The 72,089-nt window shown below is 38.9% G+C and overlaps 1 protein-coding gene across 3 annotated transcripts; it reads left to right on the top strand.

Annotated features, from left to right (window-relative positions):
* Nucleotides 1-37,792: 37,792 nt before the first annotated feature.
* FBXO30 (F-box protein 30) lies at nt 37,793-54,990 on the top strand. 3 transcript variants are annotated; one of them, XM_087425193.1, is made up of 4 exons: nt 37,803-37,889; nt 38,746-38,859; nt 46,550-48,584; nt 52,505-54,990. In XM_087425193.1, the coding sequence occupies exons 3-4, from the start codon at nt 46,566-46,568 to the stop codon at nt 52,706-52,708; spliced, it is 2,223 nt and encodes a 740-aa protein (XP_087281319.1). In that variant the 5' UTR covers nt 37,803-37,889; nt 38,746-38,859; nt 46,550-46,565; the 3' UTR covers nt 52,709-54,990. The 3 variants fall into 3 exon arrangements, with proteins under 3 accessions (XP_087281318.1, XP_087281319.1, XP_087281317.1); XM_087425192.1 differs by lacking the exon at nt 38,746-38,859 and having other exon boundaries at nt 37,793-37,889; XM_087425191.1 differs by lacking the exons at nt 37,803-37,889; nt 38,746-38,859 and adding an exon at nt 41,997-42,259.
* The last annotated feature ends 17,099 nt before the right edge of the window (nt 54,991-72,089 follow it).

Below are 72,089 nucleotides of genomic sequence, written 5' to 3'. Positions count from 1 at the left end.
TGCCTCTGATAATACTGCCATTTGAAAAATAACAACAGCAGCAATAATAAATGGGTAATGAGTGCTTCCTATGTAATAGGATATGTTCAGACTTATAAAGCCAGCTCAGTCTAGGCTCTTTGCAGAGCCAGTGCTGAATAGTGCCAGTTTGACAAAAAAAAGGTAAGCTTATTAGTAATATTAACCAGCACTAAAATCATGTAGTATCCACCAGGCGCCATTGTAATTCTTTATGTATATTTGTTTATACGAACTTTGTAACAGCCCTATGGGAAGATACTGTTGCTATATTGACAAAGAGGTTCTCCATGACCAAACTTCAGTCAGGCTCCTCTGAATGCTCTTCCCAACTAGGCTTCAACTTTTGGACTTCTGTGTCCATCTTTGCATGGCCCAATTTTAGAAAGAATTCTGCTAAGTTGCTTTAGCCAGAATCCCACCCCCTCAATATCTGATCACCCTCGATATCTGATTGGGTTCCTCATCCTCCACTATCCACCAGGTGATCTCTGATTATTTTAGCCTGCCTTCAGCAAGAATCCTGTCAGGTTGCTTTAGCTAGTATCCCCCCTTACCCCTGATATTTCCTCTTAGTAATTTTCCATCCACCAACACCAACCCCTGCCCTGCTCCTTGGCTATAAATCCCCACTTTTCCTTGTTTTTAGAGTTGAGCCCAATTTCTCTCCCGTATTGCACAACCCCATCTCAATAGTCCCTATACCCATCACGATAATTCTGAATCAAGTCTGCCTTACTGTTTTAACAAGTATAATAAAAAATTTTTCCTTAACAATATTCATTTTACAGATAGAATAATTAAAGCATCAGGAGGTTAAGTTATTTTTCCAAGGCATCCCACCTAGTAAGTGGCAAGGCCAGATTTGAGCCCAGCAGTGTGACTCTGGAGTCTTCCTCTTATAATAATGTCTCTCAATTAGCCTTTAAATTTGTTTTCAAAATGAAAGCCAAGGACAATCACAGCTCCATGCATGGCAGGAGTTTGATTTTATTTAGAAGATGCAAAGCCAATCTCTGCCTTATTTGGCAGCCATGCCCACGTGCAGTTGCTGGGCATAGGCCAACATTTTCCCATTAAGTTCCCTTGCCAAGGTTCTTTGTCTTCTTCAGGGCAGGAATAATATCACAAAAGCTGAGTTGTAGATTGTCCATTCAGCGCTGTCCAATAGAACGTTCTGCAATGATCTAAATGTTTTATATTGGCACCATCCAATATAGTAGCCACCAGCTCAATGCGGCTATTGATTGCTTGAAATGTGGATAATATGACTGAGGAACAACATTTTAAATTTATTGTGATTTTAGTTGATTTAAATTTAAATTAAACAGACACATGTGTCTAGAGGCTATTGTATTGGGCAGTGCAGATCTATCATGGAGAAGTTTCCACTTGTCATCTCACAGGGTAGCACAAAAAATCTTTGTAAGGTATTAATTCAAACCTATGAGAACTAAATAAAGCTCTTCTAGCCACTCTCTATGATTTCATTCTACCCAACCTACCTCTTCCCTCTTCCCCTTCAGACAAAACATACACACACACACACACACTCTCTCTCTCTTTAGCTATCACACTAGACAAATAGCTGTTTCTTGAGTATATCCTGGACTTCGTGTTGCCGTACCCAGATCGCGTTGCTGCTGTTTTTCCTCGGCCTGAAATGCCCCTCCTCTCTTGCCTTGCAAATGTCTCCTTCCTTCTCCACATGTCATCTTTCTTTCTTGCTCCTGTGATTACCCCTGACAGAACTGTTCTTGTGTTGCTAGGTATAGACCATCTCTGTGATGTAAAATGGAGTGTCTATCTCTCAAGTAGTGCATAGAGAATGGATGGATAGGGAAGCAGTAAGAAGAGAGAGAGACCAGGGGCAGGAAGACCAGAATCCAAACTGATGTCACATAACTGCAGGGGGGCAGGGAAGGCCCTGGTATTACATCAAATATTTTTTTTGGTAATAGTCTTAGCTTTGCCCCAGCTATCCGTAAGATGGTGTAGTACATTATGGTTTTGCACAGTGTTGCTGTATTTCCTTCAGTTGAGTAATAAGAAATTGTGTGATAAATGTACCTCATTGTCTTGCATAGAGCATAGAACTGCCAGTTTGAAGATTTTCAGTAGACAACTAGGGCCTTCAGGGTATCAGATGTGACTTCCATGAGTGGCTTGAGTTCAGGAGCCTAACAGCATTTACTCTTTTACTGTTCAATACACCCAGGGTGCCCCATAGTTGGTAAGGATAGTGCAGACTACAAAAGAAACCTTTGGGGACACTTTTGAAGTTTAAACATAAAACTTAAGATATATTTCATTACTAATAGGACAGCCAAGATATGCTACTCACAGAAAGAACTTCAGCTGGAGGAGTGCAGTTAGCTGACAGCCTCCAGCTCTAGTGCCTTCAGGAGCCTGGACAGCTCCCAGCCACCACTTGGGCATGGCACACGAGGGCATCGCCCTCTCTTCCCAATGAGGGATTGCTTTTCTGTCAATCTTTGCTCCAGAGCTCCCTTTTGGGTTGGCCAAGATTTTCTCAGAGTTGTATGTTGTCTGAGCTGTTCCTACCCAATCCTCCTTCCTTCCTACTCTCCCGTCACAGGGGTCAGATGTATCACACGTCAGACCTGAGGTTCCCTTCCCCTTTATCTTTTACTAACATTACTCATGATAAATTGCTTGCACTTCCAAGCACATCTTGGTGCCTCTTCCCAGGAGACCTGAACTAATACCATTAGATAGGTCATTTCCAAATTTAGAAACAGGAATCAGGCCCATTTAAGCATAGGACTTGCCTCCATGGCCTCTCCATCCACAACTAGATTAAAATATCAAGAGAAACACAAACATATTTTCTCTACTATTTTTCATTTATTTTTACTAGAAAAGTTGGTCTTTCATGGAACTGTTTTCCTGAAATAGAGATAGGTTCAATTACTGCCAAGAACATTTTTCCCACCAGATCCATAAAGTAAAAGAAGGGATAGGTCATTATTTGTCACTGCAACTGACGAAGTGGGATTACCACTTTAGCCAACCAGAATGGATTAGGCTAATTTTTTTTTCATAGGAGGACACACAAGCAGAAATTCATACAAATGTGTATGGGAATTTTTCTATTGCCTGAAAAATTCTATGATTCTGTCTTTTAGACTATATGCTTTCCATTCACCCAAATACAAATTTGGAGGGGAAAAAAAGTATTCTGGAATTGGTCCTTTGGTGGAAGAATTTATGATCCACTTTTGCTTAGACTGATTGTAAGAATAATCCTGAATTCACTGTCTAATGCAAAATTCTCCTAATTCCTTTGTTTATGGTAGATACAACTGGAACATTTTGATATTCAAAGTTTGACTTTGTAGAATGACTACACCTCAATTAAATCAGACCATCTTGTGGAAATTTAGATTATGTTTGGTGATAAACCAAGCTTTGAACACATTACAAAGTTTACAAAGCTAAATGAGATTCTCTTCATTTATTGGAATAAATGCTATGTTGATCTAAATTTGGTGAAACTCCTCTTTTGATGGCACTTTTCAAGATTGTTTTTAAATCACCATCAACACTGACTCTATTGGTTTATAGCTATTTCTTAGCATTTAGTGGAAAAAATGAAAACCAGAGTTACCCATATTGCTCACAAGTTAACTCCAAATTACTCCTAGTTTATTTTTTTAAGTAAGAGCCCCCCTCAAAGAACAAATATCAGTCTCATCCTTATTGCCCTGGAGAGGCTGTACATAAATACTGCCAGGTTATATAGCCTTGGGAATGATGAGTTAGATACAAGTAACACAAGGACAGACCTGGGTGACATAATGTTCCACAGGCTGACCAGATAAAGTGGTGAAAGACCAAAGGTCACAGTGAGGGTCTGGGGTAATATCCCAGGACGCCTGGATACTGCACCGGCCTCCGCCATCTTGGAGGAGTCCTTTGACCTCTCTGGGCCTCAGTTGTCATTACCTGTATTGTGAGAAGGCAGGCCTCCAGGATGTCAAAAGTCCACTCTTGGATTAGCAAGGCCACTTCCCTTCTTCTCTTGTACAAGAAGAGCCAGAGGTGACAACAAATATTTCCAAGGTATAAAGTTGGAGCATGAAGAAAATCTAATCAGTTTTTTTCCATATTCACACAAAAGGTTGATTTAGAGAAAATTAGCAGTCAAGTGCAACCAAAAAAGTGTTTAACTAGGCATAAGATCTGCAAGTGTGGTTAAAGGCTGGAGTCCCTGGAGGCAAGAAGCCAAACAGAAAATGGGGTTGTTTGGGCCATTTTCATTCTTTGATCTGCCCTTTAACACACCAGGTGCAGGGCCTCCCCAACAGGGGTCATTAAAGACCTTGGGGATTACAACAGAAACCTTCTTAGTTTTCCCCCCACAACACACTTTTATGTACATGCTGATCAAATAAATTTAGCCCATTTGACTAAATAGAACTATTGTCTCTGAGCCATTATTTTAAACACGAGGTGGAAATTTTCAGTCTTCAAGACCATATCAATAGTATTGCTTTCCTAATCTGGAAGACACATTACTATCATAGTTGATATGTCATCTACTCAGTTACACTCCTTATTTTCAAGTTAGATTCTTCATCTGGGTTCAGATCATTACACAAGAAAGAGTTGAGGATATGAAATATTTTTTATGAAGAATTCAACTTTAAATTTTCATGTCATATTTCTTTCGTTTTTTTTTTTTTTTTTTTTTGCTTGAGGAGGATTGTCCCTGAGCTAACATCTCTATTTTGTATATGGGTTGCTGCCACAGCATGGTTTGATGAATGGTGTGTGGGTCCATGCCCGGGATCCGAACTCGCCAAGACCAGGCCACCAAAATGAAGTGCAGGAACTTAACCACTACGCCACCAGGCTGGCCCCTCATTTATTCCTTTTAGTCAAATTTTAGGCCTATAATTACCCAATTTGAAAACCGCTGAGGTATCATCACGTAATGCCAAGTTTGATGTCATATGCAAAACCCTGTTAGTGAAGAGAACAAATTAGAAAACAGACAAGTACCACGTATTATACGAAGCTTTGTAATAGAACGAATACCTAAATCTAGTTTAAGGAGATTAAGAAAGTAGGATATGAACCGAAATCTGAAAAATGAGTGGGAATTAGCCAGATTTTGGCAGGCATTGGTGGAAAGGAGAGAATCCTGGGTCAGAAGAAATAGTATTTCCAAGGGTTCCAGAAGCAAGAGAGATCAGATAGTATTTAGGGTTAGGTATAGAGTTTGGAGGGATGAGGGCAGATAACAACGAGAGATAAGACTGGAGAGGGAAATGGGACCAGATCACGAAGGAAGGACATGTTGTTTGAGCCTTAATTTCTAAACACTTTCCACATATATATTGGATCTTCATTTATCTTCCACAACAAACATGCTTAGAAAGTGTATTGTCATTTTTATAAAAGAGAAATTAAAGCTCAGAGTAAAGTAATTTGCTAACATTTGTTTAATAAACGTGCTCTATATTCTGTTCATGAGACTATCTCCTTGATGCTAAAATGTTAGATGGTTGTGGAGGAATGTGGATAGCAGATGTCTTTTGCTTTTCATTCTGCAACTCACAAGTTGCTCCTAAGCCACAGATTTCCATGCCCTTCTGCATAACCCATTAGTAAATTCATCCATGACTCTTATAGGATTTAGACCTTAGACTGATTCCCTAGGGGGTCGTTGGCAGAAATAAAAAGTGACTCATTGGACAGAATTAGTATCCTGGGATTCTTGCTTCTATTTTTAAAAGTATTAGTTCCAGAGAATTCAAGTTATAATGACAAACTTCGTGGGTAAGTTAACTGAGTAAGAATGACAAACCAAATTTTCCCTGGAGGGTAAAGTGCACAGTCACAACTACTTGGCAAGGTCCAGAGCAAAGCTTGTACAATGATTGAGTAATGTGGTGATCTGGCTGTCCTCTCCATATGAGTGACTGGTCACCAGGTGTGACATATGCTAAGCTAAATCCAGATAAAAGAGGCTTTTAAGTAGTATAAACTTAACACGGACTCTGTCTGCTTCTTTGCATTTATTGCTTATTTGTTCAAGGATCCTTGCTTCAGTCTTATGAAACAATGCTTAAGACACTGTAAGTTAGTATGTGGCAACATTCCTGATTTTTGATCAAGGGTAATCCACGGCTTTATATCTTCTCAATTCTTTCTAGCTTTCCTTAAGTTGGAAAGGAGAAAATAGTCTTGAAAATAATGAATACAAAAATCTAGAAAACAAATCCAGATATTCAGTTTTGTTGAGATTTCTTATATTGATCTGTACTCCAGATCACAGTTCAAATATATCACAGTTCTGCCATTAGCAAACTGGTAAGTGTCCCATCTGGAAAATGTTTAGAGTTGGGCATGCAAAAAGAAATAAAAATCTTAGCCGGTCTTAGAACAAATATGACTGTGTGACACTGCATTTCAGTTAAAAATTAATGAGCAGGGCTGGCCCCGTGGCTTAGCGGTTAAGTGTGTGCGCTCTGCTACTGGCGGCCCGGGTTCAGATTCTGAGCGCGCACCGACACACCACTTCTCCGGCCGTGCTGAGGCCGCGTCCCACATACAGCAACTAGAAGGATGTGCAACTACGACATACAACTATCTACTGGGGCTTTGGGGAAAAAAAAAAAAGGAGGAGGATTGGCAATAGATGTTAGCTCAGGGCTAACAGGAAGACCAGATGTTGCTGGTCTTCCTCAGCAAAAAGAGGAGGATTAGCACGGGTGTTAGCTCAGGGCTGATCTTCCTCACACACACACACAAAAAAATTAATGAGCATACTGGAACTTTCTCAAAGTGAGGCTAGAAATCTATCTTAAACCATTTTATGCAAAAAAAAAAAAAGAGGTGGGGGAGAAGGAATTTATTGTCTTAAGTAACGGGACAGCCCATCGCAGATCAGCTGTGAACAGATGCAGACCACGTAAGGTCATCAGGCTCTTTTCTCCACCTCTGGCTGTGCTTTGCTGTGTGTTGTCCTCATTCTTAGGCTCTTTCCGAGTATTAGCAATGGTGATGCCTGGCCACTCGCAGCTCCGTTATCCTTATGGCTACAGATGCCAGTAAAAGGGAGCACCTCCCTTCTGGACAATTAGAATTACAGTCAGTCACCCAGCTTGAATTACCTGCCCATCCTTGAATGATTGCAGTGTGCAGGGGAGTGAAGGACTCTTGACTGATCTGGCCTAGGTGCATACCACCTTGAACTTGCATGAATGGGGAGTGGGAAATGGGTTGGTTCTCCAGAAGGAAGAAGTACAGAGTGAGTAAAAAAATAAATATATAAATAAGTTGCAAATGTCCTCTACACAGGCAAACCAAATAAAGACAGGCTTTTTTTTTTATCAATAGCTAAAATGTATAAGCATCTTCAGAAAATAATTTTCCATAATGCTTTCCATACATTTGAAGAATATGTTATAATGCTGTTAGAAGGAAAAACATTATTTGTGTCTCCCTTCTACCCACAAAGATTGTTTAAAATCACACAAAAAAACTTCCCAGTACACTATAAGTATTAAAACATTTTAAAATTGACTTAATTTAAATTCAAAAGACTATCAATTGACATATTATTTGCAGGAAAAACAAAAACAAAAAAGTTTTGCTCAGAATGTATCTTAATGGAAGTTAATTGGCTGACATAGCAGGCAAAGAAAACAAATCGGGTAAGAATCAGAATGACATTTGGGGAACAGGCTACATTAAGAGGCTAGTCTGTTTCTGAAACATACACACTGTTCTGTAAGACTAAAATCCTCTAGCTTAATGCTGAAAATTCTTAGGATCATTCAAAACTTTCTTTACATAAGATACTTTTAATAAAATATTGACAAACGTATCTTATACTTAACTTCGGAAAGAAAACTTTTATTCCCTTACTGTTAAAAAATAAATAGATGTTTACTCAATCGATTGTTCTTGTAGCCGACTTTGAGAATGGAGGCAAGGGAGGAGCATGGGTGGTGGGAGGAGGGAGAAAAGGCAGCAAAGACAGAGAACAGCCAGAATTTCATGTCAGACAAGAAAGAAAAAGGAGAGGCCGGCCCCATGGCTTAGTGGTTAAGTGTGGTGTGCTCTACTTTGGTGGCCCAGGTTCACAGGTTTGGATCCCAGGCATGGACCTACACCACTTGTCAGTCATGCTGTGGTGGTGACCCACTTACAGAATAGAGGGAAGATTGGCACAGCCGTTAGCTCAGGGCTAATCTTCCTCCAGCAAAAAAAAGAGGAATATTGACAACAGATGTTAGCTCAGAGCTGATCTTCCTCACAAAAAAAAAAAAAAAAAAAAAAAGAAAGAAAGAAAAAGAAAGGGAATTTGTGAAAGCTGGCACAGTATCAGACTGTAAACAAAATATCTTCCAGAACAGATTGTATAAAAGGCATTTCATAAGTTAAACATTCTCCTGACCCTCCAGGTTGTGAAAGAGACCAGAGGATAAAAACAAAAGCAGTCTCTCTTCTTTCTGTATTGGTTAAGGCAGAAATTCCCAGGGTCTTTGAGGCTGAATCTCTATGATTCATGAGTTCAAATCATGAGTTTGATTCTGTGGCATCATCTCCCATCCCTCTTTCCTTCTAGAAGTGTGATAAAATTTATTTCCTATGAAATTAAAGGGAATTTTATCTTTAACACATTTTATTCCATCTTTCAATTAAATTGGGCTACGCTGTGGACTCTCTCCAAACAGAAAGTGAGGCTCATCCAGCTGAAAGATGAGAGCTGGCAGAAAGGAACTGACTCATGGGAAGTGGACTTTCTCGTCCACCAGTCCTGTCTCCGCCGGAGAGACCTAAGTATGTTCAAGTGTATCTCCCTCTACCTGCGCTTCTCTAGTCAAAGACCCGTTTTTGCCTCAGAAACATGGTCTGTGCACACCACTGCATCCTCTGGAGAATGTTTTGTACATAGAGGCTTTGATGATTACGTTTTGTCTTTTATTTGAACAGTTCTGAGCAGAAGAGAGTTGGGTGCTTGTATATAAAGGAACCACAATACCTTCTTACTCACGGAGCAGCTTATGGTATTATTAAGAGAAATTTGGTCGACTGTGAAACAAGCAGGCAAAATAAATGCCTAATAACTGAATGTCTGTACATGCCATTTTGCTTTAAATGATTATTAATAGTGCCGCTTTTGATTCTCAAAAGAGTTCCAGTGTGGATGATAAAATATATGGTCACCCTACAAATAACCTGTATTTCTAAGGGTACTGTTGCAGTGTGTAGACATGGTTAGATAACAATGACATAACAACAGCTCCTTGGTAGTAAGTGATTAGCAGAAATTGCAATGAATCAAAAGTCTGAAAACTGAATATTAAATAATTAGATCCATTATCTTGTCCAGTTCTAGGTTTTCCACTTAAACTGCATGTTCTTTCCCCTTAGCCCCCTACAATGGACATTGGACACACAAGTTCTGGTTGGAAACCAGGGGGAAAGCTTGTCCCAACCAGAGGAGCTGGGAGGATATCAGCCCTGGGAAGGAACTCACATGTTTGGAACAAGGAGGTCATTAAAAAAGTGGTGAGCGGGGAGGGGTGATAGGAAATCAAACGTCGCCTTTGCCAGGCTCTGCTCCTGCCCCTTTTGTCACATCCTATGGGGAGGGGTGAGGAAGTTAAAGGCACTTGCATTGCCTCTGCCAAGCTTAGATTATAAGCCGCCTGCCATCACACCAATTGTTCTGGACTACCCTCCCCTCGTGCCCCCCGTCTCGCTCCCTCCATTTGTTTGCTTGCAGGAGTAGAAGGAAATGAAGTGCAAGTATGTAGGCGAGACTCCTGGGAAACGAGTCCTGATGGAATGAGGGTTATGTTAGTGGATCTGTTCTGTTGTCTAAATTGCACTTGGGACAAGAATAGCCACACTCAAACCTGAGAACTTTTTAAAATCATAATCGTCGCTTGAATTGCGGTGAGGAGAGAAAAAGCAGGCAATTAATAAACACTTGTTAACCCAAAGAAAAGAACATTGGTCGGTATACATGCAATTACTTGCTCCATAGCAGAAATGCCTAATTTTTTGAATAAATAGATTAAAAAGTATTTCTGGCTTTAAATAAACTACTTCGCCTGGTGTTTAATATATCGTAACACATTATGAAAGCAGGTGAATAAAACAAGGGGCCTACCTGGCATCACTCCTTGAGGTTATTCAGATTTCATTGACCAAATAGGATAGAAGGTCGCTGTATTAGTCAGGATTTTCCAGAGAAACAGAACCAACAGGATATATATATGTACTTTTTATTATAAATGTGTATATACAATTTTTATAATTATATATAAATTTATAACATATATAAAATTTTATATGTATATAAAGTCTCTTCTGATGTGTGTATATATATATATCTCAGAGAGACAAAAAGAGAGAGAGACAGAGAGATTTATTTTAAGCAGTAGCTCATGCAATTGTGGAGGCTGGCAAGTCCAAAATCTGCAAAGTATGTCAGCAGGCTGGGGACCCAGGGAGGAGTTGCAGCTCAAGTCCAAAGGCCACCTGATGGCAGAATTTCCTCTCCTCTAGAGAGGTCAGTCTTTCTCTATTAAGGCCTTCCACTGATTGGATGAGGCCCACCCTCAAGGAGAGTAATCTGCTTTCCTCCAAGTTGGCTGATTTAAATGTTAATCTCATCTAAAAAAAATGCCTTCACAGAACACCTAGAATAATGTTTGACTGACTATCTGGGTACTGTGGCCCAGCCAAGTGGGTACATGGAATTCACCATCACAGTCACTGTCCCAGTGTGATGCTACTTTGGTTTCGTTTGCACCTTCAAAGCCCAATTAACAACAGTCAGAGGCCAGGATGTATTTGTAGCTGAGAGGGTATATTTTTAATGTAAATAAAAGCAAAACACCCATTGAGCATTATTTGCAATTAGTCATACAGAGCAGAGCTCTTTCCTAATATAGTAAAAAACATAAAGAAGTTAATTCTCTTGAGCTTTTGCTCAGGTTTCTTGACCTACATTTCGGATGATACCATTTCTAGGAAAATCATCATACCAATTCATTCCCTGCACCAGAGATACAAAATAATGAGATATAGATAAATAAGGTGAGTGAAGGTTACACCGACTCGTTCAGATTTGCTGCTTCTGACCTAAAGAAGAGAATGTGTGGTTGATTTATCTAAGAAAATTGCCAGGAAACAGTTTCTGGAACGTGGAAATACAAAATGTTTTTTGTAAACCTTACTGGAAAGGATATGAAAATATGTTTCACCACTAGAACATACTTTCTAATTTTACTCAAGGATAGTCACCCAGTGCTCAGTAGCCATTACTGTGCACAGCTCCAAGGGCAATCTGGCAGTAGAATGGAGACCAGACGGTCACTGCCCCAGAGGTTCTCTAGGGACCAGAAAATGTGAACCCCAAAAGGAGGCTCCTGGGATGGCATGTGGGTTGACAATGGCACAGGATTCTTTAAGTAGAAACTTAAAACCCATTGTCCCAGAAAATTTTCTTGGCTTTTATTTTTCTTTCAGAGAAAAATAAGTAGAAAAAAGATTTTTTTGAAAAGAGATATATCAAGACATTTACAAAGTGAACTTAATTCTTGTCTAAGTCATCTCCCTTTAAATGCGAGACATCACCCTGAGACTGAATGTTCTTTACAAATGAAGTAGAGATGATTCCTAAAAGTGAGAACAAAATACCATTCATGGAGAATAATTTCTATTTACATTTTATTCCTGGTAGTAAATAATTATTTCTATATTTTTACCTCTTGAGTTTTACATCAATGAAATATGTGAACTATTTATTCAATGATCTTTTCTTACTTGCTATGCTGGGGATATTCTCAATAAAAATTATAGCTCATTCATTTATTCTTTCAACATATTTTGAAAACTATGTACTAGAATTGTGAGATATGCTGGAGATTGGGAGAGGAGTAAGACCCAGCTTCTAACCTCCAGGAGCTCCCATTCTAGTGGGGAAGCAGGCAGGCAAACAAGTGGAGGTGTCATGAGAACAGAGGAACAAAGACATAAAGGAGAGTCAAGGCTTCTTCAGAAAGAAGAGGTTAACAACAATATCAGCAATAAGGAAGACGTAAGTTCTCTCAATGTCAACTATGTGTCCAATACTAGACACAGCCTTCCTTTGTCTGGTGTTGCCCTCATCTGTGGAAACCCTGAGTCAAGTTGAGGAAATGTTGACCTCATAGTTCTTCTTCTCGGATGGCAGGTGATGGGTTGCATGGAATATGGAGTGTGAAAGACAGGGGCGCCTTTCATGAAGCTTTACCAGAAGTGAGAACAGAAGTTCCAATGTGGAGTCATTGCCTGAAGAGGGATCTTCAGGGAGGCTGGAGCACATCATCTAACAACTGTCAAACACGAGGGCTACTACCCTCATACTCCTGGCTGAGCCATTCTCCATTTGAGGGTTGGTAAAATAGTATGGGCCTTTATTGCATTTATTGCTCATACCCTGCTGCCTACTTCTGGAAAGAACTCAAGAATGCTTACTTAAGTCAAAGATACCCATCCAATATGATCCTTGAAATTATAAAATAATAAATGTTAAGTAGTTAAGGAGGTAGTGAGTAGTTTAACCTAGTTTTATAAAATTGAGCATTAAATTTAGCTCTATTCTCACTATCAAGGAGGGAAAAAAGGAAAGAAAGAAAGAAGGTGATGGTGAACACGATGAGTTCACATAGCTTTTATCATTAGATAAAACAGAAAATCAGCAATTCAGAAATGTCTTTATTCTCCTTATAGGGCAAAATCTTAAGAGGGATATATTATAAGGATATTTCTACAAAGAGAATTATATAAGTAATAGTTGTACAAAGGATGCTTTGTGTGTGTGTGTGCTTTTGCATGTTATGAGAGCTGAAAGCAAATTACTAAAGCTCTCAAAAGGTCTTTCTATAGGAGCCAACATGGTGATAGTAGCTCCTACTTATTTTATGTTGGTACTGTACTAGGGCTTTACACATATTTTCTCCAACAATCTTGTAGGTAGATGCTACTGTTCTTCCACAAGTCAGCTAGGAAGGGACTGAGAGAGATTGAGGGACTTGGCCAAAATGTGAAGGTAAGACGTGGATCCAGTTCTGCCTGATCTAAAGTCCACGTTCTTTCCACTTTACCCCCCAGCGCATGTAGAATTTTGCTGATTTGACAAAGAGATAGGAGAATAATCTGGAAAATGCTAACTATCATGTCACTATGTCTCCAATAACTATGGTATGAGTCCAACTTTTGACACAATCAGGAGAGCAAACAACTTGAGTTTGAGGTTGCTGACAAAAACCTGCCATACTGGTATTTTGCAAAAGAAAATTCAAATGTTTTAGACACAAGGTCTGTAAGAGGCATAGCTGAATTTCTTTTAAATGTAAATTACAGCCAGATATACACTTTCCAAGATGAGGAATAAATCATATCTTTGCACAAAGGTAGGCTTTGGGACTGACTTTCTTTACAAGCAGGTTGATGCTCCAGATTCTACACAATAAAGCTTGAAAGCAACATACACCAGTAAGGACTCTTGTTGAAAGTGACAGAAACCCAATTCAAATCAACACGCAGAAAAGAAAAGGAATTAGCTACCTTACAAAATCTAAAGAATGAGTGAACATCCAAACTACACGAAAGGCAAAGATTCAGTTAGGTCCCACCAACCGAGAGAATCAGGAACTTGAATGCTGCCAGGTCTCTCTTCTCTCTCACTTGCTGTCTCTTTGCTCTGTGCCAACTTTTTATCACACTGAGCTGGGCTTTCTCAATGTGGCAGGAAACATGGTCACTCACAGTTTCCAAGTTTTACATCTCAATTCCATCACAGGACAGGACTATCTCACATATACTACACACCCCTCCCCAACAATCAACCCAAGAATTGAGTAGAACAGCTTGGTTTGTTGCCCATCCTTGGAACACTCAACACTTTCTAGGAAGCAGAGTTGGTCAGAGAACTGCATGATTGCGGGGGAAAGAGGAGCAGTTTCCAGAAGAAAGAGTTGCTTTTTCCAGAAGAAGGCAGGAGGTGGTTGGTAGAACAAACAGTAAATATACTCCATAAGATTGTCTTATCTCAGTGGCTTTTAAAGCAGAGATCACCAACTGTCAACTTCTTCTATACATTAAACTTAATATTTTATTTAATTGATGGAATAAATTTTTATTTGATCATACCCTATCTTATTGCAAAAGAGATTTAAAATCACTTAAAAGGATACATAAAATATACCAACAAGCTACCGATAAAATAAGCCAATAAGTCATAAATACAAATTATATGAGAGTGAAAGAAAACCAAACAAACATGGGGGCAAAAATAGAAGTAGAAATGAATTAATTGTAAAATGCAATCATACTGTCATTTTGAGGTACAAATTTTGCTCTATGATAGGGAGTGGGAAAAGGGAAATCTGATTGATAACACAATTCATGGTATCCATAAAATAAAACAAATCAATTTCTCAATATGAACAAGACTATTCCTTATACTAGGACCAGAAAAGAAATATTATTGAGGTGCTTCATAAAATAAAGAGTGTGTATTCTAATAACATAAATTCCATAGGAGGAGTAATAGAGAAATTCTCAATACAATCCTGGGACTTCATACCAAATACAATTCAGAAGCAGCAGTTCTGTAGGGAATAAAACAGTATATTCTGGAAGTACATTTCTTAGCATTTAAAAGAGTTAATCCAGTAATAGATTTCATGCATTCATTCAAGTGACAAATACTGTGGATTACCTACTACTTGCCAGACAGAGATGCTGGGAATACAGTGGGAACAAAATATGAAGGTATGATCTTTCCTAAATCATCCATGGACATTGTTTCTCTTAGCTGAGCTTTTAATAGATACTTGAGTAACAAAGAATTCAAGAATGTACTCCCTGGCAAGTAGCTAGCGACTCTTCTATGTTGCCAATTAAGGACATAATCATATGGCTCCTGCAGGGAAGAGCTAGGATTAAATGGATAACTTGTGAAAAACGCAGAATTTAACAAAGACATTTTCCTGAAGCCATTCCACTTCCTCCTGGAGGTGAGTGAGGGAGTTTCCATAGGCAGAACCAAGATCATCCTTAGAAAATAATGAATGTCAAAAGGCCCCAAGTTTTTCTTCCAGGTAATGACAATGATTTTAATTGACAAAAAAATTATAAGGTAGTATATCTGAATGCCAATCTCAACATAATAAGATCCCTATAAAACACTCAAGAACACCACGTTTTGAACTACTCTCCGATACAGCCTCCAAGTGGGACTATTTGTCAAATGTACATCTAGGTGAATGAACAAGAGGTCATGCTACATTCTTAATTCTTAATTCTTAATAATAGTTTAAAGACAGAGTTAGTAACCAAAAAATAATTTTGAAGTAGTTATCCTTTTTTTTTGGAGGGAGGCAATAATTAATAAAACCAATTGTCTGCTAAATGTCCTAAGTTATGATTATAAAATTGTATCAGGTATATCTACAAAAGCGCTTTCCAGAAATACATAGTGTAGCTTGTGGACCAGTTCCTTCTTGGGCAGAGTGTATCTAGATGGGCCTGCCTGGATTAGGGAGCCACAAAGGAAGTATTCCAGAGAACTCACTGTGTTGCTAATGGTCATTCATCAAAATGGGGTTATATAGCTTTGACTATATACCAAAATGACAATTTGGTTTTGGGTATCCTTGATATTGATCAGGGGATATCATTATTATTATTATTATTATTATTATTATTAATAGTAGTAGTAGTAGTAGTAGTATTTTACTGTCACCAGTCAATAGGTTAAGCTGATCTATGAAACCACTCCTGTCCTTTCTATAGGAATGTATCCCTTATTATTTGCTTTGTCAAGAAAGCATGTATCTAATTAATACAACCATTGTGCCAATTTACTGACTCCATTTAGGAATCAAATTAACCTATCAGTTCCTATCCACTCACATTTTTACAGGTAGTTTTGTGATGAAGAATGTAAATCCACATTGCAAGCCTGTTACTTATATTGAAATTATAAAGCTTGGCTCATGGATCCAAAGCAAAAGATGACAATAAATCAGAAATGATGCAAACATTCTGAACGTGTTTCTAACTTTTTTTTTTTTTTGTCAGATTTATGAAAAGAACGTAGGAGTAGTTCAGTGTTAGGCCAATTCTACCTAATGTTTGTTTATTCCTCATAAAGGAATAGTCATAGTCTGGCATATCAAAGGTACTGGATATAGGAGACAACCGTAAATGTCTGTTGAATGAACTCCACTCTGCATGTGACTCTATAATTTAGGAAGATGGAAGGTTTCCTTCTTGTGAATAGATAGACTAGTTTTGAGCCCTGGCTGCAGAAATAGAGGTGAATTTGACTTTTTGAATTGAGAGTGTCCCCAGGGATCAGTGTCAACTTAAATTGATTAGTCAAATGCTCTAAGAAGTATTGTTGATCCTGTTTAGAGATAATTCTACTGTAAATTCCAGTGAAAACTTTACTATCCAGTAACCTTTGGGAATTAAATGTGCTAAAAAGCCAAGTAATACTGGTAACTAAGGGTTACTCTCTTTAGCTTGAGAATGATTTGGCTGTATTTTTTGTTTTGTTTTAACTATGTTAAATAGAACTTTTGATAAATACACATGCTTCTATTTTCTTAAACAGAATTTACTGAACATGTCCACTTTTTCTTACATGCTACAGAATATTATTAGAAACTTCAGTTACAGCATGTTTTCAGGAATAATCAAAGTGTGTAGTCACAAGACAGATAGGTCTTTTGAGCTTTTCTGTCTGAATTTTCCTCTTTTCTCTCCTTTCACCAGATTCTCAGGCAATTATTTCCTGCTGCTTTTAACGTATGTGCTTATTTCAATCCTATTACCATATTTCAACTTGTGGCCTCTATTCTGTGGTAGGTTAAGGTATGAAAAGCCACATTCAAAAGTTCCATGTGTAAAATAAGAGAATTTAGGTTTTAAATGGTTTAAATGGAATCCTCTATGAACAAAATGTATGCGTTTTTGTTCCTCAGCATTTTGACATATTTCGACTCCTCCTTGAACATCTATTTTAGTCTTTTTTGGCTTCTGGGATGTTGGCTGTTTTCCTGAAAGGTGAGTTTTAAAGACAGTTAAGTTCATATATTTCATGGATTTTGCTATTTTCCCATTGTAGAAAAGAGGTTATATGTGTGTTGGGAAAGATATTTCCCTCCAATTTAAAAGGACGGGAAATATATTCATCTTGTTGATTGTCTAAGTTCCATGAGATATGGTGATGGGGAGATGGGGTATTAGGCTAAATAACAATTTAAGAGTATTTTTAAAAACTGTTATCAAACACATAAAAGAAATGTGAGAGCATTTATCACAGGAAGTAATAATCATGTATGTATTTATGTTACTATTTATTTAATGTCCATCTCTCCCACTGGACTGTAAAATCTAAGGGGGCAGAGACAATGTCAGTTTGATAGCCACTTTCTCTTTAGTGTTTTAGCAGAGTTTGACACATAATAGGTGCTCAAAGAAAATTTTCAAATGACTCAATCAGTGACATAATTGATAAGGAGGTCATATTTTCTGATATAAAGGACATACGATCCAGATTCAAAAGACTCCCTCACCTCCTTCCTGCATATGATTTCAGACAAGTCCTTTAATGTCTCAGAACTCTAGTACCTTGTGTGAAAAATGGAGATAAGAATAAAGCCTGCCAAATAAGTTGTCAGGAGGGTCAATGAAATGCTATATCGAGACTGTTTCTTAAACAATAGGGCATCATGATAATATTTTTATTGTCAAATTATAGTAACAGATGAATAAAATTCTCAAGAACAAACTTGATATTTTATTATAGCTTCTGTTGCTTGATAAAAAATATGAACAGCCATAATTCTCAATGGCAGCTAATATTCCCAAAATTCAGATTATCAGACATTATGTTTCTCCTGGCTGCAGTATACCTATGAAGTATTCTTGCTAAAAAATTAAACTTGATTCTCACTAAGCCTGTAGATCTAATTAGCAATTTACAAGAAATATGGGAGTAGAGGGCAATCAATAAATTCCAGACTAAGGAAAACCCTCTTGAGCAAATGACCTGGTTTCTTTAATGAATAAATTTCAAGGAATAAAAAAAAAAGAGAGATAGAAAAAGATGGAGGAGGAACCTGGAAATTTAAAGTGATTTGAGAGATACATCAACCAATTGCAATGTATGGTACACAACCTAGTATATTCAATAAAGAATTTTTAGGAATTAAACAAAAGAAAGTGAGAATCCAGAGATTAAGATAGATTTCATCAAAATTTTAAAAACCTGCTGCTCAAAAGACATTTTAAGGGAATTAAAAGATAAGCCGTAGCCTGGAAGTAAATATTTGCAAAATACATCTAATAAAGGATCTTTATTCAGAACATAAAAAGATTTCTCAACACTCAATATTAAGAAAACAAACTAAAGCCAGCCCTGATGGCCTAGTGGTTAAAGTTCAGTGCGCTCTGCTTAGGCAGCCTGGGTTCAGTTCCCAGGCGTGGACCTGCACCACTCATCTGTCAGTGGCCATGCTGTGGCAGCAGCTCATGTAGAACAACCAGAAGAACTTACAACCATACACAACTATTTACTGGGGCTTTGAGGAGGGAAAAAGAAGAAAAAAAGGAGGAAGAGTGGCAACAGATGTTAGCTTAGGGCAAATATTCCCCTGCAAAAAAACAAAACAAAACTAATTTTAAAATGTCAGTTTAAAAAAATGAGCAAATGAGAGTGACGTCAACATCGTGGCAGAGTGAGCTTTCCTGTAAACTCTTACCCCAACGAGATACAACAAGAGTCAATCATAGACCAACAAGAGACATTCACACAGCAAAAAGGGACATCAGAAAGACCCACATTGTCTCACTTCTGAGAGTGGATGTGCTGGGGTCCCCAGAGGAATTGGGGAGAGGTAAGGAGAAATCCTCTCCCTCCTCATCAGATTGGCGACTCCAGCCATGCAGCTCCCAGAGAGGAGGGAGGGGCGGCCCTCTGCGGGGAAACCATAGCTCTTCAGACTCTCTCAGCCAGTGGGAAACTCCCACACAGAGGACTCAGAACTGCTGCAGAGGTGCCATCAACATCTGAGCACCCCAGGAGAGTGGATAACAAGGGGTGAGCTAGAAGCGCCCCCCCAACCAGAGACCCAGTGGGCAAAAGAGAGAGCCCTTCCCCCCCACTCCTCCAGATGCCTGACACCGCAGCTCAGCTGACCAGTCTGAGCAGCCGGGGTGGAGTGCAGGTGGCCCGCAGCAGTGTAGCAGCACGAGCGGAGTGCAGAGTGTTCAGATTACACAGCCCTTGACATCCACACGAGGACAGCAGGTGGAAACTGCAACTAGATATTTCCAGGATGAGGAAAAACAAAGCCAATACAGCAACCATAATGCAAAAGTACATTAAATCACCAGACCAGAAGGAAAATGACAAGCACCCAGAAATCAACCCTGAAGCACAGAAATGCATAACCTAAACAACAGAGAATTCAAAATAGCTAACATAAAAATGCTCAATGAAATACAAGAAAACACAGATAAACAATTCAATGAGATAAGGAGTTTCTTCACAAAAGAGATTGAAATCATAAAGAAAAACCAATGAGTATTGATGGAGATGAAGAGCACAATGGAGGAGATAAAGGAGAATATGGAATCTTTAAAGAACAGGGCTGACAATATGAGGAAAGAATTAGCATTATAGAGGATAGGCATAAAGATATTCTTCAGATGGAGGCGGAGAGAGAACTAAGACTAAAAAGAAATGAAGAAAGTCTCTGAGAAATATCCAACTCAATTAGGAAATGTAACATAAGAATTATAGGTATTCCTGAGGGAGAAGAGAGGGAGAGAGGAACAGAGAGCCTATTCAAGGAAATAGTAGCTGAGAACTTCCCAAATCTGGAGAAGGAGCAGGAAATACCAGTAAGTGAAGCCAATAGGTCACCTAAATATGTCAACAGGCAAAGGCCCACTCCAAGGCATATAGTAGTAAAGCTGGCAAAAGTCAAGTACAGAGAAACAATATTAAGGGCAGCTAGACAAAAACAAAAAATAATGTACAAAGGAACTCCCATCAGGCTCTCAGCGGATTTCTCAACAGAAACTTTACAGGCTAGGAGAGACTGGAACGGTATATTCAAAATACTGAAAGACAAAAACTTTCAGCCAAAAATACTCTATCCAGCAAAAATATCCTTCAAATATGATGGAGAAATAATAACTTTCTCAGATAAACAAAAGTTAAGGAAGTTCATGGCCATGAGACCCCCACTACAAGAAATGGTCAAGAAGGCCCTCAGGCCTGAAAAAAGAAGAGAAAGGAAATACAAAGCTTGGAGCAAGGAGAAAAATAGGTAGACAAAATCAGAAAAATAGTAGATCTCTACCAGAATAGGTTACCAACCACTTAAATACCAAAATCAAAGACCAAAGGAAGGAAATCACCAAAAATAACTATAATCTTATCACTTTAAACACACACCCACAACACAAGATAGAATAAGTTGTGACAAGAATAACTTAGAAGGGGAAGAGGAAAGAGATCAAATTGGCTTAAGTATAAGGAAATAAGAGGCCATCAGATAATGGACTATCTCATATACAAGATATTTTATACAAACCTCAAGGTAACCACTAAACAAATAATCAGAACAAAATCACATGTGATAAATAAAGAGAAAACTAAAAGAATCATAAGACAGAACAACCAAACTGAATTGGCAGTCCAAAACACATGGGACAAGAAACAAAGGAAATGCAAAAGAACAATAAAATAAGCAAAAAAACAGCAACATTAAGTCTTCATATATCAATAATTACTCTAAATGCAAATGGATTGAACTCACCAATCAAAAGACACAGACTGGCAGGATGGATTAACAAGCAAGCCCCAACCATATGCTGCCTTCAGGAAACACATCTCAGCTCTAAAGACAAGCACAGGCTCAGAATGAAAGGATGGAAGACAATAATCCAAGCTAATGGCAAATGAAAGAAAGCAGGTGTTGCCATAGCCATATCAGACAAAGTAGACTTCAAGATAAAATACGTTAAGAGAGATAAAGAGGGGCAATATATAATGATAAAGGGACACTCCACCAAGAAGACATATCAATTATAAATATATATGCACCCAACATAGGAGCACCAAAGTACGTAAAGCAACTATTAAAAAACATAAAAGGAGATATTAACAACAACACAATAATAGTAGGGGATCTTAATACCCCACTTACATCAATGGGTAGATCATCCAGACAAAAAGTCAATAAAGAAACAGTGAACTTAAAGGAAAAACTGGACAAGATGGACTTAGTAGACATATACAGAGCACCCCATCCAAAAACAGCTGTCTACACATTCTTCTCAAGCGCGCATGGAACATTCTCAAGGATAGACCATATGTTGGGAAACAAGGCAAGCCTTAATAAATTTAAGAAGATTGAAATCATAACAAGCATCTTTTCAGACCATAATGCTACGAAACTGGAAATCAACCACAAGAAAAAAACTAGGAAAGTGACAAAGATGTGGAGATTAAACAACATGCTACTGAATAACCAATGGATCATTGATGAAATTAAAGGAGAAATCAAAAAATATCTGGAAATAAATGAAAATGAAAATACACCATACCAACTCATATGGGATGCAGTAAAAGCGGCCCTGAGAGGGAAATTCATAGTAATACAGGCCCACCTCAGCAAACAAGAAAAAGCCCAAATAAGCAAGCTTAAATTACACCTAACAGAACTAGAAAAAGAAGAACAAACAAAGCCCAAAGTCAGCAGAAGGAGAGAAATAATAAAAGTTAGAGCAGAAATAAATGAAATTGAGACCAAAAAAACAGTAGAAAGTGTTAATGAAACAAAGAGTTGGTTCTTTGAGAAGATAAACAAAACTGACAAACCTTTAGCCAGACTTACTAAGAAAAAAAGAGAAAAGGCTCAAATAAATAAACTTAGAAATGAAAGAGGAGAAATTACAATGGATACCACAGAAATACAAAGGATTATAAGAGAATACTATGAGAAACTATATGCCAACAAATTGGACAATCTAGAAGAAATGGATAAATTCTTAGACTCATACAACCTCCCAAAACTGAAACAAGAAGAAATAGAGAATCTGAATAGACCAATCACAAGTAAAGAGATTGAAATAGTAATCAAAAACCTCCCACAAAATAAAAGTCCGGGACCAGACGGCTTCTCTGGTGAATTTTACCAGACATTCAAAGAAGATTTAATATCCATCCTTCTCAAGCTATTCCAGAAAATAGAGAAAAATGGAACACTTCCTAACTCATTCTATGAGGCCAACATCACCCTGATACCAAAGCCAGGCAAAGACAACACAAAAAAAGGAAAACTAGAGGCCAATATTGCTGATGAACACAGATGCAAAAATCCTCAACAAAATATTGGCAAACCGAATACAGCAATACATTAAAAAGATCATACACCATGATCAAGTGGGATTTATACCAGGGACACAGGGATGGTTCAACATCCACAAATCAATCAACGTGATACATCACATCAACAAAATGAAGGAAAAACCCCCCATGGTCATCTCAATAGATGGAGAGAAGGCATTTGACAAGATCCAACATCCGTTTATGATAAAAACTCTCAACAAAATGAGTATAGAATGAAAGTATCTCAACATAATAAAGGCTGTTTACGACAAACCCACAGCCAACATCATACTCAATGGGGAAAGTTTGAAAGTCATTCCTCTGAGAACAGGAATGAGATCAGGCTGCCCACTCTCTCCACTCTTATTCAACATAGTACTGGAGGTTTTGGCCAGAGCAATTAGGCAAGAAAAATGAATAAAAGGAATCCAAATTGGCAATGAAGAAGTGCAACTCTCACTATTTGCAGACAACATGATTTTATATATAGAAAACCCTAAAGAATTCACTGGAAAACCACTGAAAGTAATCAACAACTACAGCAAAGTCACAGCGCACAAAATCAACCTACAAAAATCAGTTGCATTTCTGTATGGTAATAATGAACTAACAGAAAGAGAGCTCAAAATGATAATACCATTTATAATTGTACCAAAAAGAATAAAATCTCTAGGAATAAATCTCACCAAGGAGGTGAAAGACCTATACAATGAAAACTACAAGACATTATTGAAAGAAATCGATGATGACATAAGGAAATGGAAAGATATCCCATGTACACGGATTGGAAGAATAAACATAGTTAAAATGTCTATATTACCTAAAGCAGTCTACAGATTCAATGCAATCCCAATCAGAATCCCAATGACATTCTTCACGGAAATAGAAAAAAGAATACTAAAATTCATATGGGGCAACAAAAGACCCCGAATAGCTAAAACAATCCTAAGAAAAAAGAACATAGCTGGAGGCATCACAATCCCTGACTTCAAAACATACTACAAAGCAATAGTAATCAAAACAGTATGGTACTGGTACAAAAACAGACACACAGATCAATAGAACAGAATTGAAACCTCAGAAATAAAGCCACACATATACGGACAGCTAATTTTTGACAAAGGAGCTGAGAACATACAATGGAGAAAGGAAAGTCTCTTCAATAAATGGTGTTGGGATAACTGGACAGCCACATGCAAAAGAATGAAAGTGGACCATCTGCTATCGCCATTTACAAAAATTAACTCAAAATGGATCAAAGACCTCAAGGTGAGACCTGAAACTATAAAACTCATAGAAGAAAGTATAGGCAACATACTATTTGACATTGGTCATAAAGGAAACTTTTCAGATGCCTTGCCTACTTGGACTAAGGAAACTAAAGAAAAAATAAGCAAGTGGGACTTCATCAGACTAAAGAGTTTCTACAATACAAATGAAACCAGAATCAAAATGAATAGACAATCCACCAGCTGGGAGAAGATATTTGCAAAACATCTATCTGACAAGGACTTAATCTCTGTAACGTATAAAGAACTCACACAAGTGAACAACACAAAAACAAACAACTGGATCAAAAAATGGGCAGAGGAAATGAACAGACACTTCTCCAAAGAAGATATACAGATGGACAATAGGCACATGAAAAGATGTTCAGCATCACTAATCACCAGGGAAATGCAAATCAAAACAACACTAAGATGTCACCTCACGCCCATTAGCATGGCTATAATCACCAAGACAAAAAACAACAAATGTTGGAGAGGATGTGGAGAAACAGGAACCCTCATACACAGCTGGTGGGAATGCAAACTGGTGCAGCCTCTGTGGAAAACGGTATGGAGATTCCTCAAAGAATTAAAAATAGAGATGCCCTATGACCCAGCCACCCCATTACTGGGAATCTATCCAACAAACCTGAAATCAACTATTCAAAGAGGCTTATGCACCCCTATGTTCATTGCAGCATTATTCACCATAGCCAAGAAGTGGAAGCAACCTAAGTGTCCCTCGACTGATGATTGGATCAAGAAGATGTGGTATATATATACAATGGAATACTACTCAGCCATTAAAAAAGACAAAATTGTCCCATTTGTAACAACATGGATGGACCTGGAGGGTATTATGTTAAGTGAAATAAGCCAGAAAGAGAAAGACAAACACCATACGATCTTGATCATATGTGGAACAAAAACCAACACATGGACAGAGAAAACTGTATGGTGGTTACCAGGGGCAATGGAGGTGCGGGGTGGGCACAAGGGGTGAAGGGAGACATGTATATGGTGATGGACAAACAAAAATGTACAACCCAAAATTTCACAATGTTATAAACTATTAAGACATCAATAAAAAAAATGAGCAAATGAACAGATACTCCATCAAAGAAGAACCATGGATGGCAAATAAGCCCATGAAAAGATGCTCAACATCATCACTTACTAGCGAAAAGTGAATTAAAACTGTGATGAGATACTACTATGGATCTATTGGAATGGCTAAAGTCAAAAGAAAAAAATCCCTGACAATATCAAATACTGTGAGGACACAGAGCAACAGGAACTCACATACATTGCTGCTGAGAATGCAAAATGGTACCTTGGAAAATAGTTTAGCAATTTCTTATAAAGTTAAACATACACTTAACATGTGACTTAGCAATGATATTCTTAGCTGAATGAATTAAATGAATTAAAAATTTATATTCACCCAAAAACCTATATGTGAGTGTTTATAGAGGCTTTAATCATAATTGCCAAAAACTGAAAACAACCCAAAAGATTTTCAATAGGTGGATGATTAAACAAACTGTGGTACATCCACTCAACAGAATACTACTCAGGAATAAAAAGGGAGAAATTACTAATACAGCAACATGGGTGAATCTCAAGTGAATTATTCTAAGTGGAAGAATCCAGACTTGAAAGACTATATAGTATGATTCTATTTGTGTGACATTTGGGAAAAGGCAAATCTATGGGGACAACAATAGTTGAGTGTCTGCCAAGGATTGAGGATGGGCAGGGAGCTGACCACAAGGGGGCACAAGGAAAGTTTTTGGGGTAATGGGAATATTCTATATCTTGATTGCAATAGTGATTACAAGACTGTATGTGTTTGTCAAAACCCATAGAACCATACATTTAAAAGAGTAAATTGTGTTATAGGAAAATTATAGCACCATTTCAAAAAAGAGAAATTCAGAGACACATCAACCAATGGCAACATATGGATTTAATTTTGTCTCTAATTAAAAAAAAAACTTTAAAAACTCTTATAAGACAATTGGGAGTATTTGAACACTGACCTGATGTTTCATGATAATACTGAGTTATTATTTTTAAGGTGTTGTGATAATGATATTGTGGATGTAGTTAAAGAAATAATATGTAGCTTTTAGAGATACATAAGGAGATGATACAATGTCTGGAGTTGCTTCTAAATAATCTAGGTGGGCAGAGCAGGGGTACTGATGGAATAAGGTTGTCCACGACGTTATAATTATTGAAGCTGGGTGATGGTTGTATGAGGCTTTAGCATTCTAGTCTCTCTGCTTGTAAATGTGTTTGAAATTTTCCCTAATGAAACATTTATTTATTTATTTACTTTTTGGTGAGGAAGATTGGCCCTTAACATCTGTTGCCAACCCTCCTCTTTTTACTGAGGAAGATTAGCTGTGGGCTAACATCAGTGCCAAACTTCCTCTATTTTATATGTGGGACGCTGCCACAGCATGGCTTGATAAGCGGTGCGTATGTCCGCATAAGGGGATCCGAACCTGCAAACCCTGGGCCACCAGAGTGGAGCACAAACAAGCACTACACCACCCGGCCAGCCCTATGAGTTGCTTTTTAAATTCCCAGATGGTTTTGAGCACACTTGCTGACATCTTAACTAGAAAGCCATCACGTCTGGCATCAGTTTGTACCTCCAGATACTTGCTCCAGATACTTGCTTGCAGATACCTCTAAACTAGTTCTAGCTTGATATGAAGGTATGAAGTTCTGAGCCATTATTAACACAGATTCACCATACAGTCCTACGATAACCTAAAAAATTTAAGGTGTTCAGTACAAACCACATACTTCTGTAAATTTTTGTCACATGTTGCTATTATTAGAAATGCTCATTGCCTTCTGGTTTTAGATCTCTTCCTCTTGTAGTTAGTATGTCTGTACAGGTTGCATAAATTTCATTTCATGTAATCTTGCTTCAAACTCTTGAAAATTCAAATGTATTCATAGGGGAAGATAATAGACACATATATAGGCTCTTCTTACAGAGTACTTAATAATTTTATGCCACAGGGTACTATTATAACGGAGTCACTTTAATTAGTTTAAAAAAATCCTCCCAGTATATATAGTCTTCAGCCTTTTAGTATGTTTCTGTTCTTCATTCCCAAGAGAGTCAGGGAGGACAAGAGGCCAGGAGCCACATGCAGTGCGTCACCACCAAACCAGTGGACCAGGGCCAGCCTGGCTCAGGCCAGAGCAGGAGGCAGCCAGCAACAGCCGTGCCAGAAAGAGCTGGCGTGGGAGTGCTGGTCACACAGCCAGAGGCCAACAGGTTGGGGGAGGTCACAGCAGAATGTGGCCTCCCAGAGTTCACAGGGCTGAAGGCCCAGCCCTGGCCCTTCCTTTCCTGTGACCAAGCGTCCTCAAAGCGGTTGTATTTCAGGCGCCAACTCCAATTGTATTGTTTTTCCCTCCCCGCATCCCACGCTTCTGAATGACAGTCAATTCCTCAGTTTTTGCCCCTTCAGCACCTCATCCCGAGTCTAAAGTTGATATTAATATCAACCAAATATTTAACTAATATGAATTGGGGCAAATTGCAGAAACACTACCAGTAAACAAATTGGACTAACTGACTTCTGTGAGAGATGTGGAATTTTTCTTTTTAAATCTTAAATGCCTTATTTCCAAACATGATCTCAAAGATTTTTTTTCTTGTATTAAAAAATGGTAAGTAATGTTCTTTCCTGTGTGGTTTATAGTAGAACCCTTTTGTGGCATTCTTGATTACTTAAGCGGATTTGTGAAAGAAATGGGATACATGAAGCCGGTGTTCTCTAAATCACAAATACAGCAAAATATTGTTATAATACAGATGATTTTTTGTGGTGCCTTTCAATCTAACAGTAGAAACTAAACTATCTTTCTAATCCACCTCAATCTGAGCAACACTGTAAAAACGCAAGAAGCATTTTGCTCGTTTCCCCTCCTAGAATCTACTTATCCCCACAGTCACCATAGCTGCCTCTCCCATTTTCCCGAACCTCTTGTCCTCGACCCATGAATCCTCGATGCCTGGATGGGATCAGGCTCTAGTTCCTAATCTTTTCATCACTCAAATCTTCTTTAATTATCTTTCCCCTTTCCGTTTCTCCCCATGTACACAGAGACTCAAAGTTTTAAATGATTTCATTGCCACCCTGGGAAGTTATAATTTCACTTACAAGCAAGGCAACTTGACATTTTATTAGCTTTACATAATGTGTAGCAACTATACAGAAATAGGACATACTGGGCCACATCATTTGGAATTGCTGGTTGTGAGCTACACAAATCCATAAAGAAAGCATTCTAAACACTCTGAAAAAAGGAGGTACCAGCCCCACAGGGTATGTCACTCTTTTTAATACAAAGTGCCGACTTGAAGTGATGTGGATGCCAGACAGTAGGTTTGCGGAGTCCTGGCCATTCTGACTCTGCAATGATTAACACTGTGGCCTTGGACAGGCATTTAGTGTCTGCATTTGGTGTCTTCATTTGTAAAATGATGGGTTAATCATCTCTGTGGTGTAACTGGTTTGCTCCTCTTATTCCTGAAAGAGGGCCAAATTCCAGAATCAGGAGATTCCAGCTTTATTCCAGTTAGTTGTGAGACCTGGAGGTAGAGCTCACTTAAATGCTCTTTGTCCCTACTTCTCCAAATGCTAAGTAGGGATAACTTGAGTAACTCACAAGATTGATAGTGTAGTTACAATAATTGGTTAAAAAATGGTTTGAACTAGTTTCAAATGTATTATACAAATGTAAAGGGCTGTCACCTAAAATTAGCCTAGTTCAGTTGTACTTACCAAAATTGATTCATCTGACTTTTTTGGGGAAGGACTTGCCTCTGCTAGTGAAAATAGCAAAGCAAAACCCCGGTGTCCAAGCCAGGAGTTCAAGGGCGAAAGCAACAGCACAGGATGGAAAGCAAGAATATTTTTCCTGACCTATTGTGTGGGCCAGTCCCACCCTTTCTGGCTCAGGGCACCTGCTCTTACTAAAGCAATGTCTGGCTGAGGCTGGAAGTTGTGGATATTCCCAGGTTTGCTTATGCCTTGGGGCCCATAGAGAATAAAAGGACCACTCCTCTTCTCAGTCAATTCTTTTACCCTCCACCCCTTATCCCTGATCCTGAGATCCATATTTTTTCAGACATCTTAGGTCAACTCAAGGATGCTTCGATGTTGCTGTTCATATTATGCCAAGTCAGGGCCCTCTTAACTCTGAGCTTCTACAACATTTAGATCGGGTGCATTTACTCTGATGTACTTTGCATTAAGGCCAGCGCTGAAAAGTACTATTTGCCTTCTGTCTCTTTCTGAAGCCTGTGTTCTGCTATTTCACAAATATTTATGATGTTTAACAAATATTAAAGGCATTTAACCAAATGTGGGAAGCAGTTGAAAGCTATTGCAGTGCTGAGGCATCAGTCTGTTCTATTTCTCTAAGGAACATTATTGTGTGACCTCGCTGAGGAAGGGAAGAAGTAGAAGCCTGTGTTGTTTATAATATTTCTTTACATAAGATATGCTGAATGGTGGGCGAGCAGAATCAGGCTGTGGTCAGCTCGTTCAACCCTGGAACATCTGAGAGAGACTTGGGGACAGATGAATCACCTGTAGGAGATGATGATGCTTTGGGTTGTGATGACATAGCTTTAATGAATGGCCGATGTGTGCTTGCTGTAGGTCTTTCCATTTCAGCTTGGAAATGAAATTAAGCATCTGATAAGTGAACCACAAGTCAATTTAGGGTTAATTTCGTTTTTGTATGAGTGTGTTTGTTTTCAATATCCTGTTAATTAAATCACAGTGTGTGGGAGTCAGGTCCTAGACTCGGGTCCCAGCCCAGAAATTGATTTTGCTGTCCTTCCTACTTACAAAATATGGGTGATATGGAAAATCATAATGCCTTGGGGAACACGAATGCCAGTGAAGCCAGCTCCAGGATTTCCGTGAACAGGATATCAAGGGCAATTAACTTTTGTTCTTCCTTTGTGTCCAGAAACTCAATAAAACTTCTACGTGGAACAAAATTTTCCCAGGAATATCAAGGCAAATTGAGGATGATGATGTCCGAATTGTATCTTATGCAGTTCTGATTATACCACACCTCAATGTGTGATTTATATAAAAAAAGAAACAGATGCAGACCTAGACCTAGGATGGTTGGGTGGAAGATTTAGCTGCTCATCAGAGTCATAGGTGGAACAAACAGGAGGTAAACTTCCAGAGTTAAATTGGGAGGCCTCTACCTCCCCTTTCAATCCTTTCACCATCCTGAGGCCTTGAGACTCTCCCATTCTCATGCTTCAGATCTTCTTCTGCTACCAACTGTCCATAACCCTTCTCAATAAAGTACTGCCTACTCCAGGGTTATCTGTCTTTTAATAGTTGATTCTAGAAGACTTCATAATCATCACAGGAACACATTGGTAATTTTGTATTCCACCCAGAGGACTTGCTTTCACACAGGTGCATAGACCTCAGACTTCCCAGCCTTGAGGGAAAGGACAAGAAGATACATACCTCTCCTAGAGTTTTATTTTCCTCAAGGGAGAGTCAGTCCAGAAAGGAACCAGGGGGCCTTTTGCCAGACACTAGCTTCAGATTTGTAAGCTGATAGGAATGAAGAACACTCTCAGCCTTTAATCCTTTGAATTCTGGAAGAGAGAATTAGAAAGGCCCACTCTTGCTTTCTAGGTCTTGCTCTTCTCTCATCCATGCTCTATAAGACATCTAATTCTTCTTCTTCTTTTTTTTTTTTTTGGTGAGGAAAATTGTCCCTGAGCTAACACCTGTGCCAGTCTTCCTCTATTGTGTACGTAGGACGCCACCATAGTATGGCTTGAGGAGTGGTGTGTAGGGCCGCGCTCTAGATCTCAACTCGCGAACTCCGGGCCACCAAAGCAGAGCGCAAACTTAACCACCATGCCACCATGCTGGCCCCTAATTCTTCTTTTAATGGGAAAACTCTTCTAAGTCTGCATTTTTACTTTCAAGATTTATGCGATAGAGTCTTTCCTACTGCAATGACTTGACCTACATTGAGTGATCATTAATATCAACTCATAATTATTGCTTTCCTTACACACATCTCTTTTCTCCAACCTCATCTTCCCTGTTCTGAACACAACCTGAATTGTTTGTGTAACTAAAGAGAAATGGAAGTAATGCTAGTTAATTTATTTATTCGGGAAATATTCTGTCTTAGGATAACATTAACTTCGTTTGTCCCCTCAGATATTTCACTGGAGTGGAAAATAATCCATTGACCCCGAGCACCAGTCTGCACCCTGAAATGTGCCAAGGTAGCTGTGGGCAGGTGAGGTTCTAGCCCAATGTTATTATTCACCCTCTTTCCTTTATTATCAAAGTGTAAGGTCAGGTAAGAGAAAGGTCTGTGAAAACTGTGCTGCCATCTCAAAGTATGATGTAATAACAATTCTTGGGGTAACACAAACGTTGTTTAGCAAACATTTAACTTTATCATACTCCCCTGGGTTCTGAGGATACAGGAATAAACAAGATAGACAACAGACCTTGCCTCTAGGCAATTTGGGGTTACCAGATTGGTACTATAAGGCTTAATGGAAGGATTCAGCTACAAATCTTAGTGGTAGGACACACTACCCTTCAGAGGCTCATCTCACAGCCTGGCTCAGCTGTTTCTGGATTGTGCCAGGAGGTTTGTCACATGTGCCCAGGAATAAATCCACTGATGGTGTTCTGCTTTGGTGTCCTCCTCATTGCCCAGTGCCTCAGGGGAGATGCTGAGCCTCTGCCCTCCATGAGGACCTGGCTCTCACGGCTTCCATACATACCCCTGTGGGAACAAATTTCCTCTGCCCAACACGATGTCATAATTTGTCACTTGGGCTTGAAGCAGCACTGAAACTGCTCTCTCAGCTTCTGTCTACTGCACCTTGGTTGCTAAGATGCCTGACTTCACTTCTGGGATCTGACTGAGGAAAAGATGCCCAAGGGTACTACGTGCTCATGTGCCAGGCATTATTCTAAGCACTGTACATGGAGGAACTCGTTTAAGCCTCACAATAGTCTGTGTTGGGGGTGAGTGGGCAGTGCTGTTATCTTTCCCATTTTAGAGATGAGAAAAGTAAGGTGTGGTATATTAGTTATCTATTGCTACACAACAAATGACCACAAACCTAGTGGCTTAAAACAACTAATACGTATTATGTCACATTTTCTATGGGTCAGGGCATGGCTTAGTGGGACCTCTGCTTCAAGGTCTCTCATGTGGCTGTAATCAAGATATTGACTAGGGCTTGGGTCTCATCTGGAGGCCCAACTGGGAAAGGGTCTGCTTCCAACCTCATGTGCATGGTTGTTGGCAAGATTAAGTTCCCTTGTAACCTTGAATTGAGGGCCTCAATTCCTAGCTGGCTATTGTCCAGTGGACACCTTCAGTTTTATGCCATGTGGGCTTCCCCAACACAACAACTCGTTTGTTCAAAGTCAGCAAGGGGAACAGCCTTCTGGCAAGATAAAAGTCACAATCTTTTGCAACCTATGTGGAAGTGATAGCCCAACACCTTTGACCTATTCTATTTGTTAGAAGCAAGTTACTTGGGGCCAGCCTGGTGGCATAGGGGTTAAGTGCGTGCACTCCACTTCAGCGGCCCAGGGTTCAGAGGTTCGGATCCCAGGTGCGGACCTACACACCGCTTATCAAGCCATACTTTGGCACCGTCCCATATAAAGTAGAGGAATATGGGCACAGATGTTGGCCCAGGGCCAATCTTCCTCAGCAAAAAGAGGAGGATTGGCAGCAGATATTAGCTCAGGGCTAATCTTCCTCACAGGAAAAAAAAAAAAAAGAAAAAAGAAGCAAATTACCAGGGGAGAAGATGACACAAAAGTGTGCATACTAGAAGACATGGGTCATTGGGGGCCATCTTAGAATCTGTGTCCCATATATGGAGAGGTTAAGTAACTTACTGTCTTAGCCCTTTTTGGGATGCTATAACAATATACTACAGACTGAGTGGCTTATAAGTAAGAGATATTTATTTCTCACAGTTCTAGAAGCTGGGAAGCGCAACATCATGGCACTGGCAGATTTTGTGTCTGGACCCGCTTCACTGTAATCTCACATGGCGGAAGGGGCAAGGGATCTCTGTGGGGTCTCTTCTATAGGAACACTAATCCCATTCATGGGGGCTCTGTCTTCATGTCTTATCACCTCCTAAGGGACCCACCTCCTAATACCATCACTTTAGGGATTAGGTTTCAGCATATGAATTTGGGGGGGACACAGATATTCAATCTATAGCATTTAATCAAGGATTAACAACTGATAGACAATTAAGCCAGCATTTGAACACAGGAAATCTAGCTCCAGAGGAAAGCGAGACTCAAATGGTTTGGAAACCAGGCTACCCATAGAAACAAGTATGTACTTCTATTTTATCATCTTTTGGGTGAGTCATTAAAACCAGTGTTGCTGAAGATGTAGGCTTTTTTGTGGTTGTTGATATTTTTCCCCAGGGGTTCAAAAAATTGGAAAACAACATTATGTGGCTTTAACAGTTATCTAGATTTCCAGGAGCTTTTAAAAAATAATCAGAAGGTATGGTAACACTATTTCCTCCATTTTAAGGTGGCAACAGCCATTGACTAAAGCTAAATAACAACTTAGTAATGACGTGCTTGCCTGATTCCAACAACTCCCTTTGAGCAGACTTCTTGTTACCAGTGCGGCGTTTAGCTGTGGGCATGCGACTTTGCTGTCACTGCAACTGAACAGAGTCAAGTAGGCCCGAGAACTGAATAGTGAGCTCATTTATGGGGTAAATTAAAAGTGGTTTCTCCCAGACATGTAACCCGTATCAAATTTCTTTGAAGAATGTAAAATTTATACATAGAAATTAAATATTACTCCCAAAATGTGCTGCTTGCTTAGCAAAGTTACATATCCATGTGTGGACAACTAAGACTACATATTTATCACCCTCACCTGAGAGAAGGCTACCTGCTCATCTCCTCACCTGCACACACTAGTTCCACCTCGTGGTGGCTACCTGAGATATAAATACAACACCTTGTACGCTCTCTCAACAGCCTTTCTGGGAATAGAATTATTCATTTGTTCCTTTATTTGGTCAATGAACATATATCTGTATGCTAAGAACTGTACTAATAAATGTAATTATAACAACTCAAACTGTGAAACACTGAAATGCACATGATAGATAATTTCAACAATGTCCTACAGCAAGTCTGTGGTGTTCAGGAACAAAATCTGGGTCTTCTACTTTTTCCAACATTCCAAGCTGCCTTGGTTCAAATTCCCTTGATTATTTATATAAAATTGCCAGGTTCACATGGCATTGACTTGGTATGAACATTACCCTTGGCGGACTGTTTCTAAATTACCATATAATTATATGTTAATTGTCCTATTCTTCATACTTCAAATAAACGTATATAGGAAATATAATTACAGCTATTAGATTCCAAACTCTGGCAAGTAGGTGACTCAGACTGGCTCTTTCTCTCTCATAATTCCTTAGGAGCACATTATAAAAGAGGAATGGTATTTCCCACCGCAGTCCCAGCTGGTAATTCCGATTGTCCCATGATTTCACAGCTGCAAATCAGCCCCCACCCTCTCACACTTGTCTCTGGCCAATGATGCTTTCTTTAATTAGCACATGACTTAAACTTTAGTCCCAACTTATCTGTTGCCTTGGTCCCTGGGCTACCTGAGTGCAGGCTGGTCTAACTGGGAAAGAAAACCTACTTGTACACTGATGCCGTTTGCCCTGACGTTGAACAAAGAGAAGAGCAATTTGTCGGGCTGCAGAATTTGCTTTATCAACCGAATTTGCTTTCTCCGACAACTCCTCTCTCTTACAGTCTAGTCTGGTGTCTAGGCTTTGTACTTCTACCTGTGTTGTTACTTTATTCTTATGGCTCTTATACCTTCCCCAACTTGAGAATGGCCACTAGAAAAATCTACCAGGAGCTATGGCTTGTCTAAGCCTGTGTGAGATGGCCTGCCGAGTGTGATTTGAGGAGGTGCACGGCCCTCCTTTTTAAGGCAGTAGGTAGGTCGAACTGCCCTTTCTTCCTTTTTACTTTAAGTTCCCAGGGTCCCTGTCACTCCTGTGGGTGGTTAAGCCACACAGATGATAGCTTTGCTCTAGAAGTACATGTCAAATACATGTATACTAGAAAGGATGGCATATTTGAGCAAACTTGTGACCCCTAGAATTCTGTCTGCTTGGCACTGAAGTTTTAGATACATTTCCTTGAAAAGGCACCAAGAGAAGTTTCTCCAGGGAGTTAGAGCATAGGACAAAAAATGAAAATGGGGATAGTATAAAATGAGAGAAGTAGACATTTTATGTTTGAAGTGACAAATATTCATTGAGCATCTACAATACACACAGTGGTGTACTAGAAACTGAGGGGAGATACAGAAGCAATGCAAAGCATGCTTCCACGGGTCTTGAGATAATCCGGAAGCTGACATGCATTTGTGAAACAGGTAACAGTGACATGAGGTGCACATCAAAGTGCTGAAAATAGTATGTGCTACAGAAGCCCCTCATAGAGGACATGAGATTAGAGCCGTATAGTTAAGAGGGGAGAAATTCAGGCACTAGCATTTTATGAGCACAGGAGACTTGGAATTGGACTGTGTATACTGTTTGGTGGAGAAAAGAAGGAAAGTAATCAGGCTAGAATGGAAGATTTACTTGGAGCAATTGAAGACAGGAGTTGAAAGTTTATTCAATGGGCATTAGATAGCCATCAAAGATATCTGAAATGGATGTCTTAGGAGGAACTATGTTGGTGGTGGCTTTGAAGTGGGAAACACTGAAGGAGAAAAGACTGGTTGGGCAACAGCAGAAAGCCAAGTTTACCTAGGATGGTAACTAGGAAAGAATGTGAAACATGGAAGAAAGGAGATATATATATATATATTTTTGATTGCCTGGACATGGAAAACTATTGAGCTGCAGAGGGCAAAGAAGACTGTGAGGTTTACAGCCTGAATGACTCAGCTGGAGGGGGTGGGGGTAACCTAGTGTCAGCTACGTGACTTAGGAAAGGGGAAAGCCCCAGATTTCAAAAAGTCCAATCATAGAATCTTGAGATTTTAAAGCTGGAAAGGGCTTTAGAGATCATCTATTCTAGCCCCTTCATTTTACAGGAGGGCAACTGAGGCAAAGGAAAGATCTGTGACTCAGTAGAGGACAGTGAGCAGAGCAGGACAAGAACGTAGTCATATCCGGCTAGGTCATCCTGCCTGCTTCATTATCCTTTCTGTCTAGTTCTCTGGACAGTGGCTCCCAAACTCTGGACTGAGGACCAGGGCCCATCTGCAGCCAAATTAGACAAAATAAGAAAAATAGACTGAGTTTTCCAAAGCTGAATTTATTCATTTAGGGCCAGCCCTGATGGCCTAGTGGTTAAAGTTCCATGTGCTCTGCTTTGGTGGCCGGGGTTCAGTTGCCCGGTGCAGAACCACACCACTAGTCTGTCCGTAGCCATGCTGTGACAGCAGCCCACATAGAAGAACTAGAAGGACCTACAACTAGTATATACAACTATGTACTAGGGCTTTGAGGAGGGGAAAAAAGAAAAAAAGAGAAAGATTGGCAACAGATGTTAGCTCAGGGCAAGTATTTCCCAGAAAAAAAAAAACTATTTATTTAAAGAGCTGACCTTTTCTCTGTGATTATGTCCTTGCTAATAACTGGTGCTAAAAATCTTTCATTTATGAAATCATGCACTAATATGAGTGGTGCAATTTTTACCTTCTTTCTTAGCAATGAAAAGCTAGTAATCTAAGTTCCTTCTTCAGTCTTTTTTTTTTTTTAACTGAGAGTCGTTTCTGTGCAGGATGGCAAGTTATGTGTGATCTGTCTTTCCCAAGACACACCAGTAGCCACAAAGAGGATTACAAAACAGTGCTTTCCTGTCTCCTCCCCCACTCTCAAGGTCAGGATAACAGATATCTTCTTTATCACAGATCTCTTGCGCTAGGACTGGGCAGGAGTCCGCGGGATGAACATCGGGATAGGGGTGAGAGGAGGAGGGACACCCACCACCGAGCACTCTGAATCACTGTCCCTTCTGTTCCTGGGCCTTAGACCAAGCTTTGGTGGCAGTATCCGGGTGATGGACCTCAATTGTTTGCTATGGCTATGGGACATTTCTGTTTCAAGAATCTTGCAAAGCGGCTTCAGGCCACCTTTCTGGCTAGATCGAGTCGCCCTTCCCACGTGGACAACCTCGCGGCTGCGGTCTGCGCGGAGAGCGCCCAGTCCCCACAGCAGCAGAGCGCTCCAGGAAAGCCTCCCGGCGCCGCATCCTGGGCTGAGCTCGGCCCCGGTGGCGGAACCTACAGGGTCCGGCACCGAGTCCCAGGAGTCAGCAGGCAGGCAGGCCCGTGGCGGCGATCACCAAAGGTCGAGCGAGCGCTGCCCCGTCCTCCTAAATGTCACCTATGGGAGGAGCGCCGCACCGAGAGAGCAGGGAGCTGGGCTGCTGCTCCTGCAACACAGGAGGTCAAGCCGCCCGACCTGGGCCTGTGTCCTCAATCCCAACACCACGGGCCTAGGATTCCGTGCAGGAATACAGAATTCTCAACCCAACAAGATTTGGCGGCACCGCCGGGAAGGGGCCACGTGGGGCCCAGCGGGAAGCCCCTCGCAGGACGCGCTGCGCACAGAGCGCTTTAGACCCGACTCCGCCACGTCGCTTCCGGGGTCCGTGGCCGGCGTGCGCGTCCCCGCCGAACGCAGCGTGTGCGCCTCCGCCTGGCTCAGCGTGCGCGTCCCCGCCGAACGCAGCGTGTGCGCCTCCGCCGGGCTCAGCGTGCGCGTCCCCGCCAGGTTCGCCGCGCCGCCGCCGCCGAGGCGCGACGGGGCGAGGCGAGGCCGGGCCGGTGGGCGGGGCGGCGCCGGGCGGGGCGGGGCGGCGCGGGGTGCGGCCTCCCGGGAGGAGGCCGAGGAGCTGAGGGAGGAGGAGGAGGAGGAGAAGGGAGAAGGCGGGGGACCGGCGGGCAGACGGGCGCGAGGAGGCGGACGGCGCGGGCGTGGGGCGCCGCGCGGCCGGGACAGCCAGGGCCTGGGCCGCGGCTCGCCGCGCCGGCCGGTGAGTGGGGCCCGCGGGAGCCGGAGGCCGGGGGGCGGCGGCGGCGGCGGGGCGGGCGGGCGGCCGTGGGGGCGGCGGGCCGGCCTGGGCGGAGGAACGCGGCCCCGCGGCGCCGGGGGGCGTCCGCGCCCGTGCTCCCCCGGCCCGCCGTGGAGGCCGGCGGTCCGCTAATGGCGACCCCGCGCCCCGGCCCCCGCGGCGCCCGGCGGGCGTGTCTGTGTTGGGAGGGGCGAGGCGGGGCTCGAACCCCGGCGACCCTGCGACCCTCGAGGCCCCGCTTTCCTGTTCCCCTTTAGAAACTTGGGTCGTTTGGGGACACACGGGTTCTAGTCCGGCCGGTGGCATCCTCGTCTGTCCCCCGGGATGAGTGGAGCGGGGAACTCTTCCATTCATGGCAGTCAGCGGACCTTCTCTTAGCCTCGGTCCTTGTTACAGGGAAGCTGCTTGATTTTATGGGTCTGAGCGCTGCCACCGTTTCCCAGTTATTTGTGTGCTGTCCCGTGGAAGTACCTTGCTTGGAAGGGGGACGTAGAGGGAATTCAAAGGAGTCTCCTTTGAGTATTTTTAAGGTCTGAGTCTGGGAGATTGGAGACAGGCAGGCAGAAGTGTGTTGTTTACCATGGTTCTTGTGCTGCGTTCCCCTTTCCTCGTCTCTTGTTTTTCTTTCTGAGCCGTGTGATCAGTCCCAGATAAAAAGATGCTTGGGAAGGAATTGACCTTTTATTCCATAATTACTTTGTGGACTCTGATCCAAGATGAAGTTTTTTTTTTTTTTATGGGCGTAGACTGACTTAAAACTCTTGCAAGACAAAACCCCAAACTTGCTAAATGTTAATTTCCACTGGCTACATTTCAGGATGGTGCTGTGTCCTGTAGAGACCTAGTGAATTATATGGAATTGTCCGTTTGCTCGTGTTTGTGAAGGTTTTCCAAAGCAGCCCACCACCAAAGGAAAAGAGGAGCATAACACGTACGTTTAGGATTTTTGGAAGGGTTCTGTTTTCCACTATGCAGTTTTCGCTGAATCACTGTTACTTATGCTAAGTCATGGTTTCTTACTACAGAAGTTTAATTGGGGATAACATGGTGTTTTGCTAACTTTTTAAATTCCTGATTTGTTTTTATCTGGTACTTTAATGCAGTGACATAGCTTTTTTTGTGATTCGGGAAGTGTTAGTGGGTGGAGCCTTGTGAGTGTTATCGGAGAATTGAAGTTTCCGATATAGGCAAACCTTTACGATTTCCACGTGTACTAGGTATTTAATTTCAATCCAGTATTTCTCCATGTTTAGCATTGGAGACTTAAAAAAAAAAACAACAACACAGTGTCCTAATAAAATCTACTACTTTGAGATAATGTATGTAGTTAGTACTCTAAGGTCACCAAAATAGGCACTGGTTAATATGTGTTCACTACTATTTGATACAGTGTTACTAAAATGTGACTTTTAATGGGATAAACCCTATGCTGTTTTGTATGGTTTTGGATAAATCTTGTAACTGAGTTTCTATGACTGCCTGTTTTCATTAAAAGGAGTTACTACATACTGTGGAATGACATTGCATTCGTAGAATACTTTGATGTTAAATTCTTCAATCAAAAGGCTAGTAAAATATTTATTTTCAAATTCAGTTTGATGAAATAGGTGAGATTGGTCTAGAGGTCTTATATTGCAGGTATCTATATAGTTAAATATAGATAAGATGCCTCAATTAAAACCCAGTCTGAAAATCTTTTGTAAAAAGGTTGTATTTTTTTTTTTGAGTAGGTAATGTTAGCATTAGATAGTTCCTCATATGATTGCTTTTAATAACCTTGAAAGTATAACCTGCTATAAAAATAATTATATATAAAGCTTTGTGTATGTAAATATGGCGGTTATGTAGAGTGAAGTACATCTGTTTCCTGAGGAATACATCTTTGTATTCTATTGGGCACACACATAATTATGACCAACCTTTGTCAATTTCTAGGTTGTTTTCACAGTAGAGTGATTGCCTCCAGGTCACAAAGCTGAGATTTCTTGGAAGCCCATTCCCCCGTGCCATGCTGCGCATTTTAATAAGCTGACTTCTACCCAAAGTGTCAACTCAGATAGGTTCTGGTCTGAGTAGTAAATATTTATTAATATATTTATTTCGATTTTGGATGTCTGTAATTTCATTTGGTTGTTTAGCAGAGGACACTGCAGTTAGTTAGAGCTTTCACTTTGGAATAAGCTACTCATGACCTTATTTAGACATGGAAGATATATTGATTGTATCATAACTGGAAGGGGTAAAAACTTGAAAAAGTTTTCCATATAATTAGGTTATTATTCTATAAATAAAAAGTCAGAACCAAAATTCAATAAAAGAATGTATACAATGTAACCCATTTAGCCATTTTGGACTCATTAGGAGGGCATGTGCTTTGAGTTGGTAGTTTAATGATAGTGGATTTTCACCGTCCCCACCCTCCCTTTTTTTTAAAACCATTGAAATAAGATTTCCAACTGAGGTTATCGATTTATTATGGTCTTTAAAGTGGAATGCACCTGATCAGCACAGCAGTCAGCAGGTGTTTGTATTTACTATGCAGTACTACCTCCGACTAGACAGGAAGGATGAGCCTTGCTCTGGAGGAGCTTATAGCTGATTGCTAAATTTGAAATTTCAGTTACAGACTTACTTGTGATAATGATTAACTAATAGAACAAGTCTGTCTAGCATTCCATTTCAGCCTTACATTGAGGCAACAATTTATGAAGTATTCTGTTTCATCTAGTACCATATTAATCATAATATTAAGCAGTAGGCTGATTCCCCTTCCTTTTTGAGCTTTTTCTTCGCCCAATACCTGCTCAGGCACCTGCACACGTGAACCTCAGCTTTTCTTTTTGAACCTGATGCCTCTTTATTCAGTACCCAGTAACCAGACTGCAGAGTTGATTAAAGAATTAAAATAGTAGAACAATTATACAGGTAAATGTTTCCTTCTGTGCCTTTTATTACAATTTTTTAAAAGATTTTAAAACAATGCAAGATTGAAATTAACTTCCTTTGATTTGCTTTTATGATGGACGGTTTATCCTTAGTCCATATATAATGCCTGGAACATAAGACCTAGGTGCTCAGTAAATATTAGAGCATTACTGACTTTTTATAGCTGGTACGATGCGGTAATTTTGACTCAACCTGATTATCTAATACATACTAGATCTGTAAGGTTGAATCTTTTTGTGAAGTATGTAGTCTTCCATGAAGTCAAGAATCTCATTTTATTTGGGGATTCATTGTTTTATAATTCTTTCCTTTATTCGTGTTTTTAAAACAAGTGAATCTCCAGTTGAGGCACAGTTTTGAATACAGGGAACACAAGAATGATTGAGGCAAAAGTCTGCCTCCTTCATGGAGCTTATAGTTTTCCTGTGGAGTTAGATGTTAAACAGGATAATGATTTACTTAGACTTGTGACTCGTGTTACCAAGGAAAAATGCAATTTGTAGTGAGCACATAGTGTATAATACGGGATACATACCTTGCCTTCGGGTATGTGGAAAAGTAACGTTTAAACTGAGACGGAAAGATTTGAGGCAGCAGTTGGGGAGGGAAAGAGGTGGGCATGCACGTACGTGTGTGTGTGTGTGTGTGTGTGTGTGTGTGTGTGTGTGTCTCTTGGAGGCTGAGGCAGACATTAACAACAGCCTGGGGCAGCAAGCTGTGTTGAATATTTTGGGTGACTTGATTTAGAATATTTTACAATCATGCTAATTTGCAATGTTTTATTTATTTATCTCGTTATAGATTGTAATGAATTTGGAAAAATAAAGAAATGGTTTATTGAGGGCAGTATCTTTATGTCTAGAAATAGCCTAAATGCAAGTCTTTATTTCATTGTATGGGCCAATGCCATGTCTTAAAACTATTTTTATGGATTGCTTGTCAGCCACAGAATATGAGTTGACCAAGAATTTCTGTTAGAGAAAATTGAAACTGTTTCAAAGCATTTAATCACTTACAAATATTTTCTAGTCTAATGAAACTTTTTCCAGTCACTCAACTTTAAGTGTAAATTACCAGAGATGTTATTTGGAATGTTAAGATTCTTTTTCAAAAGAGTTTTAAACCTCCTTAATATTAAGTTTTTTTTCTTTAATTAAGCTCATCTTGTACTTTACGCCTCAATTTTAGCAACATGTTTTCCACTGGGCCTGCTGTGTCGCTGTTCAACTGATAAATCAGGGATTGACGTTTTAAACCCGTTTCACAGGATTTATGAGCAATTGCGAAATGCTTTATGGAGGCGTATTTGATAATAGCAATCTTGATCAGACCTTGAAAATTTTAAATTCCGAAGCTGAAGATTCTGTCCCCAAAAGACTCTTTGGGTATTGTCCAGTTCATTTTCTTAACTCATTTCTTAATACATTTAGTTGTAAAATAGAAATAAACTGCTTTGTATAGCTGTTTTGAGAACTGTTAAATTTATATTGTTGTTGCATACATTTATACTGAGCATTATTATAGATGTAAATTATTTGTAAAATAATTTATTTTAAAACACTTATATTCAGAGCAAAGTAATATGCTATTATAATTAGAAAGGACAAAAAGACTTTCTTGACCACAGGGGTGATTAAGTGTTGGAGTAAACTACAAGGAAAGTTGTGTAATCTCCATTCCTCAAATAACATCTTAAAATTGGATCACCAGTTACTGAAGTGCTGCCTTATTTTCTTAAACTTTTATAAGTAAACATATTTGTTATTGTCCATGTGCATTGATCAGATATAGATTTAAATCCCAGCTCTGCCACTTACTAGGTAGATGGCCTTGGGTAAGTCACTTAGCCTTTCTGACCTGTTTCCTCTGGGTTGTTATGAGGATTAAGTGACATTAAGTTACCCGATATATGTAAAGAAGGATAAAATAGGCACATAGTTAAGTGTTCCCTTTTCCTTTGCTCTAAGTCTACTTCAATAAGGAGTAAATATTGTGGACTCATTCCTATGGATGCTTTTATTTTTATTTTTTTAAACATTTTTCTTATTCAGAGCAGAGTAGTATGGAAGAAGCTATATATTTTGAAGCCTGAGAGCCCTCTGCTTCTACCTTTCAAAGTTGTTGCTGTTTTGCATTTAACTCAGTTGTTTGTAGCAGTTGCTATTTTAAACACTTTTGAATTAAGTAATGTTTTTGAGATGTGTTCTGCCTGGTGTGGTCGTGTGATGTGGACGTAATGTAAAGTGTTCCTACAAGTTCTGAGGGCAGTGGTCACTGCTGTTGGCCCTCCTTGTATTTTTAGGTTTCTCTCTTAGTAACAGTCGGGCTTATAACCATCAGCATGTGAGTCTAGTTGTTGCAAAATAAGAAAGCTACAGCTGTTTGTATAACCTAATCACTCAGTGAAATTTGTCTTAATTTTTGTTGAAGTTTCTCTTTGAATATCTGCTTAATTGACAAATGTTTGTTATCATTAGTCTGTCGTTTCTTCTATTATGACTCTTTTAATGTTTATCTTTAATTTATAGGTTCTGTCCTTACCTATAAAATTTATGGGAATAAACATTCAAAAGTATTTAACTCATAATTTGTAATTTTTAAACATAATTTAAAAATACAGTTTTTTTGTTAAATGTGTGTTCTGTTTTTTTCCCCCTGGCATCGTTAAGCACCATAATATCAACCCAGAACTTTTCTACTTAATCAACGAAAGCTCTGTCAATAATAAGTAGACTTTTGTTATTCTAGTTTGAGGAAAATCTAGCCTGGACTAAGAGAAAAAGAAATAGCGTTTGGAGAGTAATTGGTTTACATTAGCCGCTTGGAACCGAGATAGAATTTATGGGAAAAAAAGTCAGAGAGCTAGCAATCTTTTATGCAGTGAAGTGAAGAAAATATGCTAAGAATTGACTTCTTATCCAGAAAATTATTATCTACTACAATGTAATTTAATTTGGGAAAAGTTGCATTGAGTTACCTGTGCCATATACAGGTAGAGAAATACCATAAGTAATTAACTGTAGGGATCTGAAATTTGGAAGAGGGATCTGGGCACGAGGTATGGATGAGTTTTCAGCATACAGGTGCTAATTGAAGTTTTCGAGGAATTGAGAACGCCAGGGAGAATGTATAGAATGAGCAAGAAATGACATGGATCCCTGAAGAGTGGTAATAGTTTTAGAAGAAAGGATTAAGGAATAACCAAGGGGTAGGGGGAAACCCAGGGAAATGTGACATCATGAAAACTAAGGAAAGATCATAGTTCAAAAAGGAGGGATTAATCAACATAATGATATAATGGCCAAGGAAGATGAGGTCTGGAAAGAATGCCCTTTGGATTTAGCATTGAGGATCTTAGTAGAGCGGTTTTAATGAGTGGTGGTAAAAATAAAGCCAGATTAGAGAGCTGAAGAGTATGGGAGGTTAGAAGCGTTTTTTTCCTTCCGAAAGCTTGACGGAATAGGAAAAAAGAAAAAAAGAATAGTAGCAAAAGGGGGATATTGTTTTATTATTTAGGCTTTTAAAGATGAAATAGTCTTTTAAGCTTTTCCAGCTAGTGGGAACAAGCCAATAAAGAAGTTGAAGATTACAGAAGAAAAACATTGAATAAGCTCAAGTAATTATAATTAAATCGACATATGCTAATACTTTCTCTTATTTTTGTATAAGACTTTTCTTGATAAAAGCAGGAAAGACCCAAGCCAGCCCTGATGGCCTAGTGGTTAAAGTTTGGCGTTCTCACAGCTTTGGCAGCCCGGGTTCGCTTCTTGGTCACGGAACTACATCACCTGTCTGTCAGTTGCCATGCTGTGGTGGTGATGGCTCACATAGAGGAACTAGAAGGACTTACAACTAGGATATACAACCATGCACTGGGGCTTTGGGGAGGGGGAACAAAAAGAGGAAGATTGGCAACAGATGTTAGCTCAAGGCGAATCTTTCCCTGAAAAAAAAAAAAATTAAAAAAAAAAAAGGCAGGGAAAAAAGATGTCTGTAATCCCATCATGTAATTTTATGGATACTATTTCTCTGCTTAAAATCGTTAGTGACTTCCAGTGAGTCTGCACTCCTTAGAGTAGCAGGTAGTACACTCTTCATGATTTGCCTTATTCCTGTCCAGCCTCATCTCTCACAGCTCTCTTGCATTTCACTTTGTGATCCACCGTTATTTGGAAACTTGAGGTTCCCTGAACATATTTTGCCAATTCTTGCTTTTCTGCATTTGCATATGCTGTTACTTCAGTATTGAATGCCTCCCTTCCTTTCCAACCCCTACCTTCCTATGCTTAAGGCTTCTCATCTTTCAAGACTACTGTGAGTTCTTCTCTAGCCCCTACTCATACTGATCGTTATCTTCTCTGTGTTGCCCTGTTACTTCTGTTATATTGATAACATAATAGTGTGACATGGTTTTTACTGTAGTCTCTGACCTCCTGCTGTAGCTCCTTGAGAGGGGGCACCATGTCTTACTAATCTTTATATTGCCACACCAGACACAGTGTGTGATACATAGTAGCTAATAAGTAGATATTTAATGAACGAATGGAAACTGTGGCCCTCAGAAGTAAATGATTTGCCCACAGCCACAGAACTGGAGCTAGAACTTATATTTTCTGGGTGAATTCTCTATATGTTTTAATTAAGGCTTACTCTGTTGATTTGTTGTAGAATTTATTAAGGCATATGTAGAAGGAGAGATCAATAGATGAAATCTTAAATGAATTCGTATATTTAGAGGGAATAAAAAGAAAACTAATAAAGTTTTAGTTTAGTATATTCATGAAATTCAGATTATTCTCTTTTAGGAATGTGATTATATCTCTGTAATGTGGGGTACATCAGAATCAGTGTTAGTGGTTAACTTCGCATGCTCCACTTCAGTGGCCTGGGGTTCTCAGGTTCGGATCCTGGGCGCGGACCTACACACCGTGGCTCATCAAACCATGCTGTGGCGGCGTCCCACATACAAAATAGAGGAAGATTGGCACAGAAGGTCGATGTTAGCTCAGCGACAATCTTCTTCAAGCAAAAAGAGGAGGATTGCCAGCAGACGTTAGCTCGCAGCCAATCTTCCTCACCAAAAAAAAAAAAAAAAAATATCAGTTTAGTTGAAATTAGAAAGGTAAAAGCTGGTGCCGGCCCCGTGGCCTAGTGGTTAGGTTTGGCATGCTCTGCTTCTGTGGCCCAGGTTCGGTTCCCGGGCACAGACCTACACCACTGGTTGGTGGCCATGCTGTGGCGGTGACCCACATGCAAAATAGAGGAAGACTGGCATGGATATTAGCTCAGGGTGTGAATCTTCCTCAGCAAAAAGAAGATTGGCAACAGATGTTAGCTCAGGGTGAATCTTCCTCAGCAAAAAAAAAAGGTAAAAGCTAACGCATTCTCTGAAATCTAAAAGTTAAATATGCATTAACTTGTTTTTGCCATTAATTTATATACTACACAATATGCTAGAATTTAAGTATTATGTTTTGAAACATTGAGCCTTTTAGGCATATTGTTATATGGTATATAAAAGTGAACTTTTGAATTGTTACTTGAAGTGCTTAAGTTGTTTCAAGATGGATTGATTATATGTAAAATAAACTTGTTATAAATATGTTTTTAAACAGTTTTTAAAAATCCACCACCTTTTGCGTAACTTCTTATCTTTTTTCCATCTCAACAACTAGAGCTGGACTGGCCATTATGGAGGAGGAGCTGCAGCATTCGCACTGTGTGAACTGTGTCAGTCGACGGTGTATGACCAGACCAGAGCCTGGGGTTTCCTGTGACTTGATTGGTTGTCCATTGGTTTGTGGAGCAGTTTTCCATTCTTGTAAAGCTGATGAACACCGACTTTTATGTCCTTTTGAACGAGTGCCTTGTTTAAATAGTGACTTTGGATGTCCATTTACAATGGCTCGAAATAAAGTTGCTGAACATCTAGAGACGTGTCCTGCAAGTGTGGTGTGCTGTACGATGGAGTGGAACCGATGGCCAGTTAGTTACGCAGACCGGAAATCGTATGAAAATCTAAGCAGAGATGTTGATGAAGTGGCACAATTAGATATGGCCTTGGCCCTTCAAGACCAAAGGATGCTCTTAGAATCTCTCAAAGTAGCCACCATGATGTCAAAAGCGACTGATAAAGTATCAGAACCTAGAGAACAAATCTCAGTTAAATCAAGTGTCCCAGAAATACCACATGCTAATGGTTTGGTGTCTGTTGATGAAGAATCTTATGGTGCACTTTATCAAGCTACTGTAGAAACAACCAGAAGTTTGGCTGCTGCTTTAGATATCCTGAATACTGCCACAAGAGACATTGGCATGTTAAGTTCGAGTCTTCGTGCTTCCCCAAATGAAATGAATGAAGAGCAAAATGCCGGAGAAAGCTTACAGAATAGAACCTTGAAAGACCAGGACCATCTTTATGAGGATGAGATGGGAGCAGTAGGTGGAATTGACCATAACGACACAAGTCAGAATGCCCAGTCTGAACAAAATGGTTCAAGTGATTTATTATGTGACTTGAATACTAGTTCTTATGGTACTTCTGCTCTTTGTAATGGCTTTCCTTTGGAAGATATATGTACACAGGTCATAGACCAGAATCAGAATTTACGTGGTGATTCAGAACAAAGTAACTTAACAAATGGAGAATGTGTAGCATCAGATGGCACTTCAAAACCTTCCAGTTCACTTTCAGTAGCAGCACAACTTAGGGAAGTAATACCATCTAATGCTTTGCCAAATGGCACAGATGATGAGGATGAAGGAGAATTGTGTTGGAGAAAAGTAGACTTGGAGGACTTACGGAATGTGGATGTATTATCTTTCAGTCATCCTCCTCCATTCAAATTTCTTTCTAATTCATGTTGGTCTAAACCAAAGGAAGATAAAGCAGTAGATACGTCAGATTTGGAAGTTGCAGAAGATCCAATGGGCCTCCAAGGAATAGATCTAATCACAGCAGCATTACTGTTTTGTCTAGGAGATTCTCCAGGAGGGAGGGGTATATCTGATAGTCGCATGGTTGATGTCTGTCACGTGGACTTTGGGACTCAGACGTTTTCACTTCCGTCTGCAATCTTAGCTACAAATACAATGGTTGGGGAAATAGCTTCAGCTTCAGCTTGTGATCATGCCAACCCCCAGCTTTCAAATCCCAGTCCTTTTCAGACACTTGGGCTGGATTTAGTATTGGAATGTGTCGCTAGGTACCAACCGAAGCAGCGTTCAATGTTTACATTTGTTTGTGGACAATTATTTAGAAGAAAAGAATTTTCTTCACATTTTAAGAACGTGCATGGTGACATTCATGCTGGACTTAATGGCTGGATGGAGCAGAGGTGTCCTTTAGCATATTATGGTTGTACCTATTCTCAGCGTAGATTTTGTCCGTCAACACAAGGAGCAAAGGTTATACATGACCGCCACTTGAGGTCATTTGGAGTTCAGCCATGTGTGTCTACAGTATTAGTAGAGCCTGCTAGAAACTGTGTGTTGGGATTACATAGTGACCATCTAAGTAGTCTTCCTTTTGAGCTCCTACAACATATTGCAGGCTTTCTCGATGGCTTCAGTTTATGCCAGCTCTCATGTGTATCCAGGTTAATGAGGGATGTATGTGGCAGTCTGCTTCAGTCTCGTGGAATGGTCATACTGCAGTGGGGGAAAAGGAAGTACCCAGAAGGAAATTCATCATGGCAGATTAAAGAAAAGGTTAGTTGAATCTTAACCATATCAACTCCTTATTTGATGTATAATAGGCACTTAATAATGTTGCTGAATTAATAAAATTAATATCTTGTTGAAAAATTGACCGTCCTTAAAACATTAACTCAAATGGTGACAAACTTTTAAAAATAGTGATAATTAATGAAAAACTAGGATAGTTAGAATTGTTTGTCATAGATCCATGTTCACTGCAGACATCCTAGGACTGGGTTCTTATTTAATATGGCAGAGGCCACATCTGTTTCTTCAGTTGAGCAGTTCCATCTCCATTCAGTTCTTCTGTAAAAACTCCCTTTGTTTGAGTCCACGTCAGCCACCTAATTTGGGCTCCATCTGAAACATTTTCACCATAGGACAAGGGAGGAAACAAGGAGAAGGTTTTTTACTGCTTACAATTGGCAGTTTCTCTCCATTTTTAGCAATTTCTTTCTTAGAACTTGGTTGTTTCAGGTAGAACTGAAATAGGGAGAGATGAGGAGAAGTTGTAACTACTGCACTAGTCAGTGACCAGTGGAGCGTTTGGGGGATAGAGAACGTCAGTGATGGGTGTAGAAATGCCCTAGGCTGCAGTGAGGGAAGAGCAGGGCAGCAGGATTTAATATTGTTGGTGGGGACTCTGGGTTTAGTCCAGTACAGGGGAGGGTTGGAAGCTGAGCTGGAGATTTAGGCAGATCTGGGAACAAATCCTGGCCCCACCATTTCTCTTGTGATACCCACTTTTGCCCAGCTTGTTTTTGAGCCATTATCCAATAGAAACTAGAACGCATTACAGATATCTTTGATTGAAGATGTTTTTCATTTTAAAATATTTATATTATGAAACTTTGCATTTTATAAAGTGGAAAAAAATTTGATACAGGTTACATTGGTTGGATAAGATTCAAATTTCTGGCTACTTGTTCTTACCACCCTTAGGTTTTCTCTCTTTTACTCGTTGCTCCAGTTTTTTAGAATTCTACATCTACTGTGTTCTCCTGAGGCTTTACCCAATAAATGAACACACTGATTGTTTTATGATTTTTTTTCCAAAGGGGAATCCCAGTGGCAGAAACTTTGGTTCTTGCTGCATGTATGTGTGTATTGTTGTTTTCCAGATGATTTGGTATCTCTCCCATTTGGGATGGGACTCTCTGAGCATGGCTTTGTCCTTGCTCAGAGTATTGACCTGTGAGGTGAAATATTTTCTGGGGATTCTCCTCCTGCAGAAAATCTCATCTACTCTTGGATTTTAAGTTGCCATCATTCATACAGATTACTCACACAGCTATAGCCTGGCCATTTTCTCCTCTGGACTCCAGGCCATTATACACAAGCATCTACTGGGCATCTCCACTTGATTTTCCCACAGCTTCATGAGGCTTGACATGTCCAGCCTCCTCCACTTCTCTACCCTCTTAATCTCAGAAAGGGGCATTATCATCTATCAAATTACCTAAACTAGGAAGTTGGGGTTAGGGTTGACCCCTTTGTCCCCCTTTATTTCCGTATCCAGAGAATCACAAAGTCCTACTGAGTCTCCCTTCTTCATACCTCTCAGGTTTGCTTTGCTGTGTCTGCTGCCATTTCCCTAGCTCAGTCCCAACTTCCCTTCTCTTCTGGATTACTACCATAGCCGCCTCCTTAACTGAGTTTCTATTTCCAATTGGGTCCCTCTCCGCATGTTCTCTGTGTACGAGCTAGTGATAAATATTTTCTTAAATACAGTTCTTACACTGCAGTGCTTAAAAACTTTTTAAATGTTTGTGAATTGCCCTGGGATAGAGACAGACTTGTTAATGAACATTCAAGGCCTTTTATGATCTTGTCCTGACTCACGCCTCAGTTTCCTCCTGTCACTTTATATTCTAGCCACACTGATTTACTCACAGTTGCCTGATGTTTTCTTTCTTGCCTTAAGGCCTTTTAGTGTGCTGTCCCTAATACCTATGTTTGAGCATTTGGAATATGCTAGACAGTGTGCTAATAAGCATTTTACTTTTGTTAACTTATTTAATGTACTGTCCCTATTTTATGGATGAAGAAACTGAGGTTACAGAGATTAAGTAACTTGTCCAACTAGTTGATGGATCAAACCTAGGGCGCCATCTCTGGAGCTTGCGATCTTCATCTCCTTGCTAGATCCTACTTACTCTTCAGACCTACTTCCTCAAGAAAGCTTTCTGGAACCCCACCCTGAAGCCTTCAGGGAGGTACACTACTCTGTATTGGTGTGGTACCCCATTATATACCCCTACTCTCTAGACCCCTGCTAAAGCACTCACCATGCTGTTGTGAAATTCTCTGATGAATTGTCAGTTTCTTTCATTAGACTGTAGTAAGTTCTTGGAGAGGTGAGACTCTGGGAACCAAAATATATACTTTCTAGCCCAGCACCTGCCGTATAGCAGGCCCTAACTATGTACCTAATAGATACTTTTGATTGAAAAATTGGCCCATTACTAAGAAACCTTGTTACCAGGAGGTGGGAGCCATTCATTTAGTTTGTTTCACTAGACTCTTAATTGTGTGGAAGTAGGGCAGCTGTCTGCCACCATTGACTCTTTCAGCTAAGTCGTTCTGCTGAAGCTTAACAAAAACTCCCAATTTTTCTTGTAGTTTCGTGAGTCTGGGGAATTGTAAGGGAGGCTAGTGACATCTATAATGTCTGTTGGTAGCTCCTGTCTAGGCCTTCACTGGCTTTTGAAGTGACTCTATGCAGGGAAATTGATATAACCCTCAGGAGTACAGCAAGTAAGTACCATTTGTGCTGTGAACAGTGGTGAGTTCTATTGCCAGCTGAAAAATCGTTGTGTTCCCACAAATTTGAAGGCATCTGGCTGCCCTGGAAGGCATTACCATCCTTTGCTGAGAAGCTCTAATGAGTGCTGCCCTCAAATCCACTGCTGCTTTCTAGAGTGTCTGCTGTTTACCATGTATTCGTTCTCTGACCAGACCTTTGCCTGTTGATGAGCTTAGCTGGGGTGCCAAGGCCTGTCCTGTCCCCTGCTTGCTTGTTACCTAAGTCTGTGCTGCTCCATTCAGGCTTGTTACCTGTGTTCAGTAGGTTCGTATTTTGAGTTGTAAAGATGGGGGAGGCCACAGCAGTCGTTGCTGGACTAATAAGACAACGGTGCTTCAGGGCTTTGGATTGCTGAGTGGGCAAAAGGGGAAGTAGTCCATATTTTTACCAGCAGACACATGAACAGGAATGGCAAGTGAATATTTTGTCTAGAAATGGGTTTTACAATGTTATGGAGTAAAGTAAGATTTATTTACAAAAGCTCTTTTTATATAAATATTCAGAAACATTTTGAACAAATTGATGCAGCCGTATTGTTGAATATTACTAAGGACCTTGAGTAGTTAAAATTGTGGATGGATAGGTACCTTGGCACAATATTATAGTGTATTTTTTAGTATGCTTCATAGCATACTATACTGTATTAATACACTATATTACATAGTGTCATAGGAATGGGAGAAAACTTAGAGAAAAGATAACACTTGTACTGTCAATGTCTCCAGACTATGGATAGTTGCATATGGCCAATTGGATGGGATGAAAGAAGAGTGTATATACTATGTGTTATTTTAGGAAGTAGCTTTGAATTCATGAGGTTATGAGTTTCAAAAAATTGCCTAATAAGCCAGGTTGGATGTGATTTTTAATGTTGGGTTTTTTCTATTTTCGGTTATTACATTTATTGAAGTCATAATGTCATAGAAGTGATTTATCTTATAAATATTTGATGAACAGATTTGTATCCAAATGGATTTACTACTTTTCAATTTTGTAGCTAACTGCTTGAAACTTTACACGTGTTGGATGTTTCTCCAACACTAGGAACGTGTGCAGTTAGAGCAAGAAGTGTGCTTTGATTCTTATAAATTGACTTGTTTAAATCTGAAGTAGAATTTTCTTTTAGGTGTGGCGATTCAGTACTGCATTTTGTTCTGTTAATGAATGGAAATTTGCTGACATCCTAAGCATGGCTGACCACTTGAAGAAATGCAGTTACAACATTGTAGAGAAACGGGAGGAAGCAGTCCCATTGCCGTGTATGTGTGTGACACGAGAACTCACTAAAGAAGGACGTTCACTTCGCTCAGTTTTAAAACCTGTACTTTAAAAACTGTAACTCCACTTGCACATACATGTGAGCACCTAGTACAATTTCTTTGTAATATGTGACACTTTATTAATGTATTAAAGTTACAACTAGCTAAATTTATTGTCACTTTGTATATAATGTTTTGAAGTGACATATATTTTTATAAAGTACTGTTTAGTTGGGAAAAAGTTGCCTTAATGTTTGAAATGTGTGAAATTTTTGGAACTTGCTGGACAGGGTGATTTAATTTTTAGCAACATAATTTTCAGAATTAGTATTTTTAATGGTGTGCATATTTTGGTTCTTAAATTTTTTGCTGCTTAAACTAACAAGATCCTGACCAAGCAATTTATTCCTCATGTTTTCTGTGGGTTGCAACCCATGCTCAAAAAGCAAAACTTTGATTCAAACTTTTGCGGCATAGGTTTTTCAGATAAAAACATTCAATTGCTTAAATACTGCCATAAGATCATTATAAAGTTTTTATTTTCTAGTGCCCCCCTTATACAATTGGTACATGGATGATCTCTAAGACAGTCGGCCCTTGGTATCCATGGGTTCTGCATCCGCAGATTCAACTGGCCGCGGATGGAAAGGCCTGTGATGGTTGCATCTATACTGAACATGTAGACTTTTTTTCTTGTCATTATTCCTTAAACAATGCAGTATAACAACTACTGACATAGCATTTACATTGTATTAGGTATTATAAGTAATTTAGAGATGATTTAAAATTTACAGGAGGATGTGTGTAGGTTATATGCAAATAGTGCCCCATTTTATATAAGGGACTTGAGCACCCATGGATTTTGGTGTCTGCAGAGGTCTAGAACAATCCCTCATGGATACCGAGGGACAACTGTATATGCTTACATGATATTTAAAATCATGACTAATGTTTGGTAATGCCATTTATCATGTTTTAAAAATAATCCACAAAAATCTTTTCACCTTAGGTATTTACAGCTATCTACAGAGGGTGACCATATGCAACTTTCTTTTTTGTTAGATGCCACATCCAAAGACTCAGCAATGTGTTAGATGACAGGTTACAGCAAAAGCAAACAAAATGCCTGTGAATTTATTTTAATTTGAAACTTCATGGTATTATATGTTTGCTAGGTATTTGCTATTTGGAGAGAAGAAAATATACCTCATTTTAAATTTGAATTAGGCGTATTATATGAATAAATTTCAAATATTCAGAATACAAAGGGCTTAACTTTTTTTCGTATGCATTTAAAATTTTTGCCTTTTGATGTTCATAAAAATCACAACTATGTTGTCTTAAGACATTTAAAAATGTGAAATTTGGTATCTTTGTAAGATGACAATCGTGAAATGTGGAAACCTGTCTTGGATGACAATCTCTTTACAACATTTCCAGGTTAATTTCTCATTGACTTCTCTACTAAAAAAGTGAGAATTGCATCTTTGTGTAAAGATCAAGGTATGACAGAGAAATACTCAAAGACATATTCTTGAAGTGTTTCATTATAGTTTTCAAATCGATTTATATTATTATTAACCTGATGTGGGCAGTGTAAAAAAATGAATATATCAGTATTTAGAAACAAATTGCAAAGATGGGGACATGTATTTAAATAATTTAAGTAACTTCTGGCATTTGGTAGTCTGAAATGGTGACAATTACCTTATAAAAGATCAAAACCCTGTTGTGTCCTCTCTTCCTACATTTGTCCCTGACAGTGCTCTATTGTTATTAGCTTCTTGATTCCCATATATGGCAATCAGGCTGGGCAGAGGCGTTCCTTGGGCATTAGAAAAGAATTCTGAATTGCTTAAGACTTGTTTTGGTTGGATCACGTCCTTATTACAGTTGAAAAATGTAGCACTAAAGACTAATCAGTTGTTTTGCCTCACCTGTCATTATAATGGTAGAATACTTATTTCCCAGTGCTTAAACTTGCTTTTTCAACTGTGAGATTGAATTACATAAACAGTTCTCCATTTCTGAAAAAGTCAGAAATAAGATATCAAATCCTGTAAAATATAACTTTGCCTTGTAAAGTTTTGCTGAAGAATGTGTCTGGTTAGGATAGCACAAACATTAACTTTTTGTTTTATGGTTGTGCTTTTTAAAATCCTTGGTGTTTAAGTTTAGACTTCTTGTTTCCACTCTGGATCATGAGATATTTAACATTTTTCCACCTTCTATTTCTTTTACATATCTTTGGCTGTTTTCTTTTTTGTTTGTTATGCCACCATACCATTTCGTTAAAATGTTTTCTTTGTGCAACATTTGTTCAAACTCTAATAAAATTAATATTTTCCCTTTATATGGCTCAGTAACTTAAAAAGAAAAACTTTCACTTAAATAAAATTTTAATACATGTTTGACAAATTCCAAACCATCATATTGTTTCTATAGTGTGGATATTCTGCATGTTCTAGGATTTGCTTGTTGATTTTCATTGCTCGCCCATGTCTCACTGCTGAGCATTAAATTTTTTTTAATGTGGAAAACTCATTAGTTAGCTTTTTGTGCCCCTTCAGTATCTTCTTGAAAGTATTCCCACCTAGGGGTATTGAAAGGCCGAAGGGTTTCAGGCAATATTATTTTTCTAAAACTTGTAATGGGAACAATCTATCTAGCCTTTAAGCATGAAAAGGTTTCTATGTCAGCCAAGTAAATTGTTATTTGAGAAATCTTTGTTGATTCCTTAGTCTTTGCTAACCAGCAAGGTAAAGGGCAAGTATCAGGATGGAGGGAAATATCTGGTTCACTTTTATCCTCTGCCTTCTTCCCTAGAACTGCCTGTTAGCTTGATCTCTCTCTCTCTCTTTCTCTGTAATTGGCTTTTGAGACTCACAGATCACTTACAGTAGCAGTTACCAAAGTATGGTCCCTGGACCAGTAGCATCTGTATCACCTGGGAATTTGAAATGCAAATTCTTGGGCCTCTCTGTAGACTTAATGAATTAGAAACTCTGGGAAACATCAGTCTGCTTTAACAAAGGTCTCCAGGTGATTCTGATGCACAGTAAAGTATGAGAATTTAGAGGCAAGCCTGGGATATGCCAGCTATTCTCATGAACGATGTATTATTGGAGTAGGTATATGTGTGTATGTACATACATGTGTAATCCAAAATTGAGTAATGGTAATTTATTAATATTAGTTAATAGTTAAATGACATATGTTATCTCAATCTTAGAGCCATATGACAAAATCCATTGGGTACCATGGTTGGACATTTTTTTAAAAACTAGTATTTACTGATATTTTAAATGTACTGTTATTACTCGTATTTCACTAGTGTTTCATCTGTTCAAGGTAAATTGCAGTGCAACTTAGAGTTTTTAGCACTAACATTTAGCCTAGTCATTATGCATTCTCACTCTTGGTTAGTAGTTGCAGAGTCATGTGAACATTTTAGATTTCTAGGATAAGTGAAGAGAGTAGAAGTAGACAAATACTGGATTAAATCCTACAAAAATATTTGTAGGAATCCTTTCAACCGTATCACTAAGAGATATTAAAGATTGGGTTTCTGGTTTACCGGTAGTATAGAATCTTTTTTGGTCTTTGACCCTGTGCTACCTATCCCATCAATGTTGTTGCTATTATTAACTACCTGTTAACATTGGATATTGGGATTTTAGTAACATTGAAGGTAATGAGGTTTTTCACAAAACTTGCATATCCCCAGAGGATATGGTAGTTTATATTACTATATTGATAACAGATTTTTTACCACTGGCGATTTGAATGTAGTTTTTAGCATTTAGAAGCAAAACAGATTTCTTCATGTTTTGCATCCCAACCTAAAAAGGCGTGGAGTTTATTAATTTTTTAAAATTTTCTAAGGGATAGTTATGCAAACATTAAAAAATGTGTTTGTTTCATGCATGACTCACCACATTGGAAGGTGATGTGATTGGAACCTACAGAGGTGAGTGTTTAGAATTTCAGTAGAAAGAGAGCAATTGGCCCTCATTATGTCAAAAGGCTGGAAAAAGCCTTTTGTTGGAAAAAATTTCTCTGATGTGTTTGGTTATCTAAGTAGTCTTCCTTAACACGCTCATGAAGCATAGGAAACGAGAATATTAGTTATGCCTTTAAAGAAAATCAACTCATCAGTGACTTGTCCAGGTGTTTAAAGTAATTCAGTGATGGGTTTTGTTAGGATTTGATCTAAATCTGATTTCCAAATAAAAAAGTTTGAGATGTATAAGTAAAGGCCAACTCTAGTAAATCCTTCTAAATAATAAGAGGAAGGATGGTTTTTTTAAAGTCACCTTTTACACAATTATTTTCTTTGATTTAAAAGATCAAAGGAAGTTCAAAAGATAAGACCTTTCAAGTTTCCATTTTATGGATGAAGAAACTAAGGTACTCAAAGTTGAGGTACTGGTGAGTGTATTGGGATATTTGAGAGAAACGTGTCCTGGCACGTTCACTCTGTACTTTACAAATGCAGCAAGAGAGGGGACACTTAGATGTAAGGAAATTACTTTGGAAAATATTGTTGCCTAGAATGTTCGATTCCTAAGTGTTTTGGAAAGAATTATTGGGTAATACCAAAAGGAAACAAAGTAGAAATTAACTAAGTACAGTATGTTGCTCTGAAAATTCTCTGCAAAATCTAGGGTCTTTTGCTGAATTTTTGCAAGTATTTTATTGCATCTGTGATTGATAAAACTCCTTAAGTTCATTGTTTATACATTGTATATTTATTTGCATGTATAATCTCCATAAATTGGCCACGTAGATTTGACTACGTCTTAAGATGTGTTAATGGAGATACATCTTGAGGTGCCTTTTTACCTTAGAATATTTCAAAACTTACATTTTGTATTCAGAATGTTTGATGTTCCAATGTATTATGTGGAGAGTGACTTTTCATTAATTTAATAAACTACAGAGAAATGGGTTATAAGGATGATTCATGAACATGCTCTATAGAAATACAGTAAAAACTCATTGATATAAATCTCCTTTTATAATTTATCTTTTTGACATGCTGCTCTGAAGTGTCTATTATTTACTATGAACAAAAGCATTTCTGAAGCAAACTGACGACATAAGGGAAATCTGTTTCTTTTTCACTAACCCCAATAAAATTTTAAGCATCCCCCATATCATTTTATTAACCCATTTGCATGCCAATATTATGATAGAAAATGATAGTGTATATGTTTGAAGGTAATAAAACTGCATCTCTCTTGAACTCATTAAGACCAAGCCACTGATCAGGCCAAATTATCCTTTCCCATTAAAAGCAAATTCATCAGGTTGAATTTTTACCTTTTTCTAATATAAATTGTTAGAGTTTTCTTTTCAGACAGGATTCTTAAACGTATAAATAGGTTAATATATGTGTTGGTTCATTCCTTGGCAGAGGAACTGGCTAGTTAGATAGCTTTCTATACCCCTTCCAGTCCAAAAGTAACTTTAATTGTTACATTATTATTCAGTGGGCTAATAATATAAGAACAGTAGCAATAATTTGTTACTGCTCACAAGATTGAAGTTGAAAAAGGAGATCCTGCCCTTTGCTGTCCTCCTAATTTGTTTTTTTATTGAAGTCTTCCTTTCCATATTAATTATTATTGCTTGTTTATCCCATGACTTCATTTTTCTGACTAGGCAATCAAAAAACCTAGATTAAGTACATAGTGATCTGCCTGCTGATCAGCCTGTGTTTAGTAGTTTTGGTCAGTAAATTTAGATCTGATTAAGTAACTTATTCAGCTTTTAAAGTCTCTCAGCTCACAAATAAATTTCTAGTGTTGAAAAGTTGAAGTATCAGCATTCAGGTTTAACTACATTGTATGGTTAAAAGAAATCAGACCATAGAAGTGGAAACAATAATAGGATACTACATCTGTTCAAGAGTAAAATTACACAATGAATATTTAATTATGTCAACTGGATTTCTTTTATATCAATTAACGAGTTTAAAAAATTGTTACCTGTATTAGATTTGAAATAAAGTAGAGAATGGTATTGACTCCCTACAATATTTCAATAGCTTTGTGATAAAAACTCTGACATATGAAATAAATTGCTTTGTATGGTTAATAATTTGGTGGACATGAATTCTAAAGATTTTTATGCTGCATTTAGAATTAAAGTTGTGTTGTTATTTGATCAGTGTTTAAGCACCAGTCAGTCCTGAAAACTTGAATTGCCTTCTGAAAGTAATTGCACTGACTCGTTCACTTACCTCAGATGTCATTTAGTTTCCAGTGTATCTTCCTTGTTTCATGATTTTCATTAATAGTTGGCTTTTCCTTACATGCAAAAGGATATGGTATTTCTTGAAAAACATGCTAAGTGAAAGAAGCTACACACAAAAGGCCACATATTGTGTGCTTCCATTTATATGAAATATCCAGAATAAGCAAACTCAGACGAATCAGATTAATGTTTGCTAGGGGCTGAGGGGGAGGGGAAAGTGGGAAGTGACTGGGTACTGGGTCCTTTGGAGTGATGAAAATATTCTAGAACCAGATAGTGGTGATGATTGCACAACATTGTGAATGTACTAAGTTCCACTGAATTGTACATTTAAAATTGTGACATTCGTAAATTTTGTGTGTATTTTACCACAATTTAAAAAAGGGATATTTGCAGTCATTATCAAAGCCAAAAAGTACAGTGTTCTCAAGGTTTGTGAAATGCTCAAGGTATGGTTTGGAATTAATTTACAGCAGTGGTAATGTGACAGATTTATTCAATTTAAAGTCCTAATGAAATCCATGAATCCCCTCACGTAAGTACTGCTGACAGCAGCAGAAATAAAGTTGCAATTCATCACAGTTTCCTTATATGTAATGCAGCTGTGACAGTGAGTAATTTGTTTCCATGTCAATGTTTATTTTCACTTTTTACATTTTATTATGATTCCTTGTGGCACATCTGAATCATACTTTAAGGTCCGTATTTAAAATCATGCTTTGGAAAAAAATTTGTATAATTTTCAGGATTATTTTTTATAGTTTTTTACTTTGCGTTGCTTTTAAAGAGCAAATACAATGTTGTAGTAGATAAAACTAAATTAATAAACTGAACTGATGTATACATTTTGTATTCTTTTGTGTTGTCTTATGGGAAAAATATTTGAATCTTGGGATTGATAGGTACTTTAATGATCATTTAGTCTCTTGTTTTGTATTTGGGGAACTCAAAGCTCCGTTTGTCAGTGTGTTTGTACATTCAACAAGCATTTATTGAGCACTTATGCCAGGCACTGTGGAGGCTTGATTCTGGAAGGTTGTGACATGCCCAGAATTACACAGGGAATTAGTGCTATGACTTCTTCTTCCTCTTCCCCTCCCCTGCCCCTTTCCCTCCTCCTCCTCCTCCTCCTCCTCCTCCTCCTGCTGTGTATCTGGTGACTCTGCCAGATACCTGGAGTAATGGACAAGTCCCAGAGAAAGAAAACCTTTAGGCAGAGATTCGCTTTAAATGGTTCTTCACATAACTCTTCTCCAAACGCTTTAAAGAGATGTTCTTTAGTAGAGCAAAAGGCACATGATCATAAAGAGTCTATCACTGGAGGAATGCGTTTATTAACAAGTTTACTGTCATGACTTTGGAGAGGAGGTATTTTCAAATTACTCTAAACCACTTTTTTTTCTCTGCTCTAAGGAGCTGACTTTAGAAAATTGTTGATTCAAACTAGTGTAAAAAAAAAAAGTTAAATTGCTTTGCAAATAACTATGCCTCTCATATAATTGGGGGTATAGATGCCAATTAAGGTTTGTGTATGCTTCAACTTAAACAACAGGAAGTAAACTTAAATGGGCTTAACAGAATGAGGCTGATAGTGTGAACTAAACTATCAGGATAAATGTTAAGTAGACAAGAAGAGACTTGCACTACGAAAGAGTTACACACTGCAACAGAGTCCAAAGTCAAAGAGAATGGGAAGAAGGAAAACAATTGTGATATTCCATACTCTAACAAGCCTGTTGTGATTTTTCATTCTAGTGATTTATTAATTTTGTGATATTTCTTTAATAGTTAAGACTTCTTACCACATAGATTAGTTGACCCAGATTTCTTTAACCATCACTTTCTACTCCATCCCCTTGCCGGCTACATTTCTGCACCATTTCCCGAACACTTTATATTCTTTCATGTCTCTGAGTATTTACATATGCTTTTTCCTTTGCCTAGAATGCCCTTCCCCAACTTCTTTGCCTGGTAAATTTCAGCTTATTGGTGAAGATCCAGTTCTGACGTCACCTATTTTTTCCCTAGACTAACCCAAGGAAATGGGTCACTCTAGTCTATGTCCCTGTTTTTGTTGTTGTTGTTGATAATTCCTTTTTTCAGTATTCATCACACTGCACTGCCATTATCTATTTGCTACTACAGATTGTGGACCCTTCCAAGTAGAAGCAGTGTCTTCTTTGGCTTTGGATCCCTGTGCCTAACAGAAAGCCTTCCACACAGAGGCATTCAGTAGATGTCTGTTGAACTAATCATAAAAATGACTGAATAATTTTTAATGCTGTTTCAGTTAGCTTTTGCTGCATAACATGCTACTCCGAAACTTTGTAGCTTGAGACAAATTTAATTAGTTCATGATTGGTTGGCTGGGCTATTCTGGTCTGGCCTGACTTGGCTGATCCTCGTCTGGTTGGCTCACACATCCATGGTCAGCTGACGGGTCAGCTGGAGGTTAGATGATCTAAGACAGCCTTCCTGACATGTCTAGCAGTTGGCAGGCTGTTGGCTGGGATGATGGGGGTGATTAGCCCACATGTCTCATCATCCATCAGGCTAGCCCAGGCTTATTTACACAGCCGTAGCAAGAACAGCAAGAGAGGAAGCCCCAGTGTGCAAGCCCTTTCCAAGCCACTGCTTATCACATTTGTTAATGTCCCATTTTCCAAAGCAGTTAATGGCCAAGCCCAGATGCAAGGAGTAGAGAAATAGACCCTACCTCTTGATGGGAGGAGCAGCAAAGTCAATGTTGCAAATGAGTGTGTATATAGGAGTGGAGAATCGTGGCCATTTAAATCTACCACAAATGCCTTGGAAATTTCCAGATTTTTATAGTCCTTCCTCTTTTTAGATTTTTCTAACAAAAACCTCTGAATATTAAAAACTAGAGGCAATTCAAAATCAGAATTATCTTCTGCTTTTTTCTTTTTTTTCAAACTGGAACTAGAGTAAGAAAGTAATGAATTTTGTTTTCCAGAAGATTCTCATAAGAATGTCTTGAGAGAAATGGAGTCAGAATAAAAGAATTACACTCTTGAAAGGCCTCTATGTTTAGCTCCTTTGGACTCAAGGGAGGACTAGGAAGTGATAAGATCCTGTACCTTTCCCATAGTGGTCTGGTATGATGCAGAAACGATGGCGAGATTTTCTCTCAAGGCTGCTTGCTGGAATAGTATGGGATACAAATGCAGGGCATGGAGAAAGGTACCAAAGCTGGAAGGTGGGGAAAAGTCAGAAAGTTTAGGGTCCAGGGTATCTGATTGGTAGGAGAGAACTGGGGAGGAGAGAAAAGGTTGTTTTGAGAAATGTTGATGTAGCTTATGATGTGGAATCCTTCGATGTTCTTTGGGAGAGACAAATCAAGCTTGTATTCCTTTTTTTTTTTTTTTTGATGCATTTTTTTATTGTGAAATTTTGGTTGTACGTTATTATCAGTCACCATATCAGTTCCATATAACTGCTTTGGAAATTTTTGTTGTACATTATTGTTTTTCATTCCCTCCACCCCTTGTGCCCACGCCCCACTCCCCTAGCCCCTGGTAACCACCAAACAATTCTATCTGTGAAGCTTGGAATTCTTGTTCTAAACTGCTTTGGCTCATAAACCATGCTTCCTTGAATGCAACTCAGCTTAGGAACTGAGCCATATAGAATACCAATTATGTTGAGTTTACAAAATTAGAATAATATCTCTGAAGATATCACATTGATAAATTAGGAGGCTTCAGAGGTATGAAATTGAGTTGGAGAATTTTATGACCAAATTTCATGTGTGAGGCTAATTCTCGGTGGCAAAGTAGTCTAGGTAAGAGGCCTTCCTTCCTGGGGGCTGCCTTGGCAGCCGCAAATGGTGGGGAGCAGCACGTATGGTAAGGACAGCAGGGAGGAGCTGCATAGGGCAAAGAAGCCACAGCAGAAGGGGAGCCTTGGGGTAGAAAAGTGACCGCATGGGGGAGAGACCTAGAGGAACTTTTCTGACTAGAAGTTGGAGAAGATTTGACGGGAGTAGAAATAGGGAGGTGAGAGTCTGGAAGGCCGTGGACAACGTGGGAGAGAGATTGAGAGGCGAGGGATGTTCAGAGTGTATTTTTAAGAAGTTGCACACAAAATGTACTCTCCAGTTCGCCATTGTCTCAAGAGATTGAGTCAAGTTTTGGTTTTCTGTCCAACTTCTATTTCTTTGAGTATGAAACTACAAATTGTACTGGACGCAAGGCTTTCCCTACATTATACATATTACCTATGTCTGAAGAAATCACTTTATAATTTGCTTAAAAGTCATCTTATATTTCATTTAAATGTGTTTTTTAAAGTTACCATGTTGTGTAGAATACTCTTCTAGTTATAGATCCTTCATTAGAAATGCTATTAGAGAAAGCAAGAGTCCACTGTTTGATGCAAAGAAACCAAAGAACAAATACTAAGAGAGGTAAGCACGTGAAGAAAACGTTTCTTTTGACCGGAACAGGACAGTAGGAGGATGCTCCACTGTGATCTCTGGACGACTCAGGGAGCCACTTGAAGGAACAAGAAGATCGAAGGGCTGCTTAGGAGGCGCTCCAGGTAGGCACTTCTCCAACCTCACTTTTCAACAGACATCTGCCTTTATAGACTGAGCTTCAGCAAAAAATTTTTTTGAATAGATGTGTGCCAAGTTTCAGTGTCTAATGCTCAGCAAAAAAATAGGCATAGCTATCCTTTTGTTTTTCATTCTGCTTCTGTGATTTTGAAGTGAAAGTTACAGGAAATATGGGTGATCAGAGAACGGCTCTAGACTGGAGGAAATGTTTCCTTCTGGAGACCAGCAGAAAGGCGACATAGAGAATAGGATAACTATTTTTATTACAATTACAGAGGCAAAGGAGGCCTGCAAGAGTGAAACAGGCCACTGCAGCCCACAGAGAGGAAAGTTCCAGGGTGAAGAAAATCCAAAATACCAAGACTTGGTAAAAAACAAGGTTGGTCAAGTAGTTTTGAGACTAAAGATTAATCAAGATATGTGGGAAATCATTTAAAAAATATATATTCTGAGTAATCATTAATAGAGGTGATCTCTCAAAATTAAGAGTATGGGGAAAGTTGTTTTCTGTATCATGTGTTTTTGTAATTTACAAAATTTGTGCAATGAGCAGGTACTAGTTTTCTGAATGGAACAAGCATTAAATACAATTTTAATAAAGGTTAATTAGTAAAAAATAGAGGGGGAACACAAACAAACATTCAGTAAGTACATTATTTGTGCCATCATCTAGGCTAGGAACTTCCACTGTATTCTCAATTACGCCTACACAACTTTTAGAGGTAAAGGTTATTGATTCCATTTTACACATAAGAAAATGACGCTCTGAAAACTAGGCCTCTAGGTGCAGAATTTTGGGTTCTGTCCAACTGTGCACAAAAGCCCGTTTCCTTGTTGTACTTGAGTACTGAAGAATTAAAACTTATTTTGAAGAAAATTCTGAAAAGTGGCAGTTAATTTTCTTACTTCTATTTAAAAAAAAAAAAACGTTATTCATCAAGTATAAGAGAGCTAAGGATAAAGGAATCTGGGATGGTTAATTGTATGTGTCAACCTGGCTGGCCACGGAGTACCCAGATTAAACGTATTTCTGGGTTGTCTGTGAGGGTTTCTGGATGAGATGAGCATTTGAATTGGTGGACTCCATAAAGTAGATGGTCCTCCCCAGTACGGGTGGGCGTTTTCCGATCCGATGAGGGCCTGAATAGAACAAAAAGGTGGAAGAAGGAGGAATCTGCCCTTTTTAGCTTCCTGCCTGCGTGCTTGAGCGGGGACATTGGTCTTCTCCTGCCCTTAGACTGGGATTTACACCACCAGCTCCGCGGATGCTCAGGCTTTCAGGCTCAAACTGGAATTACACCACGGGCTTAACTGGGTCTCCAGCTTCCAGACAGCAGACTGTGGGACTTCTCAGCCTCCATAATTGTGTGAGCCAATTCCTCATACTAAGTCTCTTCATATATGTTTTTTATATACATCTGTGGATATAAATTCTATTATACCTGTATATTCTGTAATATATAGGATAGATACCTATCCTGTATAATACATATAATCTGTATAACATGTACACTAAGGAATGAAGAGTAGTAGAAATGGTAAATATTAATTTTTTTTCTTATTTAAAAATCTCTTTAAAGGTTATACTCTGTTTAAAATATAGATAATAATAACATGTTGCAGGGTATGTATGCAGCAAAACTTATATGTAGAAGTAGTATGTATGACAAGAGCACCAAGGCTGCAGAAAGGAAATATAAGTTTAACTTTTGCATAATTCCTACAGTACACATGAAGTGATATAATATTACTTGAATGTAGATGGTGATAAATTCTATGCCAGGCAGAACTCTGAGGTGGCTTTGGTAAAATTCTTGGCTCCTGGTATACACAATACTTCTACTTCTACACAATTCTTATTCAATCAATTATTAATCTAGGTTCTGTTGTGAAGGAAATTTATAAATGTAATTGAAGTCCCAAAGCAAGTGACCTTAAGATAGAGAGGTTATTTAGGTGCACCTGACCTAATCACATGAGCCTTTAAAAGCAGAGATTTCTCTGGCTGGTTACGAAAGAGAAAGTCAGAGAGATATACTCTGGCTGGCCAGAAAGAGAGCAAACACCCATGTTATGAACTGCCTTTGGGGACCATGTGGAAAAGAACTGCTGGTGGCCTCTAGGAGCTGAGAGAGTTCCTTGACTGACAGCTGGCAGGAAAACTGGGATCTGCATCCTACAACTGGCTGTTGTTGAATCCTGCCAACAACCAGTGAGCTTGGAAGAGGACGCAGAACCTCAGATGAGTACTGCAGCCTCGCTGACATCTTGACTTCAGCCTGAGAAAACCTTGGGGAGAGTTCAGCCATACAATGCCTGGACTCTTAACTACAGAACTGTGAGATAATAAATTCATTTTTTTTAAGCCACTAAGTTTATAGTCATTTGTTATGCAGCAATAGAAAACTAATACAAGTGTGAAACTTCCTCAACACCTGGAAAAAAAGGCAAGGAAAAGAGAACAAATAGGTATAGCCAACAAAGCAGATAAAATGAAATCTTAAATTATACTCAATCCATAAAAAGACATAAAAAGAAAGAAGGAAGAAAGAAGAGATGGGGCAAATACCAAATAACAAGATGGCAGATTTAGATTTAAACCCAACCATTCCAAAATTACATTAATTCAATGCCCAAAACACCTCAATTCAAAAGCAGAGATTTTCAGATTAGATAAAAAAGGAAGCATTAACTATATACTGCCTAAAAGAAACTAATTTTAAATATTAAAACATAAATAGGTCAAAAGTAAAAAAAATGGTAAAGATACACTATGTTAAGATTAATAAAAACAAGGCTGAAGTACCTATATAAATATAAAACAAATTTGATTTCAGGGCAAAGAGTATAACCAGCAATAAGGAATGATAATAGGATCAATTTACCAAAATTTATGAGGCTAATGACAGAGTTTCAAAATATATGAAACAAAACAGAACTCAGGGGAGGAATGCACAATTCCACAATTATTATAAGAGATTTCAACAGCCCTCTCTGAAGAATTGATAGAACAATGAGATAGAAAATCTGTAAGGGCGTAGAAGACTTGAACAACACTATCGACTAACTTGACCGAATTGTCATTTACACCCAACAGAAGAATACACATTTTTTAAGTGCACGCAAAACGTTGACTAAGATAGACTATATTCTGTGCCTTAAAGATGTCTTAATGAATTTAAAAGTATTCAAATCATACAGAGTATATTCTCTGACCAGAATTAGAAATCAATAACAGAAAGAACTCTGGAAAATACAAAAATATTAGAAACTAAGTAACATACTTATAAAATAATCCATAGTCAAAAAAAAAAGTCAAAAGAAAAATTTGAGGGCCCGGCCCTATGGTGTAGTGGTTGAGTTCCACGTGCTCTGCTTTGGCGGCCTGTGTTTGTGGGTTCAGATCCTTCAGACCTACACTACTCATCAGCCATGCTGTGGCAACAACCCACATACAAGGTGGAAGAAGATTGGCACAGATGTTAGCTCAGGGCTAACCTTCCTCACCAAGATTAAAAAAAAAAAAGAAAAATTTGAAAGTATTGAAATGAATAAAATTGAAAGCCCAACATGTCAAAATATGTGGGATAAAGATAAAACTGTGCTTATAGGTAAATTTACAGCACTAAATTTCTATATTAGAAAAAAAAAATGTTTGAAATCAATGACCTAAGCTTCTACTTTAAGAAATGGGTAAAAGAGAAAAATAAGCACAAACTAAGCAGAAGAATAAAATGATAAAGATAAGCTCAGGAAACAATGACATTTAAAAAGAGAAAAACAGTGGAGTAAATCAATGAGACCAAAACTGGTTCTTTGAGAAGATCAATAAAATTAACAAACATTTAGTCAAAGTGCTCAAGAAAAAGAAAGAGAAAACACACATTACCAATATCTGAAATGAAAGACGGGAACTCTCTACAGGTCCTAGACATTAAAAAGAAATTAAGAGAATAATATAAACAACTTTGTGCCAATGAAATTGAAAAAGTTTTTGCAACACAAGCTACCAAAGCTCACTCAAAAAGGAATAGGTATCCTGAAAAGCCCTATACATTTGAAAGAAATAGAATTTGTAACAAACAAACAAAAAAAACAACTCACCACATGGAAAACTTTGGACCTAGATGACTTCACTGGGGAATTCTACCTAACCCTTAAGGAAGAAATGATGCAGCTTCTACATAAACCCTTCCCAGAAAAGTTTGAAAAGTTAAGGAACAATTCCCAACTCACTCTATGAGGCAACATTACTCTGAGACCAAATCAAGAAAGGGCATTACAAGAAGAGAAAACTACAGACTAATACCCATCATGAATATAGATGCAAAATTCTTAGCACAATTCTAGCGAATTGAATCCAACAATATATTAAAAGTAGATTATGTCATGACTAAGTGGATATTTTATATGTATATTTAAAATTTTCTATATATTGTGATGTTTTGACATCTTAAAAAAAACTTTCTGGCAGAGGAGAGATTGTTCCTCCAGAGGCTAGCCAATTCTTAGAAGTAGCAAAGGGCCCACCTGGAAGCATGTCTGATACGCAAACTAACCCATCCAGAGCCATACCTCCTCATTCCGGCCTGTACACCCCAGGAGGCAAAACTCTTCTGCCTTAATCATCCCAGGGCTAGGTACCAGGCAGCTGGGGACCATTTGTATAGCTTAGAGCCTGCTGAAATTACTCAAACTAGCCAATCCTAAACTGTTTACCCTGCTCTGCCTTGCTTTTCCCACAGAAACCCCAGTAAAGGCGATGGCTTAAACTCTCCCCTCGCTCCTGTCTTCTGCTTCGTGACCATGCTGATGTTTTCCCTTATGACCCTGCATGACATGTGGTGACCCCCTTTCTGGGACCTGTGAGGATATAAACTTCTTCATTCCAAGTCTCGGTCTTGATTCTCCTGTGACCACACTGACTTTACCATACCGTATCCAACATGTACTTTTTTAAAACAGTGGGATTATCCCAGGAATGCAAGGTTAGTTTAAACTTTGGAAATCTATAAACGTAATTCACCACGTTAAGACACTAAAAGAGAAAAACCATATGATAATTTAATCGGGATGAGAAACAATAATTTATAAGATTGGTGAAAATATAAGTATTTGTGCAGATAAAGTCCCACTCCCCTTGAGCTCTGAAACTTTGACCCTGTTGATGCTCTTTTATTAACTCATCTGACCTCCATAACTCCATATTTTCCACTTTTTAATATCTGTTTCCTTTGCTGATTTCCTTTTCCTGACCCCTCCCCTCCCTCTTATGAACATCCATCAATGTCCAAGCATATTACTTTGCACTCTTTTCTAGTATTGATCCTGTTTAATAGGAAGACATATCAATCTATACCTCTAGATATAGCTCTGGGTATTTTTCTCAAAATGCTGACTGGTTATTTACACGTGAATGTTATTATGTCAGTCAAACTCTAATGAATGTCTAAGATTTTAATAATCTTCCCCTCAAAAAATTGTATACTTACCATATAACCCAGAAATTCTAATCCTAGGTATTTGCCCAAGAGAAATGAAAACATGTCCATAAAAAGACTATACAAATGTTCATAGCATCTTTATTCTTAATAAAACTGAAAACAACCCAAATGTCTAGTAATAAGCAAATGGATAAACAAATTGCAATATAGCCATACAATGAAATACTGCTCAACAGTAAAATGGAATGAACACAAAACAACATCTCCAAAACATACTGAGCAAAAGGGGCCAGACAGAAAAGAGTACACACTGCATTATTTCATTTACATGACTTAGACTAGGAAAAAAGCAATAGTGACAGAAAGTAGATCAGTGGCTTTCTGGGACTAGGGGTGAGTGCATGTGGGTTGACTGAAATTTTTGGAGTGATGGAAATGTTCTATATCTTCACTGTGATGGTGGTCACATAAGGAGTATATATTTTTCAAAGTTCATTGAAATGTGCAATGAAAATAGGTGCATCCTATTTTTTGAAGCTTATACCTCAATAAAGTTGGTTTAAAAAATATAACAGAAAGATTAAAAATAAAAGGATGGAAGAAGATACACTGTACAAATGCTAATTACAAGGAAACTGATTTAACAATACTAATATTGACAAAATAGATTTTAAGACAAAAAATTATTGCAGGTCCAATATACATGGGAGTTATAGCAATTCCACAATTCTACAATTGAATTCACCTAATAATATAGCTGTAAAATATACACAACAAACATTGACAGGATTACAAGATTACAAGCAGAAATTTACAAATCTACCGTGATAGAGATATTTTAAGATACTGCTTGTGGAAGTTTTGTAATGTGTCAGCTTGGGTAGAGTGAGCTGTGTTTCCCAGAATTCTCTTCCCTGAATGTTTCCAGCCAGGATGGGCCACAAGAGATATTTTTACATGTGATATGGAGGACAGAAGTTAAGCAATAGTCATTTTTCTTTTTCCACTAACTCCTGAAGATACAAAATACCACTGTGGCCCACCATTCAGTGTAGGGTCTAGTGGAGGTCAGGAGATAATCGATCAGTGAAGATTTGTCTCAGGTCCCTCTCACAGTGGACCCAGTGGGTCCCTGATAGAACTTACCTTACCTTCTGGTTATTTCCCCAGTTCTGGAACGCATAATTGGAATAGAGGTATTTCAACAACTAGCGCAATCTCTACTTGCATTTCTTGACCCATGGTGTGAGGGCTATTATGATAGGTGAGGCCAAGTGGAAGCCTAGAACTGCCTCTATATAGGAAAATATTGAATCAAAAGCACTACTGCATTCCTGGAGAGATTGCAGCCATTGGTACCACTTTCAAGGACTTGAGAGATCCAGCGGTGGTGATTCGTTCTACATCCCCATTCAACTCACTTAATTTGGCCTGTGCAGAAGACAGACGGATCTTGGAGAATGGCGGTGGATTATTGTAAACTAAATCAAGAGGTAAATTCAATAGGAGATGCTGTTTCAAATGTGATTTTGTTGCTGGAGGAAATCAACCTAAACTGGTACTTAGTATGTAGCTGAAAAATGCTTTTTCCTCTATATCTGCAATAAATGACCATAAGAAGCAGTTTGTTTGCAGCTGGAAATGACAGAAATATACTTTCACTGTCCTTCCTTGGGGCTCTATCAACTCTGTGTTATAATACGGCCTGCAGGGACCTTGATTCCCTTTCCACTCCACAAATCATCAGACTTGTCCATTACATTTACGATGTTATGCTGTGTATTAGTTTGCTATGCTGCATAACAAAGTACCACAAACTGGGTGGCTAAACAACAGAAATTTATTTTCTGACAGTTCTAGAAGCTAGAAGTCTGTGATGAAGGTGTCAGCAGGATTAGTTCCTTCTGATAGCTGTGAGGGAGAAGCTGTGCCACGTCCCTCTCCTGGCGTCTGGTGGTTCACTGGCAATCTTTGGCATTCCCTGGCTTCTGCTGCATCACTCTGACCTCTGCCTTCATCTTCACACGATGTTCTCCTTGTACGCATCTGCCCAAATTTCCCCTTTTTATAAGGACACCAGTCGTATTGGATTAAGAGTCCACCCTACTCTAGTATGACCTCATCTTACCTAATTACATCTGCAAGAACCCTATTTCCAAATAAGGTCACATTCAGAGGTACTGGAAGTTAGAACTTCAACATATGAACTTTGATCTATAACACGCTGAGTAATCTAGACACGCTGTGAGATGCTTGGCAATGGGTGGGAAGGTTAAGTCCACAAAAATTGGTGGGCCTGTAACTTTGGTGAAATTTCTAGGACTCCAGTGATCTGGGACATGTCGAGATATCCACTCCGAGATGAAGGACAAGTGGCCGTACCTAGCCCCTCTGAACACTGAGAAAGACGCACAACACCTAATGGGTCTCTTTGGATATTGGAGGCAAAATATCTCTCATTTGGGTGTGATATTCCAATCCATTTACTGAGGGACCTGAAAAACTATCAGTTTTGGTTGAGAACAAGAGAAGACCCTATAATAATCCAGGCTGCCGTGTAAGCTGCTGTACCAACTGGGCCATATGACCCAGCCGATCTGGTGGTGCTTGAAGAGTCAGTGGTGGATAGAGATGTTATATGGAGCCTTTGGCAGATGGGTGAATCACAGTGCTCAGCTTCACAGTTTTACCTCCTTCCCAATCTTTATGTCTTTTATCTTTTTCTTGCCTTTTTCGTATTGAATAAATCCTCTAGTTCAATATAAAATAAAAACGGCGGAGATAGACATCTTTGCCTTGTTCCTGATCTTAAGGGGAAAGTATTCTATGTTTCATCATTAAATTTGATGTTAGCAGTAGTTTTTACATACTCTTGATCAAATTGAGGAAGTTCACTTCTACTCCTCATTTGCTGAGACATTTTGTTTTTATCATAAATGGGTGTTGAATTTAGCAAATGCTTTTATCTATTATCTGCTAAGATGATCGTATGATTTTTCTACTTTTCTATTATTGCAGTGAATTACATTGATTTATTTCCTAGTATAACCTTCCATTTCTGAGATAAACCCCACTTCATCATTCTGCATTACCATTTTCATATATTGCATGATTTGATTTGCTAATAACTTGTGGAGGACTTTTGCAAAATTTATGAAACATATTGGTCTA

Source organism: Ceratotherium simum, chromosome 38 (genome assembly GCF_057802395.1).
Source record: "Ceratotherium simum simum isolate JZ-2026a chromosome 38, ASM5780239v1, whole genome shotgun sequence".
Lineage (NCBI taxonomy): Eukaryota > Metazoa > Chordata > Mammalia > Perissodactyla > Rhinocerotidae > Ceratotherium > Ceratotherium simum.
Note: the sequence above shows the minus strand (reverse complement) of the source record. Positions and strands in the feature narration are given on the sequence as shown.

Excerpts from the sequence above, each read along its gene's own strand:
- FBXO30 (XM_087425191.1), top strand. The coding sequence starts at position 42,147 with ATGAGCAATTGCGAAATGCTTTATGGAGGCGTATTTGATAATAGCAAT. Across the intron at positions 42,260-46,549 it reads GTCCCCAAAAGACTCTTTGG|AGCTGGACTGGCCATTATGG; the intron begins GTATTGTCCAGT and ends CTCAACAACTAG. Across the intron at positions 48,585-52,504 it reads CATGGCAGATTAAAGAAAAG|GTGTGGCGATTCAGTACTGC; the intron begins GTTAGTTGAATC and ends ATTTTCTTTTAG.